This window comes from Drosophila kikkawai, chromosome 3L (assembly GCF_030179895.1).
Source record: "Drosophila kikkawai strain 14028-0561.14 chromosome 3L, DkikHiC1v2, whole genome shotgun sequence".
Classification (NCBI taxonomy): Eukaryota; Metazoa; Arthropoda; class Insecta; order Diptera; family Drosophilidae; genus Drosophila; species Drosophila kikkawai.
The window spans coordinates 21115409-21169916 of NC_091730.1; the positions used below are offsets into that span (position 1 = coordinate 21115409).

General features: G+C 44.3%; 12 protein-coding genes across 19 annotated transcripts; 8 read left to right on the top strand and 4 right to left on the bottom strand.

Moving 5' to 3' along the window:
• Positions 1–879: 879 nt before the first annotated feature.
• On the bottom strand, positions 880–1872 carry LOC108078663 (uncharacterized). The gene is made up of 2 exons (XM_017172593.3): positions 1660–1872; positions 880–1613 (listed from the first exon to the last, which is right to left on the bottom strand). Exons 1-2 carry the CDS (start codon positions 1748–1750, stop codon positions 1456–1458), a joined length of 249 nt encoding a protein of 82 aa, XP_017028082.1. The 5' UTR covers positions 1751–1872; the 3' UTR covers positions 880–1455.
• A 2477-nt stretch (positions 1873–4349) lies between these two features.
• LOC108078579 (uncharacterized) lies at positions 4350–5905 on the top strand. The gene is made up of 2 exons (XM_017172499.1): positions 4350–4720; positions 5500–5905. The coding sequence occupies exons 1-2, from the start codon at positions 4350–4352 to the stop codon at positions 5903–5905; spliced, it is 777 nt and encodes a 258-aa protein (XP_017027988.1).
• A 5075-nt stretch (positions 5906–10980) lies between these two features.
• Positions 10981–13103, top strand: LOC108078622 (cuticle protein 8). The gene is made up of 3 exons (XM_017172545.3): positions 10981–11125; positions 11227–11458; positions 12328–13103. The coding sequence occupies exons 1-3, from the start codon at positions 11120–11122 to the stop codon at positions 12501–12503; spliced, it is 414 nt and encodes a 137-aa protein (XP_017028034.1). The 5' UTR covers positions 10981–11119; the 3' UTR covers positions 12504–13103.
• A 1050-nt stretch (positions 13104–14153) lies between these two features.
• Positions 14154–15921, top strand: LOC108078578 (uncharacterized). The gene is made up of 3 exons (XM_017172497.3): positions 14154–14268; positions 14815–14953; positions 15025–15921. The coding sequence occupies exons 1-3, from the start codon at positions 14236–14238 to the stop codon at positions 15804–15806; spliced, it is 954 nt and encodes a 317-aa protein (XP_017027986.2). The 5' UTR covers positions 14154–14235; the 3' UTR covers positions 15807–15921.
• Positions 15922–23233: 7312 nt separating this feature from the next.
• Positions 23234–25168, top strand: Cpr66Cb (Cuticular protein 66Cb). Its single transcript, XM_017172948.2, has 3 exons — positions 23234–23335; positions 24169–24423; positions 24576–25168. Exons 1-3 carry the CDS (start codon positions 23324–23326, stop codon positions 24810–24812), a joined length of 504 nt encoding a protein of 167 aa, XP_017028437.1. The 5' UTR covers positions 23234–23323; the 3' UTR covers positions 24813–25168.
• Positions 25169–25904: 736 nt separating this feature from the next.
• Positions 25905–27164, top strand: Pex2 (peroxin 2). The gene is made up of 4 exons (XM_017172947.3): positions 25905–26064; positions 26129–26206; positions 26265–26696; positions 26751–27164. Exons 1-4 carry the CDS (start codon positions 26026–26028, stop codon positions 27063–27065), a joined length of 864 nt encoding a protein of 287 aa, XP_017028436.1. The 5' UTR covers positions 25905–26025; the 3' UTR covers positions 27066–27164.
• A 66-nt stretch (positions 27165–27230) lies between these two features.
• On the top strand, positions 27231–31547 carry Prim1 (DNA primase small subunit). Its single transcript, XM_017172944.3, has 3 exons — positions 27231–27397; positions 30074–30248; positions 30313–31547. The coding sequence occupies exons 2-3, from the start codon at positions 30083–30085 to the stop codon at positions 31467–31469; spliced, it is 1323 nt and encodes a 440-aa protein (XP_017028433.1). The 5' UTR covers positions 27231–27397; positions 30074–30082; the 3' UTR covers positions 31470–31547.
• On the top strand, positions 27693–29801 carry LOC108078851 (PHAF1 protein CG7083). Its single transcript, XM_017172945.3, has 2 exons — positions 27693–27992; positions 28063–29801. Exon 2 carries the CDS (start codon positions 28067–28069, stop codon positions 29381–29383), a length of 1317 nt encoding a protein of 438 aa, XP_017028434.1. The 5' UTR covers positions 27693–27992; positions 28063–28066; the 3' UTR covers positions 29384–29801.
• A 115-nt stretch (positions 31548–31662) lies between the features above and the next one.
• Positions 31663–33455, bottom strand: LOC108078958 (heat shock 70 kDa protein 14). The gene has a single exon (XM_017173112.2). The coding sequence runs from the start codon at positions 33330–33332 to the stop codon at positions 31782–31784; it is 1551 nt and encodes a 516-aa protein (XP_017028601.1). The 5' UTR covers positions 33333–33455; the 3' UTR covers positions 31663–31781.
• A 409-nt stretch (positions 33456–33864) lies between these two features.
• Positions 33865–39325, top strand: GAPcenA (GTPase activating protein and centrosome-associated). The gene is made up of 9 exons (XM_017172771.3): positions 33865–34826; positions 35130–35417; positions 35523–35706; positions 35769–35956; positions 36019–37118; positions 37175–37363; positions 37421–38140; positions 38194–38646; positions 39017–39325. Exons 1-9 carry the CDS (start codon positions 34508–34510, stop codon positions 39182–39184), a joined length of 3609 nt encoding a protein of 1202 aa, XP_017028260.1. The 5' UTR covers positions 33865–34507; the 3' UTR covers positions 39185–39325.
• A 260-nt stretch (positions 39326–39585) lies between these two features.
• Positions 39586–44089, bottom strand: Culd (CUB and LDLa domain). Of its 4 annotated transcripts, none has more exons than XM_017172773.3 (6): positions 43729–44089; positions 43334–43667; positions 42876–43280; positions 41648–42016; positions 40887–41591; positions 39586–40804 (listed from the first exon to the last, which is right to left on the bottom strand). In XM_017172773.3, exons 1-6 carry the CDS (start codon positions 43936–43938, stop codon positions 39912–39914), a joined length of 2916 nt encoding a protein of 971 aa, XP_017028262.1. In that variant the 5' UTR covers positions 43939–44089; the 3' UTR covers positions 39586–39911. The 4 variants fall into 4 exon arrangements, with proteins under 4 accessions (XP_017028262.1, XP_017028261.1, XP_017028264.1 ...); XM_017172772.3 differs by having other exon boundaries at positions 43334–43670; XM_017172775.3 differs by having other exon boundaries at positions 40490–40818.
• Positions 44090–44170: 81 nt separating this feature from the next.
• Positions 44171–48884, bottom strand: Idh (isocitrate dehydrogenase [NADP] cytoplasmic). 5 transcript variants are annotated; one of them, XM_070285864.1, is made up of 4 exons: positions 48752–48770; positions 46295–46434; positions 45783–45839; positions 44171–45695 (listed from the first exon to the last, which is right to left on the bottom strand). In XM_070285864.1, the coding sequence occupies exons 2-4, from the start codon at positions 46394–46396 to the stop codon at positions 44415–44417; spliced, it is 1440 nt and encodes a 479-aa protein (XP_070141965.1). In that variant the 5' UTR covers positions 46397–46434; positions 48752–48770; the 3' UTR covers positions 44171–44414. The 5 variants fall into 5 exon arrangements, with proteins under 5 accessions (XP_070141965.1, XP_017028265.1, XP_070141966.1 ...); XM_017172776.3 differs by lacking the exon at positions 48752–48770 and adding an exon at positions 46495–46868; XM_070285865.1 differs by lacking the exon at positions 48752–48770 and adding an exon at positions 46495–46863 and having other exon boundaries at positions 44171–45665.
• Between the last annotated feature and the right edge of the window lie 5624 nt (positions 48885–54508).

Consider the following 54508-nt stretch of genomic DNA (forward strand, 5'->3'; position numbering starts at 1 on the left):
GAATGCATATAGAGAACATAAATCTCGCACCAGAGTCCGTCCAAGTGCACCTACACAGGCATTCGGTCCTGGCCAAGTGTCGAGGTGCCAATTAAGGCTGCTCACTGCGGGTATTTTGGATATTTCATGCGAGGCATACGGCTCGCTGCATAGATAATTTTTTGCGGAGCTCGCCACTGACCGAAAATGGACCAGGCCAGGCCGAGTGTCATTTGATTCTTGTGGCAGCCTGGCGGCGTTTCATGCGCCTTTGACATGCAACCAGGCTCCGGCTGCGATCCGAGCTCCATGCCGAGAGCCGGCACAGTTTACACGAATCGGCGGAAAGCAAAAGCAAAGGCAGCAAAATTACGAAATTTGTCGTCTGACAAAAAGCTTAGAAAACGATATAAATTAAATTTACGGTTTTGGTGCTCATTAAATGTTCACAACTTTGGGCCCATCGAGGCAGTTTTTTTTTTTCTTTTTTCTTTTTTTCCTTTGGTTGCAAAATTAGAACATCGCTTTGGGAAATCGCCAAAATGCAGTTAATTGTTTTTAGCTCTTGTTTTTCGTTCACTCGTTTGGTCTTCTTGCTTCTTTTTTTAGTTTTTGATTCAGTTTCGGTTTCGGTTTTCTCGCGATTGTCACAAATTGAATAATGTCTCAATTGAAAAGCGTAGCTCGGAGAACATTTAAACATTCAGAGTGTGTTTGCAATTGTTTGCCATACACGGTGAATAAAAGCGATTTTAAAATGGTTTATAATAGGAAATAAATTTATAAAAATTTGAAGGGGTATGAGGAAGGATTAAGGATTGTTTTAGGGAACAGCTTGAAAACTAAGGCTTCACCGCTTGAAATATTTCATCAATCTGCTCTGAAGTGAAATTCACTTGCTTTTCCAATTTAAAATTATATTTTAGATATTAAAAATCTTCTTTTAACGATAATACTATTTTATATTTGGTTCTGTGTAGCTTTGTTTTCGTCGCCCGCCACTAATTACGTGCCGATCCAGCATCGAAGCATTGTATAATCGTGCCGCTTGATATATATCCTGGCACAGCTGGCCCGCCCGGTCTGGTCCGATCCGATCCAGAAAAAGTGAAAGGCAGCCCGCAGAAACGCCCACTTCTCGCCGGGACACTCGCTTCGGCGGCGTCCGAATATAACTAGATTATTATATAATTGTTACCATTTGACTAATTTGCCTGTGGCCAGAGATAAAGGCCTGGTAAAAACGAGAAAGCGAGTCTGGAAAAGGGGCCATTTACCAGGCCAGCAGTGCCAATCGCTCCACTGACCAATATTCGCGACTGGCCGGCACAACCGGCTCCCAGCTTCGAAAACAAAACCAAAAAATATGGGTCACCCATAAGAGCGCGACGTGAGCTAATCTCCACACCAGATGCAGTTTTAATTGCCAAACGCCTGCTGCTGCAGATGGGATCTGCTCTTCGGAGGAGCAGCTACCTAATTCCTGGGATAGTGGGTGTACATTCTGCCCTGCAAGGAGCGAGAAGTCCTCTTGCAGTGGCTCAGTTTGCTGAACCATTTGATGTAACCCCTTCGTGTGTGCGGCGGGAGCGATCTCTGGAAGTCCCTCGATGCCACAGGTGATTTTCCTAAAACTAATTCCAAATAATAATTACATTTTTTCCTCCTAGGTTTACATACCCTTGGCTTTGGTGTCGGACTCCTCTGAGGACGCAGATCGCCGCCAAACGGTTCCTAGATTTATAACGGCCAGACGGGATACGCAAAGCATTGCAGAAACGATCTATTAAATCATACAAAATCCTACTTTAACAATTTATCGATATTATTTCGGTTCGGTTTTGCTGTGTGTGCTGCCTCGTTCGACCTGTTGTGTGTGTGTGAAATGTGAAATGAATGAAAATGCCACTGCCGACTCTGATTGAGTAAACTTTTCCCGCCTCGCTTTCGAGTGAGTGTTGCAATCCGGAATGGAGGGAAGCTGACCAGGCTGCGACGCGGTCCAGATCGAGATCTCCGCTCTAGCTTCAGCTCTAGCAACGTCCCACTCTTGGCTGGTGCAAATGAAAAGAAAAACGAAGCCAGAGCCAAAGCTGGTTTCACTCGAAATGGGCCAGAAGCCGGCGCACAGAGATGCCTTACATAATCGTCCATAGAAAAGCACACACATGTGCACTGAGCAAAATTTAATTATGATTAAGTAGAAGTTTTAATATATTAGCATTATTCAATTTGGGAAAAGCCAAAATTCTATATGCTGACTTAATTCACATGTCGAAGGCAATAAGCTGGCTTGGATATATGTACATATAGGTTCCATTTTAAAGTTCCAACTCAAATTTCAATTTATTTAAAGATGCGTTTAAAAATTTAAGAAATTAACTATATATTTCCATAAATTGTGTGCATTTACTTATAATTCTCAAGTTGTTTTTTGTTTCTTAGCTCTTTTAAAATAAAAGTCCTTAAAACTAAAACTCCTTGTAAACATAGTAAATGGGGTATATGTACATAGTATTTTTTTGAATATTCCTAGGTCTAAATTATTAAAAACTTATAGAATTCAACGACTAATAAGTTAATGAATAAGAAAGGAAGTTTGAATGATGGCTAGGTTCACTGATGAGCTTTTGTAGTGAAAGCGAAAGAAGGTTGTCTAGGAAACTGATTTCTAATCTCGAGTTAAGTGTACAGCATAAAGTTAAATAATACATTGTTTAAATCCAAAAACAACTAATAAATAAATAAATATTTCTATTTCATTCTTAAAGTGTAATGGTCACAGTGGCATGTGCAATTTATCTGCTCGCATAGATCTTTCCTGGCTGCCGGCTGCTTAGGACACCCCAGTTAGCAGACCCCCGTCTCCGGCTTCGATTCAGATCCAACAGAGGCCTGGACAGAGGCAGACATGACTCTCTGGCATGTGGCTTAGTTTCGCTTTAATAGAGCCAAAGACAGTGGCTATGTCCCCGGCTGACAGGCATTTGCATTGCGCCATTGGAGTCATAATGCAGTGACACATTTTGTTGCGTGTCAGTAATAGTCGTCGTCGTCGGGCTGAAGCCTAATGCCGCTAAAGGGCAAACGAGCTGCGTCTTAATTACGTTAATGGCAGCCAAAAGCCAAAAGAGATTCGCGCCGATCCATGTGCGATTCTCGTTGCCTCAGCCCCGACGGCAGGTAGTAGCAGCATTTGTGTAATCTTGGTAATTAAGCGACGCTTTCTGCGCACAACATACACACACCAAGCCATACTATAATGCTGTACACACACACAGACAACGGGTTTTCCCACGATAGCCAGTGGAGTGGCATAGAGTCCCCTGACTCTTTTAACTACTGTGCACAACAAACAGCCGGCGAGTTCCAGAGGCCAATGATATATGCATTTTTCAACCATTGCCAACAATGGCAGCGGTGCGCGCGCTTCGCTTATAAATTAGAAGCAGCCAAAATAATAGCCATATTTTGGTTGCCTTTTTGCTGGTTTTTATATTTGGTTTTTTTTTTTTTTTGGTAAATTTTTCCCCTACTGGCAGACCCTCAGAAAAAGGTCAAAGCTTCAATGGTTGCAGCTGTGCTTGTCTCCGGTCTCCGGGGACGTGGACGTGGAGGTGGCTTATCTTGGCCATCAGTGGTTGTTCCATGTTCGATCGTTCGGCCAGTTAAACGGGAGAAAAAACTACATAATTTATTAATGTTATTATATAATAATATTAAAACTATAAATTATATTTTAATATTAATTACGAGCAAACTTACAACCAATTTGATTACTTTTTCTTCTTTTGTTCTTGCTTAAAAGGCTTGAAGGTTTTGCAAATTTATTTATAATATTTCTCTATATACTCTTGATATCTTCTGCTATTTTCCCACTATTTTTCTAGCAGTGTGCCTAACTAGCTGTCGTACTGAACGCACTTAAAGCGATTTCCCAGCTGAACAAATTGCGCCGCGATGTGCGATGGTCAATCAGGGATCGTGGCATTTAAGAGATTTTTCCCCCCCTCAGACTGCCCCTCAGACCATCATTTCATCCTCATCCTCATCAGCCATGAACATCGATGACGTCAGGTGGTGGCGAGCATTGTGTAAATGCTGGGAATGCTGCAATTTCTGGGCAGGCAGGCCCCAAACGTCATCGGTTGACCACATCCCGGCCAGAGCTGGACAGCAGTTCCACTTGGCTGCCGTTTTGATGGCCAGTGAAGCGCATAATTTCGCGGAAATGCTTGTGGCCACAATAAGGTAGGCATTTTCCGCCCAAATCCCAATCCCAATCCCAAAGATCTCCGGCTATATAAATACCAGGCAAGTGCGACATTTCACGCTTAGTATGCGAGAATCGGCGGTCTATCGATAGAGCCATGAAGAAGCGACGCGTAACCAGCCCAGCTGGAGATAGCTATCGAGATGGATGTGAGCTGGGAACCCGTTTGGGCTTCCGCATTGCGCACCGCAGAGGAGCACGCGCCGCTCTCAGAGATTGGCCCCTGCTGGCGCTAATTGCCGGACTCGGAATGATCGGCTCTTGTGACGCCGTCGGCTATTCCTTTACGCGCTTCGAGGGTCCGGTGGTGGGGCCGGAGCATCTGGTCACCGTCCACGACGGACGAACCGTGGACTATGTGGCGCGGCCCGAGTATAGCTTCGCCTATGGCGTTGAGGATGGCAAGACGCGCGTGCTGCACAACCGCAAGGAGACGCGCAACGGGGACGAGGTGCGCGGCGTCTACAGGTGAGTCCAAGACCACTCACGGCAGTGCGAAGATGAGGGGTGCCGCTGGCCGGGATGGGGACAACTTGTCAACGCATTCATTAGCGTCACACTGAGCTGAAATTGATATGGCGTTTTGTAGGCAATTTAATACCACTTACCATATGAGGCGAGGGTATAACAGGCATAACAAATTTGTTACTTTATTTTGAGCAGTTGCTTGCTTTAGTTTGCAAATTATTATTATTAAATATCGAAATAACTTGAAACTTTTACATAAATAATTCAATTAAAATATTGTAAAATATTATAATATTAGTTTAAAGTTTGCAACTCAGTCAAGGAATCTTTTCCGACCCTTAAAACTATATCTATTCTTAATCTAAATAAACAACCAAGTCGCCATTAATGAAATAGATCCAAATACTAAATAACAAGTGTCAACTTCTGTTTTTCAATTTCAAAAATATGTATTACTAAATTAAAACTAATTAAAATTAGTTCAAAGCCCTTTTTTCAAATATATTTTTACAATTTAAACGCAATTTAAACACTTTATAGCAAATATAATGAATTATGAAAATGCCTTGTTATATATTTAAGCTTAAAAATGTCACAATCTCCTTTTCTTAAGGTTTCCTTAAAGAATTTTAAAGATTTCTTTAAATGTATAAATTAAAAATAAATACTAAAAACACATTATTTTTATACCAATTACTAAAAAAATCCAACCTATCACCTCGTAAATTCATTAAGTTTCTCGTTGAATTAATATATTTTTTTCCATGGCCTCCGCGCAGCGTAGTCGATCCGGATGGCACCTTGCGTGTGGTTAAGTACACGGCCGACGATGCCAATGGATTCCAGGCGGAGGTCATCACCGATGGCGTGAAGATACTGCACGGTCATGGCACCGGGGGAGATGCCGCCGGCGGAGCGGTGGATAACCAGGTGAGACATGACAGCTCCGAGGGCGAAGAAGAGGAGGAAGAACCAGCGGCAGCAGCTCCACACCAGGGAAATGGTCAGTACAAGGTACACGAAGACTATGACGAGGGTGGTGGTCAGGCAGAAAAGGACGAGGGTGGGGAGGAAGAGGAGGAGGGTGGCGATGACCATCAGGAGTATGAGGGCAGTAGTGAAGAGGGCTACGTGGAGGCTGATGCCCACAGTCAGCAGGAGGAGTCCAGCGATGAAGATTACTAGAAACGAATCTCACAAGCAACTAAAGGAGTATTAAAAATATATTGAAATTAATTATATATTCTATAATGTGATAAAAAAAAAAAAAAGAAATAAAACTTGTAAAATAATCCACAGAAAGGGTAAGATTTTTTATTATTTAAATGAAAATTAAGGAGGTCCTTGAATTACTTTTATTTTATATACATCTTAATTACACTTAATTCTTTTCTTATAACGATTAGCATATTTAATATTATTTGTATAACCTAATTAATAATAATCTCTAAAAATAGCTTAAATATATCTACATATCCCACAATTATGCCACTTTTACTGGGACACCTTTGCATAATCCCGAAACTCCTGTTCCGAAAAAGTAAGAAATCTAAATAAACCGCTAATTGAAATATCTGGCGAGCTTATGCCGCCAGCTCGCCAGGGGTTATGGGGTCCAAGAGGTAAGAAGTGCATTTACGTAACCACAAAGCCACCGGGACAGACATCACCATCGACATGGACATCAACGTCAAGTGGATATCGGCCAGGCCAGACCAGTGGAGCGTGTGCGTTCGCCTCGGACTGCGACTTTGATTCAATTTTCAATTCGTTTTCGCTTCAGTTTTTATTTTCATTTTCATTTTCGCATGGACTCAATCAAGCGAAGTCAACGGCAAGTTTGTTGCAAGCACGGGAAAAATCGATCTACACACACATTCTCCCCCGTGTGCGTGCCGTGATCCACTTTGGTCTTCGGTCTGGCTTGTGGTTCCATTTCGTCACTCGCTTAATTTCAAACGCGCAAATGCGCAAAATCGCATTAAATGTGCGAAATGCAGAGATCGGGCTGCCCGCGGACCCGTCGAAAGTGGATCAAACGACGTCTGGTTTTGCCAGACCACGATGCGGTAATAATGCCGAAATGCCAGCCATTCGGACCAACTTGGCGGCGGTAATCTCACAATTGAGCCGGCGACAAAATTGGGCTGGCAGCCAGAAACCGGACCGGGCTAATTGACAGCCCCCATCACCCCTTTTATCAAGCGCTAATAACCCGATCTCAGTCTGATCTAAGCTCGATTGAAGCCCGATCTTAGCCCAATCGCAGGCCAATCTCAACCCCTTTGGCGTCTCATAGAATGAAAGACCAAAGAAAATCTGGCTAAATATGGTTAGCATGCGTCTGCGGGCAACGTGTAAGAATCCCCCTTGCTTGGAAATGTTTTAATTAAACAAAGTGTTAAGAAGCGGTAAAGGAAAAAAATAACATCTACATTGGTTGGGTTTCAAAATTAAACAGGTTTAATTTCGCAAATTTATACCAGAGCTAAATGCCTAGAAACTATCAGGAATTTATAAGGTTTCTGTGAATAAATAAGAATAACTGAATGTTTTGATTTTTTTATATTTTTAAATGGAAAATAAGAATTATAAATTAAAAACATAGATAGGGTTTAAAAAAAGTGTGGAAAAACTTGTTAAATGAAAAGATTCTATAATTTTTGAATTGTCCAATAATAAATGTTGCTCAACATGTTCCTAACAATTGGCTAGCAGTATGTTCTTAGAAGCATTTGCCTAGCAACATTTACTTTGATTTTCTGTTGTGGTATTAAATTTAATTCTTTTCATAATTATATATATTAAATAGTAACAAAATATTAACTTAAAATGGTACTTACATAATTTTATTTATTTTTTATTTACAATTAATATCATCAAAACTCTCGTATTAACCAGCCCAACCAAACAAAAGCGTAATTGGATCTACAAAAGGCTTTCGGAAGTGCAAAAGATTTCATAATCCCAAACGGATGTGATCTGGGTGGAAGTACATAGTTAACCGGATATACCCATATCCATTTATGGCACATTACGCATACGCAGCGTTGTGCAACGCCTTGGATCGCATTGCGTGGAATGTGCACTGCATTCACTTTCTAATTGAACCAACCCCGAGGCCCATTGTCCAGTTTGGAGTCAAAGATAATGCCCAAACCGAAATGTAACCTTCAAAGTCTCAATCACGAAAGAAACAAATATAAATCGCTTTGCCTACTGCATAAATCAAGCCACAAATCTATAACTGTCAAGTCATTTTAAGCCAATGGGTAAGTTTTTTTTTAGGAGAATGTAATTCAAATGAAGTGGGTTCGACTAGGCAGTGACTGGTTTAAAAAGAACTAATAAAACTAATAGTTTACTAAGTCAAAAATATCCTAAGAGCAGAATGAATTATATATTAGTTAGTGGAACTTAATCGCTTAATTCTGAATAGAAGAAAAATTGTAAATAATTCTTAATTTAGAACAAGAAAATCTGTATGAAAAAACTAATAAATTCTGAACAAAAACGTTTTACTTTCTATACAAAAATACCTTTATATTCCCTATCTTCCTTTAGCTCTATATACCCCTTAAAACCTCAACTTAGTCTTGTTGCAACCCTGCAAAGTGCGTTTAAATGTTCAAATGGATCCATTACCTCCTCCAAGACCCCGCCCAAAGACAGTAAACCTCCCACATGAGGCCATTGTCCAAACATAGGCAAACAAACTGCCAGATCGACGGGCATAAATCAAGGCAAAAAATGTTTGTTCTAGTTATCGACAGTCACAGCCATAAATATAATAAATCTTTGGCTAAGCGGAGAGATATCCATTACGACTTTTTTGGGGGATGGGTGGAGGGGGGCCATGCGTGGACAAGTGCAATTAACGCATGCAAACAATTCGGTCGATCGATCGATCAGCAAATGTCTCCTCGGTCCTCGATCGTGGCGGTGGAGGAGGAAATCTTAGTTCGACAATTGCGCAACTAAACATAGATCGAGGAACACAGAGACGGCGATGGAGACAGAGACGGAGACGGAGACAAAGCCTGTTGTAGTCAGTTTGCGATTTTTCCAACTGTCTTGTCCGCGCTGACCAACTAACCAACTAAACTGAAGCTGTAGCTGTAGCTGACGCTGAACTCTGAGGGGGAACAGCCTCTGTCAAAGTGCGATCGTGACGTGGCCAACTTGTTTGTGGAACAAACTCTTTTTTCTGCGGCTCGTTGGCAATTGTTTCGAGCGATTTTCGGCCAGCCGTGTAAATGTGTCGCCTTTAAAGCCCCGAAAAACGTTTTATGTAAGTCGATTCTGTGTCTTTGTCTCCGCTTTCCATGCTAATGGCCAGGCCCAGGCCAAAGTGATCTCTTATAGTGCGATCTGGGTTTTGTGTATTTTTTTCTTGTTTTGTTTTTTTTTTCTTCTAGCTTGGAGTTTTTTCCCATCGTTTGACCCGAGTGCAGTCTGCACAGTCGTCCGTCCCGCAACCGTTTGCCCCCGCATAATGGCCACTTGTGTGTGTTTTATAAGATACAATCATAATTTTCTGATATGTCATGCCAGAGCGGCGGCTGTTGGCTGTTTGTTTGTTGTGGGTGTTGCCTGAAAAAGTGTCAAAAAGTACTGTTTTTCTCGTAGAGTTAAGTAAGCTGGGAGTAAAATGGGAACTTTGAACTTTGATTGAGGTTTACTAAGCCCAGTTTAGTTTATTTCAAACATATGGGAATGCATTCCTTATAAGCTCTTTAACAACTAAGTTTTGTTTTAAACCTTAAGATATTTTGTATGATATAAGAATAATAATTTAGTCAGAAGCATTAAAGGAGTCACTTCCTACCCTATAAGCCATACGTTGCCAAAAATTCAGCAAAATTTGTATAAAAAACATTTTTAAACTTCGTATGAATATTTATTTATCAAACAATAAAAAATTAAGCAAAGAAAATGAATGGTTCTTGGGCTTTGCTGTTACATTTTTAAATTTAGGTTTTTCCACAAAATTGTGTATAAATATAGTTTTATGGAATTCTGATATTTATGGTCTTCTTGGCGGCATTTGATTTCTAAAAATCGAATTATTGCCAAACGACGATTATCAATTTCAATTAACTAATTAATTTAAACTGCCAAAACTTAGATATTAAAAATAATAATAAAAAAAATACCAAAGTAATCTTAAATTTTATGTTTTTCTATTATTGTTTTCAATATTTTATATGTTAAAGGTCACAGCAAGGCATATCCAAAATTATAAGAATAAATAAATACGTACTTAAAAAAAATTCAATTAAATAATTTATGTCTGTAATAAATATTTATCCATGCTTTAATAATATTCAGCCTAGCAAATAATACAAAAAGGATTTCATAAACCATAATAATATTCCTAAGCTTTGTTACCACTTCAAATAAAAATTTAATGACCGACAAAGTCATAAAAAATAAGTACAAATATTTGCTATAATATTTATAGACATTCCGCAACAATCTCTTATCCGAATTCCATCCAATATTTATCATTTCTGGCAATCTTGGCGACAAACTCATGTCTCATGACTCCGAAAGATATTGATCGGGCGGCGTTTGATTTGCTTAGAGCCCTGTCAAGCTATTTGCCAATATCGAAATTCCGCTGGCAGTTCTCCCCGAGATCGTGGTAATACTCGGAACTCGAACTGGAGTTGGGCGAAAGAATGTCGGGCAACGAATTGCGTGGCACAAACGCGGTACGCAGTACGCAGCACTTGCGGCGTTGGCGTGGTAATTATAACGACGCCCCGTTTGATTGCCACAGATACTGATACATATGGTAAATATATATAGTTTTCGACCGTGCCACGATCGTAATTATGTCGGCAAATCAATAAATAAAGAGCTTAGATCATTAGAGCCAAAGCAAAAGTGTCGCTTTCAATTGCAGCCCCGTCATCGCAGACAAACAGTCAGCGAAACTAAGTCACCGAACGAGCCAGCGAACGCCTTCTCGGCCCGCGGAACAAATGCCGCACCTCTCGCCAGAGATCATTGTTGTGGCACATGCGTGGTTCGGTTGGGCCTCAGTTTCGACTCCTTACCCCCCGCTCCCCAGCTGGCATCTGCATCTGGCATCCATGGCTGGCCACCCCCAGCCACCCGCCCGTGGCAGCTGCAGCCGCCAGATCCGAGCCGACACCAAGCCGTCGTCTGTGCAGTCGGGTTGCAGTCGTCGACGGCCGACGCGTATATAAATACTTTTGGTCATCGTTGCAGACATCAGTTCAGCTAACGATTTCGTGCTCTTAACGGTCCTCACTCGCTCGAGCTCTCCTCAGATACAGCCTCCTGCACAGGAATCAGCGTCCAGTCGTCCTTCGTCCTTAACTAAGCTACGTGTTCGCGTGTCGTGTTCGTGCTCGAAAAAAACACAAAATGAAGGTGTGTGCCTGTTCCCCCCTTAAAAGATAAATCCAAAAAACCCCTAGGTACCCCCAAGTGAATCCGAATCCCCGATCCTGACACTCACTTCTTCACTCTAGTACTTTGTTGCCATCGCTCTGCTGTTTGCCGCCGCCCAGGCCGTTCCCATCGAGCTGGGCCACTATGCCCCGGCGTTGGTGCATCATGCGCCTGTCCTGACGCACGCAGTCCATGCCGTCCATGCCGAGCCGGTGGCCTATCCCAAGTACTCCTTCAACTATGGTATCAAGGATCCCCATACCGGCGACATTAAGTCGCAGGCTGAGGAGCGTGACGGTGATGTGGTGAAGGGTAAGTGGTCAATAGTAAAATATTTGAAAAATTACAAGGTAGTAAAATATATAGATATTGAGCGGAAAGGATCATAAAGGGGTCTTAAAAATGTGATTTTACAATTATTTGTTATATTTTAGAGCACAAAAACAAAATACTAAGGATGAGTACTTGCAAAATTAAAGAACAAATTATTTCAATGGTTTTTATATTCCTTTTTTATCCTTTTCATATTTATTTTACGTTTTTTTCCTAATTTATTTGGTTAAATCTTGATTTGTTATCCAAAAACGAATGACTTAGGCAACGAACTTGAAATTATTCACCCGAAATAAATACGTAAAATTCTTTTCAAGTTGCTAACACAGCTTCTAGCATTTATATATATGTAGTGGATTACATTTTTTAAAGTTAGATTCAAAATTTAGCGTCTTAAAACAAATGACTTAGGCAACGAACTATCTTAACTATTAATAAAATCTCAGCCAAAGAGAGTCTGTTATTTGAATAATAATAATACATATATTTATTAATTTACAACGTAGTAATGTAGAATATTTCTTCTACCTTATTAACTTATTTATTAATTTATTGAATTATTTATTTCTCGCTCAAATTCGAAAAATAGAGAACAACTGGTTAAGATTTTCTATGAACTGATACAATTCTTTAACTTTTTTGAGAATATTTTAAGCTAATACTACTACAAATTAGGTTTAGACTAGTAATTTTAGTAAAACATTCATCTGTGAAGTTTAAAGTGTGAATGCTTTCAGTTTATTTACAATATAAATGCTATAAATTAATGATCATAACAATATTAATAAACGTATTTCTCGTCCACATTCAATTCTAATCTCCATATTATCCAAAATTCCCTATTCCAGGCCAGTACTCCCTGGTTGAGCCCGATGGCTCCGTGCGCACCGTTGACTACACCGCTGACGATCACAACGGTTTCAATGCCGTCGTCCACAAGACCGCCCCCACCAAGATCATTGCCCATGCGCCGGTGGTGCATGCCCCCGTCCTGGCACACGCCCCCCTGCTGCATCATTACTAAGCGAGCAAGCGAGGAGCCTGACACAGTCACCCCTTCTGGTGCTCTCCCTCTTGCTCCCAACCATCCACCACCACAACAACAACAACAGCAACTTCATAGGAACCACAAACAGAAAATGATGAAAAAACCACAAAAAAAAAATTATAAACAAACAACGAGAATTCTTTTGTAAGTAAGCGTAGCTAAGAGTTTAGGACGGGACCGCCCTTAGGAGGCGGAAACCCGGCACCCGGCTGATCCTGGCATGGCATGGACGAAGGAAAAACGAACGAAAAAGAAAACAGAAACATAAAGAAAACCAGGAAATCATATTCAAAGCAAATTCATAACGACTTGGCATTCGGAATGACTTGATCGCGGAGGACGACCCTGATGGATAACGAAGATTGGAGTTTTATTATTGGAGAGACAGAGTTCTTCCCATATGATATATGATAAATGTTATATATTTCTCTGTATATATATGTACGTACGATTAACCAGAACCAATTTCCCAAGGCAAACTTTTGCACGCCGACGAGAAATACAAGGATAATAGCGATAAGGATAAGCTGGAAGGGCTTCTCGCGGATAGCTTCTCTCCCCTATCTCTCTCTTTGTACATACTTTATTTATTTTCTCTGTCTTCCACTTTCCGAAGCTCAACTTTTGTAATATATTTATGTGATCTGTCTCTATCTGTTCCTTAACTATATCTGCTCTCTATTTGCTATTTCCCCTGGAAGCCCCGGGCGGTGTCTGGGCCAAACTGTGTGCGGAGGATCCCCGAACTGCCACGCCCCGAAGAGAGCTCGTGTTAGGGGCGTGCTAGCTCCCTCAGAGCCAAACTGTGTGCCATGGCGGGATCCCCGATGGTTTGGCAGGCGCTGAACACGCTGTACATATCCTGAAATGGCCGGCCATTGTGCATTAGTAGCTAGTACTCTCTGTAGTCCCTGTTATCCTTCTCGTGTCCTTATTCCGCCACTTTCCTCAAACTCTCTCACTCACTCAACTGTCTCTCTCTCCGTCTGTCTCTCTCACCGACTCACCGACTCACTCACTCTCAGTCTGACACACCTTTGTATCTAGTTTCATTTTTTGCATTTAGTATTTTTCACATTTATTGTGTATTTATAAACATTATGCAGCTTAATTATAAACGACAAACGATGAAAAAATGTACGAAAAAGCCACAAAAAAATATAATTAATATCATTGTACTCATTTAAGGAGGATAGACGAAAAGTAAACCACAACTCTCACATGTCTCTCACGTCTCAAAAGTTCATTTGAGCCTTACACTTATGTACTATATATTCCCCATAAACATTTGTATGCAAAAAACAAGAGCAACAACAGCAGCAAACAGCAAACGAAATGCGAAAAACGTTATTATGGAAATAGAAAAAGAAAACTAAAAAAAAAAAAATAAATAAAAAATCATATTTAAAAAAATATCTATCTGTTCCTCTTTCTTTGGTTGGCTTAAGAAATATCCACGAAGGTCGGCAAGATTAGCATGACGGGGCCATAATTATTACAAACAAAAAACGCGAAAATTACTTAGCATTCCGGTGAAGTATTTCTAATAAGGGGTTCGCACCCACTTGCAGGGCTTCTCCCTGGCAATTTGGGTTCTCGGTTCTTCAGTCTTGAATAGCGATCGAAAGTACACGGAACTCGTCGGCCAAAAAGCTAAAAACGAAATAAATGTTTATAAAAGTTTAAGGAAAAGTCATCAGTATTCATAATGGGATGTTTGTCCAATTTGTTTTGGCTTATTGTAAGTGCTTTGGAACAAAATGGCAAAGAACTTAAGAATTTGAAATAAAATCAATAGGTTTGAATGAGTTTAGGAAGTGAGAGTTCTGTAAATTGATGTATTAAAATAAAAAAAAAGGAAAAATATAGTGAAAATGTAAATAACATATACATAAACAAATAAAAAATACTTATAAATAACTTAATCTACAATCAAACATAAGTTTAAATTGCAAACAAAAGAATTATATAATGTAGATAATTAAATACACGAATATAAAATAAAACAATAAATAAAAACAACTCGCAAATGTTGCCCCAAATTCTATTAATTTTTATTATTAATATATTATCGATATATAAAAATATGTCTACATAATCTAGAATTATATATACTCATAAAACCTCATGGAATAAATTCAAAAAAATATAATTGGAGTGCTAAAATAATAAGGAAAACATAAATCTTGATCTATTTTCCATTACCTAAGCTTTAAGCTAGCGTTTAGTTATTTATTCAACCAACTAAACGCCCGAATATATGCCTTAAATGTTCCCCTATTCCCAGCTTGTAGTACTAATCACAAAAGTATACGCCACGTTGGCCAGTGCAGTGCCAGCAAAGAGCGAAGCCTATGCCAAGACAGCAGCTAAAAATGAAAGTGAAAAAGCCAAAGTTAGCCACTATTTTCTGCACGAGCCTTATGGTAGGCAATATATTAAATAAAAAAATTATACATTTCTTAACTTTAAACCCTTTTTTAATTGTAAATTATAGGTCCCAATACCTATGCCTTTGGCTATGAGATCGATGACCCGCAAACGCACAACACACAGTTCCGTGAGGAACGACGCTTCGTGAATGGCAGCATCCAGGGCAGCTACGGTTATGCCCGCCCCGATGGAGTCATCCAGGTCACCCAGTACACAGCGGATGAGCAGAAAGGTTACTCTGCCCAGATGCACAGCTTCAAAGAAGGCGATGAAAAGCTAAAGGCAGTATGGCCCACCCAGAGACCCGATATCCTGGTGGACAGAAGCAAGATGGAGTCTCCTACCAACATTACCTGGGATCCTAAAAGCCACCTCAATGTGACCGTGTCCCATGTGGCGGATCATGTGGCTCAGCAACTGAAAGAGCAGCATGGCCTCGACTTGAACCACATTGATGTGACTAAGGATGTTCTAAAGCCAGCTGTGCTCGATGTGATCCAGGGCAAGACTCCCAGCCGTGTTATGCCGGTTCAAAATGTGATACCTCAGCAGTTTCCCCTTGTTCCATTCCAACTGGCAGTAGAACAGGAGGTCAGTAAGGCGACCACCGAGTCCAGCAAGTCTGCAGAACCCCAGAAATCGGAGAGTTCCAAATACCACAAAGCAAAGACAAACAATGCAGAGAAGGCTCCGCAGGTAGAGGAGCCAGAGTCCAGCCTGCCACCTCCTAAGCCACTGGACAATGCTACTCCCAGCCATGCAAATTGGCAACAGCGAACAATTGAAGCGAATCGGAGGGAATTCCTGGCCAATATACCCGATCTAAGTGAAGCCAGGCCAAAGTAAATGTCCGAACTGCTAGAAATTCACTGAGAAAAAGTCTACAAAGATGGTTAAATTAAGTATAAAACTGTTTATTAATTATTGAAACATATGTTTAAAAGATAAATACGACTTCAGATGAGTATCAATTAAATATAGATTTAATAAATAAATATATATAGAAATGAATAAAAATTAAATGCAAATACATTTTAAAGCTCAAGGCTACGGATGAAAAATTAAAGAAAGTTAATCAATGGCTTAAAATAATTATAATATACGTTTGTTTTTTTGTGTTTTAAACAAGTGAAAATGAGTAACTTTCTTTACAAGTGCCTTATGAAGTTTATAATGTAGTGGTAAACATTTTTATAACTTCAAAGCTGATTGATATTAAATTATTATTTAACCAAAATTAGTCAAACCTCTCTAGGCGATTGGGTAAGCTTCTTTCACTTTTTATTGGAGCCAGTATCTGGGCCATAAAAAACAGTGATCGCAATTTAGCCATTAGCCCGAAAAAAAAGGCAACAAAAGAATTCCACACGCTGCACAGGCCAATTGAGGCTGCAATAAAGGTGAGACACATACACAGCATGGCATTTTTTGAATATCTTCCGGGTGCAAAATTGGTGCCGCCGCGTCTTGATCCCAATCTAAGTCGCTAGCCGCCTTTGAAGTGGTTTTATATATGCTTTTGTGGGTTAATTTGTGTCGCCCACGATGGGTTTGGGTTGGGTTTGGGGCTGGCTCCCCCACGGCTGGGATATTCCCCGCATTCAGGAAGACATCGGCCGGATCACGTTCCAGTCCAAGTGCAAATGGTTTTGCCATTAATTGCTCCAAATTTCCAAATGCGTTTCCATGGCGAGGCAAAAAACGGAAGGAAATGCGAAATGCATGTTGATTTCGGTTTCGTTGCGGCTTTCTTTGCTCGTTTTTCCCCACTATCTCTCGCATCCGATGCATATTTATGCTGATTTATTATTCCATTATTGCGGCAGCTTAAATTTGTGGCACGCACACTCGCCGTCGATTGCGAAATCTGCTGCCAAAAGCACTCCAAACACTTTAAAGTGTATCTGGTATTGTTTTTAGCATTTTACATTTGTTTATAGTGGGATTTTTATTGCCCACGAATTTGTATCGGAGGTACATTCACTTTTATGCTTGGCTGGGAAGAGTCCAGCCCCGGGGATCGGTTAGTATACATCTCATTTATGGGATATGGGATATGCTTTGATAGCTCGATTCTTGTGTTTTTTTGGAGTTCCATTATTTAATTACAATTATATGTTATGTGGTTTCTTAAGGGAAAGTTGGCCAGGCCCCACAGTCTCGGTTTATTGTATGCTAATTTAGTTGCTGCTACTTTTCATTCCATTCCAATTCATTACGTTTCGTTTCTTTCTTTTGCGGCATATATATTCATTCGGTCATTAACTAATTGCTGAGGCAATCGACTTGGCTTGCACCACTTGGGTGCACCACTGGGTGGCTCCGTGAAAGTGTGCTTGCGATTCGCTTCGATTTCGTCTAGGGCGGGACGTATACGTAATGTGAGCGAACTACACTACATTACGTAGCCGCACAGTGGGTCGCTACGAGTTGCCTCTCTCCTGTCCCAGTTGCACTTCAACTTCAACTTGAGACCAAGGCGTGGGCGTTGTCCCTGCGGCCAAACCTAATAAAATGCGTGATTTATTCCATAAATATGTCCACGCTGACAACTTGATTTGGGGGCTGGGAGCTGCAGCTGGTTTTCAGGCATATCAGCTCCTGTTTTCCAGTCCCGGCGACGGTTGCATAAATTTAGCCATTTTATAATCTCGATATGGCCGAAACAGGTAAATTTCATAATATCCGGTTCGGGCGCGCTTGAAAAGTTGTTAATTTGGCCACATCTTTGCGCTGGCAGTGGCAGCAGGAAAAACAAAACCCAGAGATGCCAAAAATGGCAGCAATTAGCCGGCTGCCGAATAAGGTAAAAGTATTTAACCTACTTTTCTCCGCCGAGCAAAAAGTTAAAAAGTAACAAGCAAAAGGCAAATATCGCTTTTCATTGTAGGAAGTTGCCGAGAGGGCGACACTCATTCAATTGGCGCTTAATTAATGAGACAGCACGGCCACAGACACAAACACACAGACTTTCCAAGGAAGTCGCCATGGGAAAAGCCCCGGCAACGCCGCCCAATTTCCTCAACGTGTGAAAATGGCAGTGGCACTCGCGCCGAAGTGAAATTAAAATATTTAACAATTACCGAAGGCCTGCGAATGCAAAGCGTAAATATTTTGATTAGTCAATGATACAATTAGAGAGCTGCAACAAAATCAATTGGAAAATTGCAGCGCGGCCGCGAGACAAGTCTCGGCAACAATCTTGCCACTTTTCCGCGTGTTGCTCCACACAGGCACACGAGGGGATTGGAATAAGAGTGTCCCAGCTGCCATATGATATGATTATGTGATTTGGCAATTTGCATTTAATTAATTTCTTCGGCTATTTATTATGTCAACGCCAGCAGCCAGCTGAAGCCAGAGACGAGGCTTAAGACTCAACTCTCGCGGGGCTGATGGGCGGGTGCAATTGCCGCCTCGGCTGGTTACAGCACCGAATTCAAGTGAATATTATTTGTTACCGTTGAAAGGCTTTTCAGATTATGCTTCGACGGCAGTTATATCACGGCCGGCGCTCTCCGCGAGTGCATAATCAAAGCTGACGGCTATGACGGCTCTGGATGCGATTGAATAATGAAGAATGCGCAGATTGAAGCTGACAGAGATTATCCAGGCTAATGTTCATTCGGGGGAATAGTATGTGTGTGCCAAGTTTGGGGCGTAAAATTTGGCATAAAAATTAAAAGTTGAATAAATAACTTAATAGAAGGTGTTGAAATATTAAATTGGGAATGGAAAACCATATGTTAAACAATAATTAAAGTTATACATATTAAAAGGATAGGATCAAGACCTTATTTTAAATGTTTTTATTTTGTTGTTATATTTATAAAATAATTAAAATAACAAAATGTTTTGAAATATCATTTAAACAATTGTAATCAACTAAAAAAGTATATCTAAGTGTGTCCGACTGTGAGATATACGGTATCCAAAGATATGCACATAACCATGTTTAATAATGTTATTTATGCTGTTTTTAAAGTGAAGTAATAAAGTAATAATAATAAATATAATAGCCCAAACTTTATCTGGCGGAAAACACAAGAATGTAGAGCTATTGTTGCTCAGAAAATGTTGCTAGAAAGATGGTTTTCCAGCATCCTTTTAACTCTAAAGACCGGGTATCATATATTTCTTGAAATATACTTCCCCCTGAAAACATTTCCTGTTTAAACTTAACAAACTCGTATAATTATAAATAATTATGTTAATAGTATTAGCAAATATTTATTATACACACGGTGTGACCGATGCATTTAACAAGCAATTATTTTCCACCAAATGTGTCAAATGGGTGGACATGTGTTGATATTTTCACCGCTTCAACTTGTTTTCCGAGCTGCTTACCACTTGCCGCTTTATTACACATACGCACTGTGTGACGGATGTAGAGGATCGCTGAGGAAAACGTAGAAAAACCACTATAGCTTGCTGCTGTTTGTAAGTTCAATGTGCGCTCGCAATTAGCAAAATATTTCTCTGCCATTTTCCTCTTGGCCACACACACGCATATTTCATGCTTAAACCAGGCGGGTAGTCCCCAGTAAATTCGTGTTTTATTCCATTGCCTTCAAATAAATTAATATAAATTGCCGGCAATCGAATGCGTTGGAATGCCCTGGCGGCTCTTCGAGTGTAATTTTCAATTACAGGAGTCCCAATCGCTGCTGTTTTTTGTATATTGAGTTGCGTAAGTCAAGCTGCATAAAAGGATAACCATTAAAAGAGCAACAGTGCCGGCAAAACCAATTCCCACAGCAGTGTTGTTTTTTTTTTCGTTTTGTTTTGGATTTGGGAAAGATGCACGCGTCGCTGGCTTGTTAAGTTGTAAGGTTTCAGCCGGGACTCTAATAAATATGAAACAATGAGACAAAAGTCAAAGTTTGCAGCTGATTGCCAGCCATTGTTGTTGTGTGTTTGCCAAACGATCGCTTCAGGTGCACTTTAAAAAACTGTATCAATAGTAATAATAATTTTTAAGTTATTATCAATCTGTTTGTTTATAAAAAGGTCAACATTTTCTTGATTCTTTTTTTCCCATTTACTAAAATCTTTTCTTTTTCTTAAATCAGAAAGTATACCATAATTATTTTGTGATTTCAAGCTCACATTTTTTTTTTACTTTTCTGAATTTATTTATGTACTCACCTTTAAGTTCACTACTAATTTCTTTATGTGTAACAAACTTTATTCCATTGTTTTGTTTTTATTTTTATTTTTTTGTTTGGGCCCCCGATGTCGCAAATGTATGCCAGAAATACATTGCGGCAGGAGCAGTTCGGCTGCTTTTGGCCAAGTTAATGCATGTACTAAATGTCTAACGGTAAATATGAGTTACTAGGTAATTGCTTGGTCTGCTTACCTGCAGCTGTTACATGCGCGCATGCGCATAACCAACAACACAGCAGCGCTTTGACTTTTCACTTTTGTGAGTGGGAATTGATTGAGTGGCCAAGAGTGCTCTGGGTAAAAGTAAGCCACACTCTGGCCAGGCCAGTGAATCTAAACTATGGCTAACCAAAAAATTAACACCTGCTGGCCAAGGCGCATGAGCAGAGCAAATACAAAATGAAATTTTGTGTGCAATTACGACGACAGTCGGGGGAAAAATATATAAAAACTATTTTGAGGCGATAACTAGCAGGCGAAATGAAGCGAAAAATGTTGCATATAACAAAGCAAAATTGGAGAGAAAATCTTAATGAATTATGGGACTAACTAAATACACTAGGGAAGACAATAAATTTATTTTATTTAACCAACTTCCCTGCGAAATTGTAATTGTAATAATACTTAAATAATAATAATAATATAGAAAAGACTGTAAGATATTTACAAACTACCATTCAGTTGCTATAAATATTTCATAGTATTAAAAAAATAATTAAAATTAAGTAGATTACCCTTCATATTCCCATTCTCCATGTACCCTCTATAAAAATTCCATTAATATATACCAGAAAATTGTATCAGCAATGCGTTAAATTTTCAGCTCTTCGCCGGAATTGCCAAATGCAGCGGCAGAAACGCTGCGGCTCATGTGTGTATGTGCTGGAATGCACCAAAGACGACTTCGTCGTCGGCCGAGTGTGAGTCGAGTGTGGCATGTTGACTTGCGTTATTTTATTTTTTCTTGGTCTTTTCTTGCACCTGCCGCAACGCCAACGCTGGAAAGAAAAAAACAAAATCAGGAGACGTAGACCCCAAATCGTGGGCCATAATTAAGCATTTATTTTATTTGCCATATTTCTTGTGCTGCTTCGGGATTTGTGGCGGATTGGATTGGTAATCAACGTGCAAACAAAAAATAACAGAAACGAAAATGTTTTGCTTTTCATCCCCTGCTTGGCGGTTTGTCATGTCTCGCAATGTTGTCAAACGTTGTCGACCATAATATAGCAATTAAAATTGTGTCTGCATTTAAGAGTACATCAACCCGAGATGTCATTTCGTTTCGTTTCGATTTGATCCGATTGGATTGGACTCCAATTCCACATCCACATCCACATCCATATCCATGTCTATGGCATCTTGCCGAGCCTGTGAATCGGGGCTATGCAAAGTGGTTGCACGAAATCCGCATTTAAACCAAATTATTTCTCGAGTTATTGGCAAACAACTTGCCTATGAACCAGATTGCCGATATGGGAATGGAATGGTTGAATGAGTGGATGATGGGCAGGAAATTTCGAAGCGTATGGTGTGAAATGATGGGAAAATTCAAAGGAATTTGTGAAGAATATTGGAGTTTGAGAGATAAGCTTAAAGCTGTTGATTAAGATAGACAATTACTTACTTACTTAAGAATTTAAAGAATTTATAGGGTCGAAAATTAAATCTTCATATTATTTATCTATTTTCTACAGAAATTACCTGAATTTTTTGATTATGATGTTTATCAGGTATTAAATCTAAGACTTAGTTTAAATTTATATATAACTACTTGAAAAAACCCCATTTATCTTACCTTTTTTTGTCAGCGACCTTGATTTTCGCTTCCATTACAGAAAATTACACCAGCTCGTAATGTTGCCGAAGAGCAAAATACCTTTCTGTCACTTGAGTGCACTTAACAAAACGACTGTCGCAGTCACAACCTTCGAGGTGAGAACCCTCAAATCGGAAAACTCCACGCTTCGGTGGCTAATTAGCGCCATCATCCAATTGCAAATTGACGAAAGACCCACTAAAAATTGGTTAATTTAGCCCGCCACAATGCAATTGTGGCACTTAACTTTGACTCCGAACTACAGGCCAGCCCAAGTATGTGGAACAATACTTCTGTTTTTCTGCTTTTATGCCCAACAATTAAGTATTACAACATTTTATTGAGCCCGCCAACCCGGCAGCCTGCAGGTCCAATTCAATTTACCATTTACCATCTACGATTTACGATTTAAGATTTACGAAAATCAGCGCATTAAAGGTAAACGATTAACCGGAGGCTGCCGCAATAGAAGGTTGCCTCGAAAAAAAAAACACACTTTGCCCAGCAGCAGCCACGAAAGAAATCATCAGGCCGAAAATTTGGGTCAAACTGCGTTTAATGAGCGTACTTGCAGAGCAGCAGCTCCACTGAGCTATGGAGTTGCAATGCAAATAGGCTGAGAGTTGGCCAAAACGAAAATTCCAAAAAATATTATTAACAAACGCCGGAACGGAACGGAGCGGGGCAATGTTGCAGCTGCAACTGCAACTGCCGATCAACAACGCCGATGACGACTTATCAACGCCATCGCATGCGTCACTAATGACACACAAAGAGTCCTGGGACAACAGGCACTGGGGGAAAAAATAAGTCCAGGGATGCCTTTAGTTGAAGAAACAGAGCTTGAAAAGACTGAAACAAACCTTAGAAAATATGTTTCACGATTGATTTGAAAGCACAGGAAATTTATACGTTTTGGGATAATTATTTCCCAAGAAAGTTATTTAAGAAATATGCTTTTATTGATCATTTTAACAAATTCCGAATTTCGAATAGATTTTCTTTCAAGTTTTCTTTTAAGTGCATTGGGCAGCAAACATCAAACCCCAAACAATGGCAAACAGCGAGGCCTGAACTGTTTTACATTTGGCTCAAAAGACGCTCCGCTCACCAAAGACGGCAACGTCGCTGCCCGAGCCACCGCCGCCGCCGCTGCTGCTTAAACCACCGCCGATCCAACGATCCACCGATCGAGTGAACCACCATCACTGCTGGCAGCCGATTCACTTTCTTCCTAACATATAAAAGCGGCGCATTTTCGTTGCAAGCACATTATTCAGTGGTGGAAAGTCGTTGCGTGCAGTCATCCTACAGCTACCTTTTGTTTTGTGATCTCCAAACAAAGCGCGAACTAAAATAAATTCAAACTAAAATGGCCTTCAAGGTGAGGAGAAGCAGCAGCAGTCAAGGATTAAGGATATCGCTTCCTCAGTGTGAAAAATGAACTGTAACAGAAATATCCTTGAAGGATATGCCAAAGCAAACAGTGAATTGGTGAATCAGTAATGGAATACAGTTTAAAACTTGTGCTTGCAAAGGATATTAGCTTAAGGATGTGGCTTAAAGTGTGGTTAAATTTAGAAATTTCCCAAGGAAGGAGTCAGGCAGTAATGGCTGCCCATATTACTAAATTTATTTTGTTTTAAATAATTACAATATACTAAATGATACAGAAACATCTACAAATTATTTAAAAACTCATTTATAGAAACCACAATTAAACTATCTGCAAGAAAAGGCCTAACAAAAAGTCCGACTAGGTTAATCATTTTAGTTAACAGCAAAACGACAGCTTAAAATTTAAATATTTAAATTTTGCTTTTGCTAACCGTACTCCCTCTGAGCTAACCAACTTATTTGCAGGCTGTCAGAAAACCACAAACTAACCACTAAACGTAAAGACAAACAATAAACTCAGCCGACCACAGCAAATAGGAATTCATTACGAATTCATTAGGGGAAAACCTCAAGTATTTACCTTAAATGCAGCCACTACACGGATAACTATGTACATTCCCGACCCCTTGAGCTCTTACACCCACGCGAATTGGCCACCGCTAATTGCAACAGTCGCCACTCGCCTCCACTTCGTTAACGGAAACAATTAGCCGGGCTACGGGCTTTGGGCTTCGGGCTCTGATCTCTGGGGTCTTGGGTCTTATGTCTTGAGTCTGGGCTCCGCTTGCTAATTATGCACCTGCCTTTTTGATCTTACAGTATCTGATCTTCGCCTCGGCCCTGTGCCTGAGCCTTGCCTATCCGCTGGAGCACCAGTACTACGAGGAGAGCCATGGCTATGAGCATTTGGCCCACCACGAGGCAGAGCCCATTCACGAGTACGGTCATCACCAGCTTGAGCGCATCTCTTTGGGTGAGGACCATGGACATCATCAGATCGAGCATGTGCATCACGAGCAGCCTCACTACGAGACCCACGAGCATGAGGGGCATGACGAGCATGTGGACTACTATGTGAGTTGGGAAAATATTATTAAGAAAAAGGGTTGCAGAATATTTAAACAAAAACATTAGAAAATAGTTAATAAATACGGGTTTCTGATGTTCTCAAACATGAATTAACCTTATTTCTTGGATCCCAAAATAAATCTAAACATTTTTTACAGGCCCCTCCCAAGTACGCCTTCAAGTACGGAGTCAATGACTTCCACACCGGTGATGTGAAGTCCCAGCACGAGACCCGCGATGGTGACACCGTCAAGGGCCAGTACTCGCTGGTGGAGCCCGACGGTTCCATTCGCACCGTGGACTACACCGCCGACAAGCACAATGGCTTCAATGCCGTGGTCCACAAGACTGCCCCAGTGCACCACCATGAGGAGCTGCACGATCATCACTACTAAGGAGGGAATCACTGCTCACTAGAGTTAGCCAAATTACTCATCAGCCGGAGGAGGAGAGGGACGAAATATAGGAGAAGGAGAAGTAGACGGAGAAGGATTATGAGGATCCACATCGATCGACCATGGAATCAGCTTCATATCTCGTAATTAGGACATCAGCAAACACACACATGCCACGGACCATTCGGGGAGGGACCTTCACTAGACTTCAGGACCTCCCTCGTGGCCATGCCCACTTCATTAACATTTTGTATATTGTATTTTATTCTGTGATAGCGAATAACTTCTACGTGTATCTTCCGCTTTCAACTGATCCTTAGTCATCACTACCTGCTCAGACGAATTTACCAATCTTTAAACTGTAATCTGTAATCTATAAACTTTAAACTGTAATCTGTTATCTGTAATGTATACTTATGTCTTCTCGTAAAATGTAAAACTTGTTACAGAGATCGAACGAACGAATTGTAAATTGTGTAATAAAGTGTGAATTATGTACTTTTTATAAAATCACAACTCACCCGACCACTGACCATAATTTACAGCAGCCGGGGCCAATCATTGAACTTGTACTCCTCAAGAAAATGGCTAAAATGTCGAGCCTGACCAACGGGTTTTGTGCGTTTCCAGACGTTAACGGCAATAAAGGCGATTGCAAGACATAGTTAGACATATTTTCCGGCTCCCAAACAAGTTGTACGCCGCCTCGTTTTGTTTTGACTGAAATTGCATAAGTCTTATTTGAAAAGTTGCATGAAATGCTTCCTAAATGTCCAATACAGGAGTTGTAGAAACCTGTGGCGTGATTTGATACATTAGCTATTTTTTTTATTGTGAATAAATTAAGAAACAAATAAGTTTTATTTTCCTGGAAGTTTAAAATTACGCGCCTTGGCTAGTTTGATGTTTACCAACACTGTTTAAAAATATCGATTGGTCATAGGGATACAGAGGAGCCTCGACTTGAAACAATTTAAAATTAGGCTAGCCACTGTATTAAATCTCTTGAAAATAAAATTACCGGCTATAGTAATGATAAATTTGTTCTCTCTTTTGAATGTTCATTTTTCGAGTTTCCCCTGTTTTTGGCTTACATTTCGAACACTCGACAACCCTATGTCGCTGCACATTGTTGATAAGAGAGGGCAGAGTACAGATAAATAAAAAAAAAGATCCAAATGAATAGGTAGCCAATGGCTGAAATATAAACAAAATGCTGGAGAAAAATAAATACGTTCCTCGGGTGAATCAGGTAAGCTTGAATTCCAAAAAGCCATCACTTAAAAGTGTACAATTGGACTTTGTTTACCTTTCAGATAGATGCCATTTATCTGAACAAGGACATTACCCGCCTTATCCGCGATAGTTTGCTGGAAAACCTGCAGGCCTTATCAGTGAGCATTTGGATTAAGATACCCTTGGGAAACCTCCTAAAGCTCCTCCTATTTCTAGCCCATTCTGTTCATCAAAATCCAACCGGAGCTCGATTTGCTCATCCAGTCGGCCATTTGGTTTGGTTCCGTGGGCAAGCGCTGCTCCACCTTTGGCCAGCAGCTGCTGGTCCTCGCCTACGATGCCGAGAAGCTAACCGTGTCCCGGCTGGTGCTCCACTTTGCCCTGACCGTCCTGCCGGGCTACGTGAAGAGCTGGGAGGAGAGGCGGCTTACCAGGCGAGTGGAGTGGTTCAGTCAGGCGATTACTTGGGCGGAAAACAGCGCCCTGGTGCTAAATATCCTCAACTACTTTCGGTTCCTGAAGACAGGCCGGAAACCCACGCTGGTGGATTACATGCTGGGCCTGGACTACATTAGTCTGAGAAATAACCAGAGGAGGGACATTGGCTACAAATATCTGACGCGCGAGCTGCTCTGGGGAGGATTCATGGTGAGTCTAACCTGGTTTTAGTTGTGTGCCTTAATATCCTATTGATTCATATAGGAAATCCTTGGGCTTGTGCTGCCCATCATCAATTTCCGCAAGCTGCAAAGGGTGCTCAAGTCCTGGGCCTTCGGAAAGCAGTTAACTGGTCGACGGTTGGAGGACAGAGACGGTGGCGTGGAGCTCCTGGCACCAAAGATGACGGCGAGCACTACCTGCACCTTCTGCGGGGAGCGTCCCACGCTGCCCCACCACATGGGCTGTGGTCACATCTATTGTTATTACTGCCTTAGCGCCAATGTCTTGACGGATGCCAGCTTTTGCTGCCCCACATGCGGGGCGACGTGTCCGGAGAATGGGGTCCAAAGTGTCTGATAGTTGGGTATGTTGTGCAAGTGATGGTTTTATACGTCTTTTATAATATTAAGCGAAAAGTGGGCTGTATTAAGGAATAAACAAACAAATTCCATACAATTCCGCCAAGTATTTCTTCGGTGTTGGTAAGCGGCGGGAGAGTAGTGTTGGTAGTGGTCACAAAACAGTTGTTATTTACAGGCACGGTGCGAAGTGGTGTGCGACGAAAAACTCAACTTTATCCTTCAACAAACATAATTAAAAAGCAAAAAGTATTTAAAGTGGAGCATTACTTACTCCAGAAGGTTGAAAAACTGCCAGTCTATTCAAAACATTCCTGACAAGCCCAAAAAGTAAGTTTAAAATACTCATTTTACTACCCACAAAAAGCGCGCGAAAAATAACGCATCAGCTGTTGCTTCTCCTGGCAGTGTTGCCAGCTGAATCAAAGTAATTAGGCAATTGCTAGAAAATGTTCTTAAATAGTCTACACAATTAATTAAGGCAGTAAATTTACATTTTTAGAGAAATTAGTATATAAGTAGATATTTTAAATAAGTTTTGCAACCACACCCCGATTGTTTTGCAATTTCGCAAATCAGCTGCCGCGGACGATCCGGCAACACCGCCACTTTGTTATTATCTCATTTTTTCTGCTGCGCATTTCGCCTTTGTCCGAAATTGTAGAAGAAAACAACTAAACGCTACGCCAAAGGGCACGAAAAGTTGCTAAAGACCCACAAACCAAACAAATTCACTTGCGTTGCGTAATTGTGCGAAGAGAACGGGAGAAATCATACGCTAACAGAAGCAGACAAAGGCCAAACAATTGTATAAAAAAAAGAAACAGAAAGTGCCTGAAATAAATAGTACTATTTACCTGGCAACCAAGTGCGCATATATTCGCTTGAATATATTCGCATTCCGCAGCTGATTTCACCAATCAAGGTCAGTAGGTGGCGATATTCGCAGGCGCAGGCAAACAATAACAAATAACAAACGACGATCGCCCCAACAGCACGATGCTCGACTTGGAGATCCTGCCTGAGAACTCGCTGGGCTGCGACGCCTGGGAGTTTGTCCTGGGGATGCACTTCTCGCAGGCCATCGCCATTATCCAGTCGCAGGTGGGCATCATTAAGGGCGTGCAGGTCCTGTACTCGGACACCAATCCCCTGGGCGTGGACATCATCATCAACCTGCCGCAGGACGGCGTCCGCCTGATCTTCGATCCCGTGGTACAGCGTCTCAAGACAATCGAGGTGTTCAACATGAAGCTGGTGAAGCTGCGCTACGGCGGCGTCTACTTCAACTCTCCCGAAGTCCTACCCAGCATCGAGCAGATCGAGCACTCGTTCGGGGCCACACATCCGGGCGTCTACGATGCGGCCAAGCAGCTCTTTGCCCTGCACTTCCGCGGGCTGAGCTTCTACTTTCCGGTGGACAGCAAGCTGCACTCGGGCTACGCCCACGGACTGGGCTCCCTGGTCTTCCTGAACGGCGCCTCGCCCGTGGTCTCCAAGATGTCGCTTTATGCGGGCAGCAATGTGGCCGAGAATAGGGCGCCGTCGCTGCCGCTTACCTGCTATCACCGACAAATGTACTTGGAATCGGCCAGCGTCCTCCGCACCTCCTTTGGCCACACCAAGGGCCTGAAGCTGAAGCTCTTCACGGAGGGCTCCGGTCGGGCATTGGAGCCGCGCCGGCAGTGCTTCACGCGGGAGCTGCTCTTCGGCGATAGCTGCGAGGATGTGGCCACAAGCTTGGGCGCACCCAATCGCATATTCTTCAAGAGCGAGGACAAGATGAAGATCCACAGTTCGAGTGTGAATCGGCAGGCGCAGAGCAAGCGGAGCGACATCTTCTTCAACTATTTCACCCTGGGCATCGATGTGCTGTTCGACGCCAGGACGCAGACCTGCAAGAAGTTCATCCTGCACACAAACTATCCGGGCCATTTCAATTTCAACATGTACCATCGCTGCGAGTTCCAGTTCCTGCTGCAGGCGGACCACCCGTCCATGAGCGACAGTGGCCATGCCCTGGTGACGCCGACGAAGCAGGATCATGTGAACATAACCGCCTACACCAAGTGGGACGAGATCAGCGGATCGCTGGCCACCTCGGAGCGCCCGGTGGTGTTGCATCGGGCCAGCTCGACGAACACGGCGAATCCGTTTGGCTCCACCTTCTGTTACGGCTACCAGGACCTGATCTTCGAGGTGATGCCCAACAGCCACATTGCCTCGGTGACGCTGTACAATACAGCACCGCCCAGGCAACCGGCGCAGTCCTGGCAGCAGCACAAGATGCAGGACATCCGTCTGACGGTGGCCTAGAGGCGGTAATTAAGCTGGGTCTCCTTCGCCGCTCCATGATGCTGATGCCAAGGGGCCGCCGCCCTTCGTGTTCTAATCCTTAAGCTACCACAAACGATGATCTAACCTAGGCGTAAAGTAGACACATATTATATAGTAATATATATATATACAGTACACGTAGATATTTCTATCGTAAGCTAAGCCAATCATCGGACGAACCCTCTGACCAGGTTCATTCAGCGGTATTCCATTGTGTTAGCTCGATGCGTTTCGATTTATTTCGACCCATAACTGACAATTAATTAGCCTCGTACTTTTAACAATTGCATGTCGTTAATATATATTTCAGTAACTCGTAAGCTCCAATCGTGTATCTCTCTTTGAAAAAGAAAAAATCAAACAAAAAAAGTATATAAATATAAGGTTTCGACAAGAACTTTGATGGTTTTTACTTGGGTTTTGTGAAACGAGTTTTTATTTAAAAAAATTTTAAAAAATTTGCTTGTTTTTAAAACAAAACAGGTAACATGGGATGCCCCTTAATTTTTTTTTTTTTTTTTCTACCATACTTTTTAATATATTTTTAGTTTTTTATCATGAAGTCGATACATTTTGCTTTATTAATTCGACAAACTATACAAAAAACTAAATACAAAATTTAATTTAAATTTCTCTGAATTAATTTATATCCCCAAATATTTGTTTCAGTCACTAAAAATGCCCGAGGAAATCGTAGATCAGGAGAACCAGGCTCCCCAGCAGCAAGTGCAGGCAACCGCAGTTCCAGAATATAATCGGGAAATGCTGATGGACATGCTGCCCGTTTACTACAGGCGCCTCTTTCCCCACATGCCCTTCTACCGCTGGCTCTCCTATGGACTGAGTAAGTGTACCCTTCCACTCCAATTTTTCCACTACCACTCCTATACTATACATTCCTCCTTTAGCTGAGGACGGCATCTTCTGCAACCGTGAGATTTCGTTCACCCTCCACGACGATATCTACTTGAGATACCTGTGCTTTGAGAGCCAGGCGGAGTTCGAGAAGGAGATTTGCTTGAAGCTCCCCGTCAAAATGGACATTGGACCCGTGATGCACACCAGACCCAAGAATATTCGCACTGTTCCGGGTGGACTGAATCCAGTTCAGCGCGAACTGGTCTTCGATATCGATATGACGGACTACGATCCGGTGCGCACCTGCTGCTCCGAGGCGGAAGTGTGCCAGAAGTGCTGGAAGTTCATGGTGCTGGCCGCCAGGATTCTGGATGTTGCGTTGCGCGAGGACTTTGGCTTTGAGCACATACTCTGGGTCTTCTCCGGGCGGAGAGGCATCCATTGCTGGGTCTGCGATCACCAGGCTAGACATCTCGATGGACGTGGCCGCTACGCCGTGGCGGAGTATCTCAACCCCATCTCCTATGTGAGTTTCGGAGGTAAAAACTCGCCCAGATGCCCGATGGGGGATCGGACGCACCACAGCCTAAAGCGAGCCCTCAAGATCGCGGAGCCCCTGTTCGAGGAGATCATCCTGGAGGATCAGAATCTCTTTGGCACGCCCAAAGGAGTTACCAAGCTACTCCAAATGATTCCCGACGATGCAGCCCGCGGCGAGCTAGAATCCTACTTGCAAAAGAGCCTGGAGGACGGCGCCCACTCGCGGCTCGTTTGGGAGAGCTTTCTCAAGTACTCAAACTCCATGAAGACCGCCACGGCCAGTGCCTGGAGCCGAAAGCTCAAGAACATAGTCCAGGAAGTGCAGCTCGGACTGCTATATCCACGACTGGACATCAATGTCACCCGGGGTTTCAACCATTTGCTGAAAGCCCCATTCTGCATTCATCCCTCCACCGGCAAGGTCTGCGTCCCCTTTAGCGTTAGCGCTGTGGCCAAGTTCGATCCCACTACGGTGCCCACCATCACCCAGCTGCTCCACGAGATCAATGCCTTTGACGACAAGAGCAAGAGCTACATGGAGGCGCCGGAGGACAAGAGCCGGATCAAAGACCACAAGAAGACCAGCATGTTCAAGGGCGTGGTGGTCTTTGAAGAGTTCCTGCGCAAGCTAGAGCGCAGCCACAAAGCTGCCAGTCTGCAGTTTTGATTACCTTTTTAAATTAATGTTTAAAGTAAGAATTATAATTTTAAGAAGTGAAAATAAATATAAATATTGTCAGTTGAACTTTTCCATTAATCTTTTTGATTACACATGTCGACAACGACTGTGTTATCAACACCAATTCGGTTAGTCTCCCGCATCTTGAATTTTAGCTTAGTATATAATATAGAACCGTTAATTAGTAGATCGTCAATTGCAGCTTTATCTTTATTTTGTGTTTCTGTATTATACTCATTAGGCTAGCAACAATAAATAGACTAGGCGAGGGCGCTTTCGCTCCGGATCCAAGTCCGGCTCTCACATGCAGCGCAATCGCACTAGAGGCACCACGTTGCCTTGGTTGTCCTTGTCGTCAATGTCCACCTCAACCTCCAGCTGGTAGAGTCCATCCTCCGGCGTCGTGCTATCGGGCAGGCTGGCCAAGATCTCGCTCTCGCCAGCGCGCAGCTTAAAGTTTGCCGCCGCATTATCTCCATTATCGCCCTGTCCCTCGTTGGATTGCGGCAAGGATATCCGTATCTTGGCGGGCAAAACACTGCCCCTGCCAAGGACCAACTTGGCGTTGGCCTCATCGTTCCCATGCCAGATATACAGATCATCTTCGGCCACCACACAGTCATCCTCCTTGTGCAGCTGCTGCTCGAGCGGATCAAGCAGGCATACGGCCTGAAGCGCGCAGCCAATGGCCACCACCTCGTCCGCCGAGTGGCTGTTGTGCAGCTTGGCGTCAGGGAAGCGGGCGCCTACCGCCGCCTGCAGCTTGGGAATCTGCATTGTGGCACCAAGCAGCACAATGTCGTCAATGCTACTTAGTCCCGGATGTTCCTTTTGCGCCTGCTCCACGCACTCGCCCAGCTGCTGGATGAGGTTGTTGATCACCGGCTGGATGAGGCTCTCGAAGCGGGCCCGCGACATCTGGGCGTTGAAGTCAACGCCGTCCATCAGCGAGTCAATGTAAAGCTGCGTGGAGGGCAGCGTGGTCAGGATGTGCTTGCAGTTGGCGGCTGCGGTGCGGATCTTGGCCAGCGAGCGGCGCGACTCGTGCGGATCCAGTTTGTACTTGCGGCGGAACTCCTCGCAGATGAACTGCACCAGGGCCTCGGTGAACTGGCGGCCACCGATGGGAAAGGGTCCGAAGGTGGCAAGCTGAACAAAGAGTCCGTTTTGTACGGCATAGAAGGCAAAATCGCTGTACAGGCCGCCACACTTGATGGTAAGGACATGACGGCGCTGCTCAGGCTGCTGCTCCTCGCCGATCCTGTAGCCCAAAACGGCCGCAGTGGGCTCAGCAATAATCTGGGCCACATGGAAACCAGCGGATTGGGCGGCATCCGCTAACAGTTTAAAAGCTGGGGCGGGATAGTAGCTGGGTATGGATAGAACGGCGATGGGCGCTTGATCCGCATCCGTGTGGTATTGGTGGGCCAGTTCGAGTTCAGCGCGCAGCAGCTCCACCGTCACCTGATAGGCGCTGAGGTCCTTGGTCACCACCCGGTCGTCCTGGTCCTCCTTTTCGGACGGCACCGTGTGCTCCATGCGGAACACCAGCTCCTCCTTGTCAAAGTCACATGGGATTTCCTTTAGCGCGCTCGTCAGCTTTTCCTCGGTGATCTGCTCCTTGGGCTGAAGGAGCTGAAAGCTGTGTGCCACCGCCTGGCGCGGCCTCGTCGCCATCTTCTGCTTGGCCGTGAGCCCACACTCTATCTCCGAAACGCCATCCCAGAGCAGGCAGGCTTGGGACACACGGTCGCCCTGCTTGTTGGCGATCACCTCGGCCTTTCCGTCGGCGCGCACGTGGGCGATGCACAGGGTGCTGTTGCCAATCTTGATGCCAAATCGCGGCCACATTCTTGGGGAGTGTGTCTCGGTAGCAGGAATACCCGGAATTTAGGAATAATTACACAAATAGAAACACGCACGTTTTTTTCCTGCACGCGCGGTAGTGTTATAGGGCAGTGTTGGCAAGTGGCTGTAGTGGTATCGATAAGGATGGCAGAGACTCGATATCTTTAAATCGAGTTCAAAATGTATTTTAATTTTCTGAACGGAACTATACAAGTCTTTTTTAGTTAATTTTCCAATATCAAAATATATCGCAGTTTGTATACTTATTGGTAAAGAACAGAAATGTCTATAAAAATGCAGATAACATTAAAAAAGATATATTAATATCAAACGCCTCAAGATAATGTTCTTTTTTATAAAATATATTTTCCCGAGAGTGCAGCATTTTTATAAATTAATATAATCTTTATATATGATATATTTTCATATCGATCCTTACAAAAGTGTTGCATTGTTTAACACTATTACCAAAAGTACTGCGTAACGCCGACAGCTGTTTTTCTATCGATAGTCAGCCCTAAATTCGACCCCGTGTGCTAACCAACACTGACAGAAAAATATGTAAACAAAACAGAAGGAAAATTGCAGAAAATTCGCGTAAAAAACCTTGAAAATCCCACTAAAACGGGGTTACAACAATGCTATAAAGTGCCACGGAGTGCCAACCAAACTATTAGAACGGGAGTGCTCTAAAAACCCAGATGTAGCTACACGAGTTAATGAAAAATCCATAGATATCAGATCACAATCGCATCGGCAGCAAACTGTTGACCCCGCCGACCCCACCATCAGCGCCACAACCACCCCAACCCCGCCCCACTGTCCCCGCGGAAAGTGGGCACTGTGTGACATACATGCGCGTGTGTGTGCGGCGCAATCAACGCCCCCAAAACCCAAGCAAACTGTCCCGATTCGTCATCGATTTACGGCGGAGCTAAAGACAAACAACAATGCGACTTCGCTGAAAACTGGACAAATTGAAAGCCCCGAAACCCCCTCTCTGATTGAAACCTAGGAGAAGCGTAAATAACTGATTTCTGTGTGTTTCGACTATTCCGAAAATGCGCAATACCTAGGCCCTTGGGAAGGGAAATAAGCAAAAGGCAACGGGACACCACGGACTAGTTGACAAAACAAAGCAAAATCCGGACCTACAGCAACCTTGAGTGTTGTCCAGGATGGACGATAATTTGAGCACCAAGAGCTCCGAGTCCTCTATAACGACCAGCGGCGAGTACGAAATAGTCACGGACAGCAATGTGGCCAGTCCCACAGAGCACGGACCGAATCGCAGGGTAATCAGCCAGGATCCAAAGACTTCTACGGAGGAGAAAGGCAAGAAGCCGCCCACTTCTCTGAGTGCTTTGGCCCTGTCCTCGCCGGAGGGAGGTGGCGATCGCTCGCCCACACTGGACATGGCCCACAATCGCAATCTGAGCGACATGGAGCACGAGATGACGGACGCGCTAAGGGATCTAGAACTGGAGCGTGGCGTAGGTGAGTACAGAGCGAAGTAAACTGAAAACATAGGGCCGTAGCAGCCACTTCCAGTGCTCAGTCACCAGCTGAGCACACATCGGCCACAGCAGAATTCCGTACAACTATTAGCTCCTAAGCCCGACAGCTGCAATCTTATCTGGCAGAGCCTCAGTGCTACTGCTGCGCTGTCATGGAAACAATCGACAAACAAGCCCCATAACACTTTCCACACTCCACACACACGCACAACCCGACTGAATTCCGCTCAATTTGTTACTTTTTATCGGACTGGCAATTGTCAATTAACATATTTGCTTGCAGCCGCCTCCGCTGGGGAGAAGAGCTGCTCGCAATCACGTCTCCCAAGTCAGCAAAAGTCCCTGACCTTGCCATTAACAGGCTCCAGCGGTAGGTCGCTCGATCCGGAGATGCGTTTCCCATGCACCCTGTTCTCGCCCAAGAGCGAGGAGACTCTGGACGATGCCTCCAGCTCGAACCGAGTGGGCCATTCGGTGTTCTACGACTGCATCGATGCGAGTCCCGCCTGCGTGGAGGAGAAGCAGGATGCCATGAAGCCGGAGAAGCCGGGCGACACCACCGACGAGGAGGGTGAGTTGGCTTAGAACTGGGGGAAGGTATTTCCGGAAAAGAAGGCAAACAAAGAACTCAAGGCCCACTCAAGCTGCAAATTAACTCCCATTCTTCTTGGAACAGTTTCAGAGATCGATCAGGGCTGCACCATATTCTCGGGAGTCACCTACCTGGGCGCCGCCAACATCAATGCCCCCAAGTCCGAGGGCGAGGTATATCGCATCATGAGCGAGCTGAACAGTGGCTCAAAGTCGGTGGGTCTCAAGATCACCGTCAGCATTCCCAACTGCTCCGACGGACTGGTGGTGTGAGTAAAGTTTGGAAATCCCTTTGAGTGACTAACCAGTAAGCCTCCTCCACCCCTTGCAGCCTGCACGATGCAGAGAGCAACACGATTATAGCCACCTACGAGATATCCAGCATCATCTTGTACTACCGAGGACCCGTGGACACGGCGGAGAATGGCTGCTTTGCCTTCACGTGGCTGCACGGCGATGCGCTGTTCCAGTGCCATATTTTCCGCTGCCATATCCCCGAGGCGGTCAACCAAGTCAGCGGTGAGTCAACATCACTCGAGTGTGATTTCATAGATTTATTTAAAACTCTCCTCCGATCGCAGCCTGCTTCCAGAAGGCTTTCCAGACGTATCCGCCCAGCATGAGTTGCAGTCTCAACTCGGCCGTGGACATGGCCAACTCGGTGACGTCGGACGTGAGCGGCAATCCCCTGAATTCAGCTGGCTACGAGTTTATCGTCTCCCTGGAGATACGCGAGAGGGTGGCCAAGAATTCGTATGCCGCCGTTCCCCGGGATAGGGGCTGCTTCAAGCTGCGGGCCAATACGGACAAGGAGGTGTGTATCACCGTCAAGCAGACGCCCTCAAATATCCTCCAGCCCTTGCATATCGAGCGCTGTTTCGGCGTTCTGGTGGCCCCCGGAAAGCTGGTGGTCCAGAAGGATATGCATCTGATCGACATGCACAGCATGGGCTACGTTCTGCCAGCAGCAGGAACAAGCGGCGCGGAAGCGGACAGCAACTCGCAGCAGAACTCCTCGCTGCCGTACGCCATTCGGGCGGAGTGGAAGGCCCAGGAAAAGGCCTTCGAGCAACTGAACCTTGAGTCGTCCAAGACCAATCTCACCGTGGCCGTGGATATCGTGATGCGCCGCATCCAGGAGCCCGTTCGATTCGTAATCGAGACCCCAGTGACCATCCAGTCGGCAAGCGAGATGCGCATCATGGACCACTTCATGTCCAAACGCCCGATGACGCTGCGCTTCTACTTGCACCTCAAGCGCACCGACGAGTCCAACTGGAAGGTGAACAGCATCGATCCTTCGGAGGAGATCACCGAGCAGCCGGCTGGGAACCAGCAGAGCTCCTCCCTGCTCAAGCTGGGCATGAACAATCTCTCCCGCATCGTGCGCAGCTCGTCCATAGCCTCCATCGAGGATGACTGCCCCACAGACTACAGCAGCGACGGGGATGAACCGCTGCTGAGTGGCACGGGGGAGGTGTCCAAGGATTGTTCACAGGACACCCTGGACGAGTGGGATCCCATACTGCGCGAGTGGGATGGCGAGAAGAGGCCCAAGAACCTGGCTCCCCTAGTGCGTCTGGGTGTGCCGGAAGCGTTGCGCGAGAAGATTTGGCAGAAGCTGGCCAATGTGGAGGGCAGGCTGGAGATGAACGACATGTACAAGATTCTCATCACCAAGGTGAGTGGTTCAAGCCTGAAAAATATATTCAAATTTTATTTGAAATATATTTACAGGAAACCAAATGCGAGACAGTCATTCAGCGGGACATTCATCGCACTTTCCCGGCGCACAAATGCTTCAAGGAGACGGGCGGTTCCGGCCAGGATGCCCTCTTCAAGGTGTCCAAGGCCTACGCGGTGCACGACAGCGAGGTTGGCTACTGCCAGGGTCTCAGTTTCATCGCCGCCAGCCTACTGCTCCACGTAAGTCAAGGATTTGCCAGCCCCTTTCAAGCTTGGACTAAACCAACTCCTTTGCAGATGCCCGAGGAGGATGCCTTCTGCGTGCTGGTGGCCCTCATGTACGACTACGGGCTGCGTGATCTGTACAAAGCAGGCTTTGAGGTCCTCTATTTGCGCCTCTATCAGCTGGAGCGCCTGATCAAGGACCAGCTGCCCAGGCTGCACGAACACTTCACCGCCTGCGGCATTGAGACGCACATGTACGCCTCCCAGTGGTTCCTCACCCTGTACACGGCCCGGTTCCCCCTCTGCTTTGTGTTTCACGTGCTGGACGTGTTCCTGCTGGACGGCCTGCCGGTGCTCTTCCAGGTGGCCGTGACTCTGCTGTCCATCTGCGAGTCGGATCTGCGGCAGCTGGATTTTGAGGGCATCCTGAAGTACTTCCGGGTGACCCTGCCCAAGAAGTGCCGCAGCTCCAGCCAGGCCCGCAAGGTGATGAAGCAGGCCTGCGAGCGAAAGATCAAGAAGCTGAAGCAGTACGAGGAGGAGTTCCTGCTGAAGAAGCAGCACAAGGAGCGCCTGGAGAAGGAGGCGCAAATCTACGAGAGTCGCTTCGGCGAGGAGCGGCGCAAGCTGCAGGCGGAGATCGAGGCCCTGGCCCAGCAGCTGTCGACCGCCAAGGAGCGGGCCGTGGAGAAGGAGAAGAAGCACACGGGCATCATACAGGAGTACAAGCAGATCATTCAGCGCCAAGAGCAGGACATGAACACCCTCAGCGAGACGCTGAGCAAGGTTATGGTAAGTAAAGGTTAACATTCATAGAACGTTGTAATGCAAACTTCTTTCTTCAGCACACGGTTTCCAAATGCCAGGCTTGCCTGCAGCAAATCGACGGGGGAAACGATAACGCCAGGTCTTCGGATGGCTTCGGTTCCATGCGGCAAACGGATGCCATGCGTAATGCCAACGAGCCGCCACTGGGACCTCTCGATCCGCTCAATGCCGCCTCGCAGCGCATCCGCGAACTGGAGCTGGAGCTGGCTCAGGCCAAGCTGGCCCAGGTGGAGGCGGAGTGCAAGAATCAGGACCTCAACCATCAGCTGAGCAACACGATCAGCGAGCTGCAGACCAACAACCGCAACAGCTGGCAGCCCTGGCTATCGAAGACCTTCAACTCGCTGCAGGAGAAGGTAACCACCCGTGGCGCCGGCCATCGGGACAATGGCAGTGGGCCAACATTCCAGTCCTACATGGGCCAGGCACCCACCACCCTCAGCGAGGCCAGCTCTCCCAGCGGCAATCAGGTAACCTAGAGAGGGTAGCCCCTTGCCTTGAAGTTTGTGAACATATTTTTAGTTTTCTATTATTAAGTTCTGGGTATTCCCGACCGAGAGTTGAGCTCGAGGAGTAGCCAAGCATTGCTTATCATTGTTTAATTTATATACACCCCACACCTTACTCCTCCCACCATGACATACATAACCGAATCTTTACTTAGTTGACTCTCCACCCGAGCCTTGACCCCGCCTGCTGTTTCTGTTAGCGCCTGAACATTGTTTGCTTATTATTTTTATTGATATTTTGTATTTCTGTTGCAAAAATAAAACCAAGCAAGAAATATGTATATATAGCATACTGAATCCGATTCTTTTGATCCCTGACACGGCTGCCCAGGAGTACAAGACCTTCGCCTTTGCCTCGGTGGGCGGTTCGCCGAAGTTGCCCCCCAAATTCCAGGCCACAAAGCTGCGCAACAGCATCGACAGCCTGCGGAATATTGTGGTGCCACTGGACACGGGCAAGTCCCTGGCCGAGAATCTCAAGCAGCAGCTGCAGCAGTAGGAGCAGCAATAAAGATGTAGGTGGCTCTGGATAGCAGACAGGCCTACGGCATGGACTATGCCCTGGTATTATTTATCATCATATTCGTCTATATACAAATCTATATAAGCAAATGTGCATTTTGATTTCCATATACAAGTATTCGAATTTTATTATTATTTGGCACCTTTGAGGCACCCCATGGCAAGGATCATATAATAACAAGATGCATAATGTCCATTTAAAAATGGAATGGCGTTACTCATCTTGTTATTATAAGATCCTTGGCCAGTGCGTTTCACACTGTAGCTTCAAGGTCTAGGAGCAACTAGAGCTTTCTTTACGTCCAGGTTCTTACAGTTTGATGCGCACTGGCGCTAAACGCTACACGTATAACGCTAAACCAGAATAAAAGTAACCAATAAAATGCTAACTATTAACGTAATTATTTATTCCCTTCGGGTGGTATGTTTATATATAATATAGAATACAAATGTTGAGACCTGTTTGCTAGTTCAATTTGGATTAATTGTGGTGGAAAGGATACTTAAATATCAACTAAGAACAAATAAGAAAGTTAACTCCGTCACGCCGAAGTTTGTATAAAAGTTCCAGCACATTAACCCAACTTAGACTAGTAACATATCTATATAACTGTGACCAGATCCCGACCAGAATCACCCCAGGCTTTAATACTATCGTTCCACTCGGCTGTTCCTTCAAGATTTTCACAATCACCAGAGCTACCTCAGATGAAGAACAGCCGTTGCATTCCCTCGGCTCTTTTCTGAGGCGTGGACACCGCCATTGCAGCATAGTTCATCAGCAGATCAGCCGACGAGCTGCGCTGGATGAGACGTCTCCGGCCACCGGCAGCCGTGTTGCTAAAGGATCTGCTACGCACATGACTTCGGCGGCGGCGTTTGGGACGCTGGGCCACGGCTCCAAAGCAGGACACCTGCTGCTCCGCCTCGCTCTCGCTTTCGCTGTGATTCGGAGGCGGGGGTATCTCCTCCATCGTCATGTGGGACTGAAGCGTCTGGTTGGAGTGCTCCTGCGAATCTCTAGTTATGGTTTCCGCCGAATCACTTGCCTCGGTGACGGTCAAGCGAGCTCGCTTCCCCACACTGTAGCTGGAGGGATCTCTCGACAGCTCCGAGCCAAAGTTGCTGCTGCTCCGCTCGTGTGGAAGATTGGTGCCGTAGCTCAGGAAGTCCGGGAATGGCAGGTGCAGCTCCTCGGCGGTGAAGGCCTCGGGGGAGGAGAAGGTGTGTCGCAGCCGCTGGACCCTGTATCCTCTTCCAGGCGGCACCTGTTGCACCACCAGCCACGATCGCTTCAGGTACGTATGCTCCGTGCAGTTGCTACCGATCTGCTGCTCCTGGTCCTGATTCTGGTTCTGGGTGGAGGTCACCAGACTGCCGGCTGTCGTGGAGGGCAGGCCTAGAGTGAGTGAAATGCTGAGGGAGTCGTCGACTTCCTGGGTGCACTCATCCGCCGTGCTACCGGGCGTCGTGGCTGGCCCACCGGCTGCGGATAGTTCACCCCCAGGGGGTAGCGGTGACGGGCCCGTTGAAACCCCCACGGATTGGAGGCGGACCCCTGGCTCCTTTGCTGCCGCGAGAGACGAGCCTGCAGCGCCTGCAAGTGGGACTCTGTGGGTAAGTTAGCGACTGCAGGGCGGGATTGGGGTATGGGTTTTGTGGCACCCTCAACTACCTACCACAAATGGCCGTGGCCAGGAGCATTCGCTGGGCCATCGTCTGGCACTGCTCCGCGTCCTCATTGGTGTCCGTGGCGGCCACAGCGTGGGTCATCGCTGCCGCCGACGTACTGGGCTGTTCCTGATCCCTGTCCAAGCTGCAGCTGCGATGGAGCGGTAGCACGGACTGCATGGTGCAGTTGCTGGGAGCACGGCTGCAGCTCCTATCCCGTGGAGGCGGACGACGTGCTCGCCGCTGGCGACGAGGCTCCCTCAGCTCCTGCTGCATTCCCACTTTGATCACTTCCTCGTAGTCGGGCGGAGCTTCGTAGCTGGGTGGCTCATCGGGCGTGCGATCCTCGTCCTGGCGATCTAGCAGTTCACTGATCGTCTGCAGGTGGCTCTGAAGCTCCCGCTGGTGGCGCGCCCTCACACCCATCCTGTATAGGATCACCATCCAACCGGAGAGAACGCCAAAGATGCCCAGCGTGCTGATGATAAAGATGCCCGTGGCCGTTTTGAGGTCCGGATACTGATCCATCTTGGGGAAGTAGTAGTTGGGCTTGTGGGAGTACCAACGCCGGTCGTGGTGCAAGTGCGCCCAGTCCTCCTCGCAGGAATCCGGCTCGTCGCTGCCATCGCCGCAGTGATCGAAGCCATCGCAATGGAGGCGGATGGAGATGCAGTGATTGTTCCCGCACAGGAACTCCGAACCAATGTAGCAATCTAAGTTAAGGATTTTCCTTTATGCCTTTCATCTTCTACTCTCCCAGCACACTTACTCAAATAGTTGAAGACGCTGTAGACAATGGCCAGCTTGGAGGACATCCCAAAAACACCGCGCAGGCGAATGTAGTAGCCAGCGAGAATGGGGGCCACATGGCTCTCCTTGCTCAATCCATTGTTCGGCCACATCACGTTCTCAATCTCCACGGCATCGGAGGTGGTGCCCTGCCGGATGGTCAGCTCGGAACGAGCGGCCATGCCATAGAAGTCCTCAACGCGCAACGAGATGTGGGTCTTCATCATCATATAGTTATTGCCGGGCTTAATGATCCAGATGCAGTCAAAGAGCCGGACATCCGTGGCGTTTTCGATCATGTTCATCATGGTGATGGCGCCCCCAGGCCCAGTGACCATTCCACCACAGTCTGGAGGAAATAATTGAAAAAGATTAGTGTTAATTATAATGATATTCTAGGTGATGTTTTTATAAAAGCCCTTTTCCATCATAATTCCCCGTATGTAACTCTTCACAATCCATGTTATATTCAAACCTGCCCCAACAATGCATAACCCACTCATCCCCTTTCTTGGCTTATATATAAACAAAGTACCCTTTGGGCAATGATCCAAGAAATCGATTGTCTTACTCAACAGGCCAACCCACAACAGTCACCCAGTTTCCACTTCAACGCCTTGCATTGACATTGATATTCGTCAAGAGTCCGAGCCTTCCGCCCATTTCCTCTGCCAAAATCAATATGACAATTGCCTGCAGACCTTCAAGTGCCCAACTAATCCGGCAATTATCCCCCATGTCACCATTCACAGCCAAAGAAACTAAAGCTACGCCCCACTATATGGTGCCTCCTTCTTATAAGATGTAAATTATATCACAAACAAAATAATATCATTTCGATTTTTGTCTAAATTTAATAAACAATATGATGTTAATGGAATCAGAGTAAAAAAGTATTCAAGGAACTAAGTAAAGATTAGATTTTAAATTTTGTTGAATACCTTTCCGCTCAATTATAATTGATTTAAAGTTCTATTTTACAATTCTTTTGAACTATAAATTATATCACAAACAAATTAATTATCTTTTGATTTTTATTATAATTTGATGAATGATTAACTTTCGAATCTATGAAATCAATTGGAAAAAAGAGTTAAAGCATTTAAGGAAGTAAAATTCTTTTCTGCTCAACTTTAATCTAAAATTCCCTTTATAGCTTTTATAGGAATAAACTCTTTAAATTGAAATGTCACCGGAGTATTACTCACCTGTATAGGGCACCAGCCGTTCGTCCTTCAGCTGCTTGGACGAAACAAAGCTCACCTCGGCTCGAAAACCCACTCCAGTGGCTGAATTGCCCCGGAACTGTAACAGCAGCGACTTTCCGCTGCTCACTGTGATTGGTGGCCGGAAATGCTCGCCCGTATACGAGTCCAACATCTGGCCATTGGAGTCAAAGATCTCCAGGGTAGAGGCCAGGCCCAGCTGGAAGTCGGTAAAGTCCAGCCGGACCTGGCAGTTGTCCGCCTCGCAGGTGAGGATGTGCTCGATGCCATAGTCCCGGGGATAGGGCATGGGGAAGTACGGCGTGGAGATCACCTGCGGTAGGTGCTTAGCATTCCCATTGCCCACAATGGACTGCTTGGGGGAACCACTTACTATCCGCACATTACCTATTAGGGGGAATATTTTAACTTAAACCCCAATAGAATCCCTCTAAACTTACGCTCTGAGAAGTACTGCAGCGAGAAGACATGGGCATTGGTGGCCCTGTAAAAAAACTTGAGCTGCAGCGTCCTGGTTTTGCTTCGGAAGACCTTGCCGTCGCCGCAGAACTCCTGTCCCGAGATGGTGGAGTCGTAGGGTGGCTCTGAGAACTGGATGTGCTCGCAGGGACACATGCTGGACTTGCTGCCGCCCGTGTTGCCGCAGCTCTTAGAGAAATTCGCATAGGTGAATGTCACCCGGATGACGCACTCGGCGCAGGTGACCAGCTCCAGGCTGCACTGGTACCACACGTCTCCCGCCACCGCATCGTTCTTAAAGCCCAGCGGCGAGCTCTGCTGCAAATTCTTGGATGCTGATCCTGGCGTGAATCACTGGGAAATCACACACACTCACCCGATAGGCGGTGTAGCTCACATTCCGGGCGTGCAACTCGCCAGGCGGACTGCCCAGCTCCAGGAAGTGCCGTCGCCCATCCCAGTGGTTGCATATATCCAGGTCCCGGTAGCTGTTGCTCGCTGGATACGCCGCTCCTGGCGAGTGCCAGTAGAACAGGCAGACGATGTAGGCCAGCAGGTAGCCATAGCCCAAGATATGGGCCAGCATGGATAGTATGTTCCTCCGATTCGGATCTTGGTCCCCTTCCGCTTGAATATTCGCCGTGTGCAGTGCCGCCCAGTGTTGTGGCACGACTGTGGCCGCCACATCGCTGGCAAGTGGCAAATCCAATAACGGCTGGACCTAGAAGAAGCCGCACAAGTGGGCCGGCCGTCCGCCCGCCGGTCCACGTAACGTGTCGAGCCCACCCTCGCCTCGACTGGGTTAAAGACCTCTTGAGTCCGGTATAAAAATACATTTATTTGAAATTGTTCTTCCGTTTTGAACGTTTCTGGGAAATGGTTTCGGGTTTTGGCGTCTCGCAGAGACAATGAACAGTGACACATGCATCGAGGACACAATACAGTTAGCCTAGGACATGCACAGCTACATGGACAAATGGAAATATCGTAGTATATGGTGACAAGGACGAGGCTTCGCTTGGTGGCTCCCTAGAGGTGCGAGGCCTGTGGCTCGCCGGCTAGTCACTTGGCGGCGGCGGCGTTCTTGGCCAGGGCTGCGCCCAGGTTCTTGGCCAGCGTGTCCATGAACTCGAACGTCTCCTGGTAGTCCTTGCGCTCCACAGCATTGATGCTGCCCTTGATGCAGATGGCCAAATCCTTGGTCATGGCACCGCCCTCGATGGTGTCGATGCACACCTGCTCCAGAGTCTCGGCGAACTGCTTCAGGGGCTCGTTGTCGTCCAGCTTGGCGCGGTGCAGCAGGCCGCGGGTCCAGGCGAAGATCGAGGCAATGGGGTTGGTGGAGGTCTCCTTGCCCTGCTGGTAGAAGCGGAAGTGGCGAGTCACAGTGCCGTGAGCGGCCTCAGCCTCCACGGTCTTGCCGTCGGGGCACAGCAGCACGGAGGTCATCAGACCCAGAGAGCCGTAGCCCTGGGCGACGGAGTCGGACTGCACATCACCGTCGTAGTTCTTGCAGGCCCACACGAAGCCACCCTCCGACTTCATGGCATAGGCCACCATGTCGTCGATGAGACGGTGCTCGTACCAGATGCCCGCCGCCTCGTACTCCGACTTGTACTGCTTGTTGTACAGATCCTCAAAGATGTCCTTGAAGCGGCCATCGTACTTCTTCAGGATCGTGTTCTTGGTGCTCATGTACAGCGGCAGCTTGCGGTCCAGCGCGTACTTGAACGAGGCGTGGGCAAAATCGACGATGGAAGCGTCAGTGTTGAACATGCCCAGGGCGACGCCAGCGCCCTTGAAGTCGTTAATCACCTCCTCGATGACCTGGCCGTCGTTGCCCTTCCAGGTGAGGGTGAGCTTACCAGGACCGGGCACCACATAGTCCACTGCCTTGTACTGATCGGCGTGGGCGTGGCGACCGATGACGATGGGCTTCTGCCAGCCGGTGACGAGGCGGGGCACGTTCTTGCAGATGATGGCCTCACGGAAGACGGTGCCGCCGAGAATGTTACGAATGGTGCCGTTTGGCGACTTCCACATCTTCTTCAGCTTGAACTCCTCCACGCGCTTCTCGTCGGGGGTGATGGTGGCACACTTGATGCCAACGTTGTACTTCTTGATGGCCTCGGCGCAGTCGATAGTCACCTGGTCCTCAGTCTTGTCACGGTACTCAATACCCAGATCGTAGGTGTGCAGCTCGATGTCCAGGAAGGGCAGGATCAGCTTGTCCTTGATCGAATCCCAGATGATGCGGGTCATCTCGTCACCGAGGACATCCACCACGGGTCCGGCTTTAATCTTCTGGGCCATCTGTGTGGGAGAGCAGACCGGCAATGAGGACTTGAAGGTGGGAAAGGGGGTTCTTATTAGCTATTATAATTATGTTAGGCGAAAAATGGAGTGCAACAGGCGTGTCTGGGCATTCACCTCGCTCACAGTGAGATTCTTCTTATTATCCATGGTAATCTTGAGTGGATTGGGTTGCTAGACACAGGCAAAATAGGCGAAAAGTGAGTAAAGATGATGATACTGACAGTCGGCTAAAGCAAAGTGAACTTTGATCCGGATAGATGGAGCAGGGTGCGTCGATTTTTGTTATTTTTTAAGAAAGGTGAATATTTAAGGGGTTTTCTTTAGAAAATATTAAAATAATTCCAATAAATTGTAAGAAAAGTGAACTTTGAACTTTTCTATCTTAAAGATTCTTAAATCAAATATATGTTTAAATATTATTTTTAAGCCTGGATCCTACAGTGCATACTGTTCTTCAGATAATTATGAAATAAACCAAGATCTTGGTTCTTTCTATTCTATGATCTCAGAAAATAGTCCCCTAGATTATTTTCTCATCCGAAATATCGATCCACCCTGGCCCGAAAACTTTGACAGCACAGGAAGTTAGATAGGGCGTCGAAAAGGGCAACGCCGGATGAACCTACCACGGAGCTGCTGGCGAAATTCGCCCGGAATACGGCACGGATGAGCTGCGGCTGCCGGTGGACCGACGTCATCAGAGCTGCGGAGCGGCGCACGGCAAACATTTTACAACTTGCGGATTATTATGAATGAATTGGGGGGACTGGAAACGAGAGACAGAATATTCAGCTTTGTCACCAACTAATAACAGATCGAAACTGACACTGAAAGCCCGGCATTAAGCGAAAGTCTCCGGACAAAAACTGTGCAGGCGGCTGGCGCGTCGTAGCTGTAACTGATAATTGTGCCGTTATTCGGTGCAGTTTTTGATTCTCCTCTCCAGGCGATTGTTGCGCAATCGGCGTAATCACAACGTACTAAATGCTCGCACTGATAAGATTTAGCTGACGGACTTTGATAAGCTGCTCTCGCAACCACACTCGACGCATAAAGTACCAGCTTTTAATTAATATTGCAGCTTGTAAATAAATAATAAACACTTAGAAATGCACCAGACTGGTAATCGTTATCGCTGGCAGCTGGACTTCTCAACTCGATTTGCATTGCGGGTGGTGGCCTCGCTCTCACTCTCTCTGGCTCTCTCTTTCAATTCCGCCCACTCGCAACTGTTGCTATTATCAGCTGGCAAAAACTTTTCCACTATTTGAAAGCATAAGCCGGGGCCAGCAGCTTTTACGCAGAGTTCAGGGCCGACTTGATAATTTCACAACAGGCGCGTGCTGGGATTTTTTGATTTTTTTTTCCATCTTGTCTAACAGCTGACCGATAACGATAGCCGGAGTGATGGCACTGTGACAGGTCACAGCTGATATTTTTTGAACGGGGGCGCCAACGCAGAGGCTCGCTCTGATTATCTCGAAACGTCTGCCTACCAAGCTTCTTATCTTTTCCAGTCAATGCCGCTCAATTGTACAACTAATCGCAATTGCGTGATTCTATTTTGACGTTGGTTTCTTTTCTTGATTCAATTAAAATAATGAGAGCGTTTAGCTTTGATTCCAGAGATTTTCTAAAGTGGGATACTACCTTCTTCAACTAGTTAATTAGCATGCCCATGGTGGCGCGATCGCGCATCACGCATCACGCCATGTGCCAGACCACGCCCACAAATGGGGGAAATAGAGAGGCGGTGGCCAAAGAATATCAATATTCAAGCTTTCACAAACGGTTTTTTGTAGCACATCTGTGCCGGCAGACTTCGAACACAAGCTCAACAATATCAAATTCCAACCCACACCCCCTTACTTCTATTGTATCAAAACACGTCAAAGATAAGATTCGGCATTGGTAAATAAACATGCAATGTCAGGGCGCAAAATACAGTGGACATAACTAATGGAGTTTTTAAGAGTAAATTGTAAAAGGGATATTTTAACTATGTATCTATGAATTACAAGTCAAACTTAAAATTTTCGAGCTGTAACTATACTTCTCCCAAATTTTTCTTTTTAAGATTAAGAAGTTAAAATTCAATCTACCATTAGATTCTAATTTTCTTTATTTTTCTAGATTTTGTTTGAACTTTGACCCAAGAAACATAAAATTAATTGTATTAACATGTATTCAGATGATTAATTAAATTTCAAAATATTTTATAAATATTTAAAATTGTATATCAACAATTAATGGATTATTAAATATCAGAATAATTCGCATATCAGGAATTCTTCACTTGAATATGCTAACGTCATCAGTTTCTAATCTCGCGTCACTAACCTTCTCTAAGATTTTCTCTCAGAATTACAAAATAATAAATATTTGCATAAAACAAATAAACTAACAATTTCCTAACTATAGATGTTTGACTGTATTGCACAAATTCCCATGAGATACGAGCCCTCGCCAGGGGCTATCTGGAGATGTTCTCGAACCGTCTATTTGTAGATATACAAAGTATTTGTGCTTTAATTAAAACTGTCGACACGATTCACGATTAAACTTTGGACGCCCGGCACCTGGAGACTAACAGGTGAAGGAGAAAAGCTGGTTACGTGTCTGTCTCTGTCTCCATAATTTATCCCTATCTCTTTCTGCTCTTTCACCTCTTTCTCTTTGCCTCTGTCTCTAGCTTATTTTCAGAAGAGACACAGGCACAGCAGCGAAAACCGGTGAGAGAAAACAAACGCAGACGCAGATAAAAATGCATAAAAAAACAAGACCGGCGGGGAAAGTTCGGCGACAAAAGTAAATAGTAAATAGATGGGGGCTAAATAGGTTGGGGCCAGGGGTTATGCATAGATTTAAACAACGTTAAATATTCACATTAACACGGCTCAAAGCCCAATGATTTGCATATCAGCCCAATTACGAATTCTCCATTTTATTTTTTTGCACACAGATAAATTGCAAGTCAGCGTTACGAGTGCAGCATAAAACTGATTGAGATAAGATTAGAGGGTGGGCGTGACGAGGAAAATTTGGAAACCGTGCTTTATGTAACCCCCTAGGACTCCACTTACCTTTCAGAATATTTAAACTGCCGGATTTAGAACGTACGAACGTAGAAAAGACCGAAAAATGGCGAACCACTCCCAATCAGACACAGCGACTAAGTGATTTCGAGAGCCAACAAATAAACTAGGGTTGTTGATAATATATCAAAATATCAATATATCGATATTTTTTGTCTGAAAACGATATATTTATATCGTGAAATTTTTTTGCCCAAATATCGAAATCATGATATTTTTTTTGATATTTTCCCCTTGGTCACTCTGAACTTCAAAGTAAAATGTCAAAACAAAGTTTTACATGCTTGGGGTCGAATTCTCGTGTAGAATGTAGAGTGTTCGAGAGCGAACAACATAGACTTCGGCAGCCTTCGGCAGCACTTCGGCTCCGTTGCAACCGAACCGAGAGAGAATGTGTTCGACTAAGTGATTTCGAGAGCCAACAAATAAACCATGGAGCCGCCAGGCAGTGGCCTGATGAAACGAAAGCGTGGGGCAGATAATTCCGTAGATAAAAACATGTTTCCCCCATCAGCTGTTTTCGGAAAGCTCTTTTTTGATAACTTTAAGCTTTGGCAGTATTTGTTTGTGGGCAGAAATCGCCAACATTCAGGTGATTCAAATTGAAGAAATATGGCATTTGTAACTAGTTTATCCTAAAATTCAGTAAATTATATTTACAAGCGATACAGTGCTGACATAACTTCAAATTTTTTTAGAAACATAATCGATTTATTTTTTAATCATCATTGATATACTTTTGTGCTAAACTATCACAAAAAAAAACATTTATAAAATACATTCTTTGGATCATTTCAAATTTATCAAATTATTTCACTAATTTGATAAAAAATTGTTAATGGATTTAAGAATTTTGAAATATTTTTAACAGCCTAGGTTAGTGATCGCATCTCTTCGATCATGCACCGTCGATAACAATATCAAGTTCAGTTTCTTATCGATAGTTTAGATAGTTTCTTAATGAGCTGTTTTGTTTTAATTCGAAACTTTAAGCTTTGGTTGAGAGTTTCCTGCCGGTCAGTTTTTGAACCTGAGCAAATACCGCCAATATTTGAATTAACATTTTTAATTGCAACATTTCGGGGGAGCTTGTGAGAGCCGCCTGCTTAGCCGTTCGTTTTTTATGGCGCTAAAAGAAAATCCATAAAATGTGCTCAAAAAGTGAAATGTCAGCTCTTCAACTGGCTTGACTTTAAATATGCAAACGAAAATAAAAAAAAACTAAAATCTGCAATCCGGTGGCGTGGCCGCTTTTAATGTGCGAAAGTGTGCTTGCCATCAAGACTTGAAATGCTACGTTCTGCGGCAGAGGTTGAACACCTGTGATCAGGGTTCACCATAGAGAAAGATATCTTGAGGAGCCACCCTGTAAATTTAAATAAATATATTTCATTTTTAAAAACCAGTTTAGGCAGAAATATTTGTTATATTATTGACCTCCATATTCGTTTTATTATAGGATTTTTTGTTAATTTATTGTGAAAATATGTGTTTCATTAAAAGCAAGGAAAATATCAATAATAAGAAAAAAGAGTAAAATAAATAAAAAAATTGTGTACATTATATGCGAGTATAATTCATTCTACGATTATTATTTTACAATATTTTTGTTATAGGAACTTTTTTTAAAAACAATTTGTACAAGTAATAAAGAAATATTCGTATGTTCTTTTCATACAGGTATTTTCTTTTTTAAGTTAAATTATTAAGTTTTGTGATTTGGTGATTAAGTTTTATTTGGATATCTTAAAGAATAACACAACTTTTGATAATTTAGTTCCAAGCTAAAGATACAAAGACCTCTTAAAATCCCTCTTTAAGTTATTAACTTTATTCTATCAACCCTTCTAATAAATATGAGTAATCTATGTCATTATCTCTATGGCTAATTGAAAACTAAACAAAAAAGATAAGGTTACATTTTCCTCCGTGCTCGGGTTTAGCCATCTCATTAAGTCTCGCACCCGTTGAACAGCTCAACTTGTCGGGCGGGGCCAGGCCAGAAAGCCAACATCAAACAGGCATTCCGGCGACATCTCGGAACACGCATGAAAATCTCTCGATCTTGGGCCTATTATTTGACATAAACTGGCTAGAAAAACTCGTCTAATTGCGCCGCTTTCTTTGCGGCATTAGATAAGCGCCGCTCAGTGCGTTATATAACCCCCAATTATAACGAGTCTTAATTTGTGCATGCCAATGCATTAAATAACATATCCCCGCCGTCCTCTCAGGTAAAACAAACGCGTGCCGTCGAAAATGTCGCTTAGACGTGTTGGTTTCGTTTGGGTTTGGGGTTTGGTTTAAGTTCGGATGGGTTTCTGAGCCACTCCACTAAAGCCCAAACGAAACCACCGACCATTAGCCATGTCAATGAACGTGAAATGGCCACTTGTTGCCACTTGCTCCGGACCGGGCACATCATTCACACATCGTACTCGCACTCGCACTCCAAGTTTCGTTTTGGCGCATTTTCGTGGCTTGTTAGTTTCGGCCAAGAGTGCGTGCCTGAACTGCCATATTGGCTAGTTGGCATTGTTAAACTATTTCTTTTGCGAGCCGTTATGTAAACAGATGGCAGAAGGAAAAATGCAGAAAAACGCACAAGAAATACAGAAAAGAGCCGAAAAAACAGAAGCGGCTGGTAAACTACTTTTCATTTCAGTCAGCGCACACTGAGGGAAATTACAATCTTTAAGGTTTATAAGATATTCTTGGCACATTTATAGTTTTGGTTGTCTATAAAACAAGTCTTACTTAACGAGACTTTGAGTTGGGGAAGCTTTAAAAACTTAGGAAAGTTGTAGAAGTAGTTTAAATTATAAATAATGTTAATTTTCAGATGTTACTTAAGTATTAAAATCATAATAATATAAAAAGTTTTAAAATCATAATAATATAATCCAATTAAAATCATATTTATTTTATTTTTAAATTTTAAATAAATTTAACTGGCACATTTCTATGCTAAATTCCTTAAAAAGTGTTTCTCTGTTTAAATTTATTTCTTTACAAAAATTGGCACAATCTAGTATCTCCTCCTTTTTCCCCAGTGTACTGAGGAATGCTTAGGAGAAAAGTAAAAGCCGCAGAAGCCATCCTAAAATATTAGCTAAATATGCTTTCTGTCTCGTTTTGAAAGTGAGCGCGCGCCCTCGAATAAAGACAATTTGCATAAACAACAATATGTGGCAGTTGGCGTTTGACTATGTGTATAACCCTATACCTATATTTGGGATGCTAATAGAAAAGAGCAGTAAATTCCGGCACTTTGTGGGACCATCGCCTGCCCGGCTCACAGCTCACAGCTCGCCCATCACTCATCCGCGGCGAGTGAGTGGCTGGCTTTTCACTTGTTACCCATACGCCCCGTGGTGCGGTGCGAATTCCTTTGGCCAAAGAACTAAAGGAATTCCTACCGCGACGCCGCCCTGCACGTGCAGCGGATCTCGGATCTCGCTGTGATGGATTTCGAATGCTTTCCGATCCATTCGTTTTTTGGGGCTCCAATGCACACACAAACACACGCCTGCAATAACAAATTACTTCCTGTACACATTCCACCGGCCACATCGGGAGTTGTTACCATTCTGAAGACGTGTGTAGCCAAAGCATCGGAATATTACTATTAATTATATTGAATGGAGAAAGTCAATTTCGTCAAACAAAAAAAAAACACAAAACTAAAAAAGACGAAGCGAACAAACTCCTATGCTGAACAGCAGCCGTAGCAGCAGCTTGTCTTTTGTGCGCCATTTCTAAAGACGATGTGTGGCTGTCAGTCAGTCAGTTGGTCAGTCAGTTAGCCTGGCCAGTTTCCATTTCAATGGAGCTAGCGATGGCACCGTGCGGAATGGGAGATCTTGGCCATCATGTTGCCAGTTAAGTGGCAACAACTTATTTATAGATTTTGTTGGGGTCTGTTAATTGATTTGAAGTTTCTTAATTAATTACTTAAAATGATAATGTTTTTGGCCTAATATTGGTATATAAAATTATTATTTATATTTCAATTATTATATATTTTTAGAAATACGCTAAGTTTACAAATCTATCAATAAATAACACAAGTAGTACAGAAGAATAGGACTATCGACTGGTTCAAGCTTCCTGACACTGACAAACTAAATAACTTATTGCACAAGTCTTTGTTTTTAAAACCCTCCCATATTTAGAGCAAAAGAAATGCGCCTTAAATATCACCTTACAACCCAATATATTATATTATTTATAGTTTCATCTCAGTTTCTCCATGTCTCATCTCTTGACACTCCAAATACTCGATGCCAAAGCGCTTTCAACTCGCAGTCTTATCTTTGTGGAGCGGCGGCATTCTTCTTCGGGTTGTCGAGGGAGGCGGGAGTTGACCAAAGTTGATATCTTAATCGCATTGCCGATCTGGTATGGCACATATTTCATTTCTCGCCCAGCCCCAATGCAAATGTCTTTTACGAGTTGGTCGGTCAGTCGTCTCGTCTTCTCGTAGAATGCATGAAAAGGAAATCTTCAACTCCGATGACTGTCGTCTCTGCCTGATCTTCTGGATGGCCTTTTGATGTTATTTATCAAGCGCTCGTTTCTTTATGTTTACAGTTATGTCTCGGACTTTACAGCTTATGCAAATTTATGCTAAGTCGCTCCGAAAATAGCCAGATTTGTGGTGGGGCAGGCCTCTCCTCTTGCTCCTCCATCGAATTTGTGATGTGGGCTGCTCAGCAGGCATCATTGACTTCCCATCGGTTTGATTGGATTTTAATTTGACTGCCCATCCGTCCGTAAAGGCGGCTGAGCATTGTGTGTACATCACTGGCCCGGCTCACGCCCAGGTGAAAGGCAGCGTCATCACCACCACGTTTGTCAACGGTAGGAGGAGGAGGAAACCTTGCCAATAACTTGCAAATGGAAAAAATGGCTTTCAAAACGAATGCAACACGTGAAAACGAGTGCAGTTTATGTTAATTGCGGCACGTCGATGATTTAATACCCTCGAAGATGTTTAGAAAGTCAACCATTTGGTTATAGGTTTTTAATGAAATATTAAAATATATTAAAAAGTGTGGAAAGTTCAATGCTAAAAGTTTATAATAAATTCCTTTTAAGTTTATAGTTTTATTTGTATTTTATTAAACAATATTTAGTGACTTTTTGGGTTTTAACTGGCAAAAGGTCAATAGACCTAAATCAGGTTTATAAAATCCATATATTTAAATAATTTGTAGCTGGCCCATATGAATATTTATATTTTCCAATAAACCTTATAAAAACCGCTTATACTTTCAATCAGAGCAAGCCAAATCGCGCAAAATCGAAAGCAAAGCCAAGAGGCATTTGTTTTTCCCAACATTTCGCTTCTGAGCTTGCCAACTCGAGTGGAAGCCAGGCTGCATACCAATTGTCCACTGGGTCAATGTATCGACCAGGCCGAGTGGCATCCACCTGAAGCCGAGATGGAGAGGGAGACAAAGACCGAGAACCAAGGGCCAAGATCGGACCTACGCAACTCCGACTCCAGTTTCGGTTCGGTGGCCACCGGCTCCATGCGAGAAATCATTAATGCGCTGCTCTCGGGCCAGCGGGCTTTCACATGGCCAGAGGAGCTTGGCCAGACATGGACCGCGTCTATTGTTGTGTCAGCTAAATATGGCCAATAGCCAAATATTAATTCATGTGTTCCATCTGCTTGTATGCAAATTTCCACCGGCTCGAAAGTAATTGAAGCCGCTGCGGAAATGTTGAAAGCGATCT

Excerpts from the sequence above, each read along its gene's own strand:
- LOC108078851 (XM_017172945.3), top strand. The coding sequence starts at position 28,067 with ATGCTCGACTTGGAGATCCTGCCTGAGAACTCGCTGGGCTGCGACGCC.
- LOC108078578 (XM_017172497.3), top strand. The coding sequence starts at position 14,236 with ATGGGATGTTTGTCCAATTTGTTTTGGCTTATT. Across the intron at positions 14,269-14,814 it reads CCAATTTGTTTTGGCTTATT|CTTGTAGTACTAATCACAAA; the intron begins GTAAGTGCTTTG and ends CCCTATTCCCAG. Across the intron at positions 14,954-15,024 it reads TTTTCTGCACGAGCCTTATG|GTCCCAATACCTATGCCTTT; the intron begins GTAGGCAATATA and ends TGTAAATTATAG.
- Idh (XM_070285864.1), bottom strand. The coding sequence starts at position 46,396 with ATGTTTGCCGTGCGCCGCTCCGCAGCTCTGATGACGTCGGTCCACCGG. Across the intron at positions 45,840-46,294 it reads ATTTCGCCAGCAGCTCCGTG|CAACCCAATCCACTCAAGAT; the intron begins GTAGGTTCATCC and ends GCCTGTGTCTAG. Across the intron at positions 45,696-45,782 it reads AGAATCTCACTGTGAGCGAG|TCCTCATTGCCGGTCTGCTC; the intron begins GTGAATGCCCAG and ends CCCACCTTCAAG.
- LOC108078663 (XM_017172593.3), bottom strand. The coding sequence starts at position 1,750 with ATGCTTTGCGTATCCCGTCTGGCCGTTATAAATCTAGGAACCGTTTGG. Across the intron at positions 1,614-1,659 it reads GTCCGACACCAAAGCCAAGG|TTTTAGGAAAATCACCTGTG; the intron begins GTATGTAAACCT and ends ATTTGGAATTAG.
- GAPcenA (XM_017172771.3), top strand. The coding sequence starts at position 34,508 with ATGGACGATAATTTGAGCACCAAGAGCTCCGAGTCCTCTATAACGACC. Across the intron at positions 37,119-37,174 it reads ACAAGATTCTCATCACCAAG|GAAACCAAATGCGAGACAGT; the intron begins GTGAGTGGTTCA and ends ATATATTTACAG. Across the intron at positions 37,364-37,420 it reads CCGCCAGCCTACTGCTCCAC|ATGCCCGAGGAGGATGCCTT; the intron begins GTAAGTCAAGGA and ends ACTCCTTTGCAG.
- LOC108078579 (XM_017172499.1), top strand. The coding sequence starts at position 4,350 with ATGAAGAAGCGACGCGTAACCAGCCCAGCTGGAGATAGCTATCGAGAT. Across the intron at positions 4,721-5,499 it reads GAGGTGCGCGGCGTCTACAG|CGTAGTCGATCCGGATGGCA; the intron begins GTGAGTCCAAGA and ends GCCTCCGCGCAG.
- LOC108078622 (XM_017172545.3), top strand. Across the intron at positions 11,459-12,327 it reads TGACGGTGATGTGGTGAAGG|GCCAGTACTCCCTGGTTGAG; the intron begins GTAAGTGGTCAA and ends TCCCTATTCCAG.
- Pex2 (XM_017172947.3), top strand. The coding sequence starts at position 26,026 with ATGCTGGAGAAAAATAAATACGTTCCTCGGGTGAATCAG. Across the intron at positions 26,065-26,128 it reads ACGTTCCTCGGGTGAATCAG|ATAGATGCCATTTATCTGAA; the intron begins GTAAGCTTGAAT and ends TTTACCTTTCAG. Across the intron at positions 26,207-26,264 it reads AAAACCTGCAGGCCTTATCA|CCCATTCTGTTCATCAAAAT; the intron begins GTGAGCATTTGG and ends TCCTATTTCTAG.
- Prim1 (XM_017172944.3), top strand. The coding sequence starts at position 30,083 with ATGCCCGAGGAAATCGTAGATCAGGAGAACCAGGCTCCCCAGCAGCAA. Across the intron at positions 30,249-30,312 it reads CTGGCTCTCCTATGGACTGA|CTGAGGACGGCATCTTCTGC; the intron begins GTAAGTGTACCC and ends TTCCTCCTTTAG.
- Culd (XM_017172772.3), bottom strand. The coding sequence starts at position 43,938 with ATGCTGGCCCATATCTTGGGCTATGGCTACCTGCTGGCCTACATCGTC. Across the intron at positions 43,281-43,333 it reads GCTGCAGTACTTCTCAGAGC|GTAATGTGCGGATAGTAAGT; the intron begins GTAAGTTTAGAG and ends TCCCCCTAATAG. Across the intron at positions 41,592-41,647 it reads CAGCGTCTTCAACTATTTGA|ATTGCTACATTGGTTCGGAG; the intron begins GTAAGTGTGCTG and ends TCCTTAACTTAG.
- Cpr66Cb (XM_017172948.2), top strand. Across the intron at positions 24,424-24,575 it reads ACGAGCATGTGGACTACTAT|GCCCCTCCCAAGTACGCCTT; the intron begins GTGAGTTGGGAA and ends CATTTTTTACAG.
- LOC108078958 (XM_017173112.2), bottom strand. The coding sequence starts at position 33,332 with ATGTGGCCGCGATTTGGCATCAAGATTGGCAACAGCACCCTGTGCATC.